The sequence below is a fragment of the Prorops nasuta genome, unplaced genomic scaffold, assembly GCF_024137725.1.
Source record: "Prorops nasuta isolate Cenicafe-Biocafe unplaced genomic scaffold, Cenicafe_Pnas_1.2 PNAS00020, whole genome shotgun sequence".
NCBI lineage: Eukaryota > Metazoa > Arthropoda > Insecta > Hymenoptera > Bethylidae > Prorops > Prorops nasuta.
In genome coordinates, this window is record NW_027116817.1 from 1731 (window position 1) to 73819 (window position 72089).

The window sequence follows — 72089 nt, forward strand, 5'->3', positions numbered from 1 at the left end:
AAACATCCTAAAATTTTTTCAGAATTTTTGGAGACATTTTTGAAAATTCCATTTCACAAGTTTCCCGGAAAATCAAAAATTGTCTCAAAAAATTCTGAAAGAATTGGAGAATGTTCCTCGAGCGATTCTAAGGCATTTTTGTTTGTATGAATTTTTTTCTAAAGACCATAGATTTCGAGAAAAATGTTGATGAAGATTGAAAAAAAAAATTTGTTTTTTCCGCCATTTTGTAAAGAAGCGATGGTTCAAGGTCAACAAAAAAATTCCCTGTTAAACTTCAACTGCCCATGATCACCTTTGATCATGGTCGCAAGGTGATATCTTCACCGTAACACTTCGAAAAAAATCCTAAAAAATGTTTTTTTCGAAAATTTAGGTGTTTTTTTATGTTTCATTCGAGCATATCTCTTTTCCTGTGAGTTTTATCATGATTCTGGCAACGGATTCTGAAAGAGCATGCAATTTTACATCAGAATATGTGGTTCAAGAATTTTTTCAACGCCAATTACATAGGAAAAAATCACTTTGAAAACGTGCAAGAAATTTTGACATTTTGGACGTTAATGGGTTAAATAAGATGCTAGTTTGCCAGAGAAAGAGTTATAATGCAAACCTCGTGTTCAGAGTAACAGCTAAGAGAAAAGTGGAAAAAAGGGATAAATATAGAGGCAAACCTTCATTGTGGGGGGCTTTTCCGTGATTTAAGGCATAAGATCTTGAAAATAAAAGTATAGTAGTTGATGAATATTTTGATACAATCATGTATAAGTAAAGCTTTTAAAAAAGATCATCATTTTAATGTGGTATGTGTCATAGATAATGGGGTAATTAATCTGAGGAAACTGAAAGCTGTATAACTACAAAACTGTGGCTTCTATTGCATTCAGTTGCATTTTTTCTAGTTTGTATTAATGAAAAGTAATAAATAATGATTCTACTTTGCCAGAGAAATAGCCATAATGCAAATCTGACGTTGAGAGTAAGAACTAAGAGAAAGGTGGGAAAAGGGATGTATATAGAAGCAAACCTTTATATTGAAGGCCTAGAAAGTGATTTAGGACATAAGATCTTGGAAGTAGAAGTTCTTATAGTCGATAAATAATGAAATACAAACAAGTAGAAAAGTAAATAATTGAAATGACGAGCTCTTTTGGTTGTCACACTACTACACGATTTTATTCAACTATCCATCGACTACTCAACTTCTACTGCCAAGATTTTGTAACCCAAATCACTTGCATGGTCTCCACTATCAAGGTTTGTTTCTACATTCACCCCACTTTCAACCTTTTTCTAAACTGTTACTCTCAACATCAGCTGTGCAATATGGCCCTTTCCTTGGCAAACTAGCATCATTTTCATTTATATTTCATTAATATAAACTAAAAAATATACAACTGAATGCAATAGAACCCACAATTTTTTAATCATACAGCTTTTAGTTTCCACAAATTATTTACCACATTAAAATGATGATCTTTTTTAAAAGCTACACTTACACATGCTTGTAACAAAATACTCAATAACTATTAGACTTTCATTTCCAAGATCTTATGCCTCTTATCACCTGGAAGGCTTTCACAATCTGATAAGAAGCAAACCCTTGGATTTGAAAGGAAATGGAAAGAATGCATAGATCAGCTGTATCTTTCGCTGTCATCAAATAACATTTATTCTGGCATGAAGCATGCTCTGAAACTTGTTATCGATATTGGTTCTAACTGCATAATACATTCATAAAGTTTGGTAAAGGTTCAAATGACAGTAGTAAAAACTTTAAAGGACCATGAGCTATGATATCATGTGACCCATGGCCCTTTAAAACTTATACTGTTCTGCACTTTTACTACACTTTACAAATGCCTTATGATAATAGAAACATTATCGATATGAAGTTACAGAGTATACTGCATGCCAGGAGAAATGTTATGAGCTGAATGAAATTCATTCAGCTGAACCATGCTTTCGTCCCATCTAACCTGACTACGAAACTATTATTTTTACACAAAAAAGGGCATGCAAACTACAAATTATTATATTTTGGAACTAACCTGAGGTTTCCTGCAGCAAATCCAAAAAATTGCACCCACTAAACACTTCACTGAACACTATTTAAATAAAACTCACTCACGCACGTCCGACTTGAGAGATAGCTGAAAACCGTCTCAACGATGACAGCAGCGGAGCTTTTTATGCGTTCGCAAATCCCACTTGAAGTGTGTGCAAAATATATATTTTTTAAAAATCGTCTTCTCACGTTGTTTCTTCCCTCAAAATAAAATGTTAATTATATTTAAAAAGCTTCTACAAATAAATATTACTGTTATTAAAAATAAATTAAGTTTAGCGCGAATTGTGCGGAAGCTTGCCATTGGTCCATCGATCTGATAAGCTTGATTATTGGTCTATCGATCTGATAAGCTTTATCATTAGCCAAGAAGCTCTGCACATTGTTTGCTAATAAGAAGGTAACGTGCAGTGTTTCATTCCCTACGATTCCCACGAAGCACGTGGACCGCCCGAGTTTCAGCAGAAAAATGGTAAGTAATTTTAACATGATTGCATGCTAATACGTAATAGAAGTGATGTGTAATGTTCTTCCGCGATGATTTGCAATATATGTTTTGATAAGAATTTCCAGTTACGAATGCATGTATTGTTAACTGTAGAATATGTCATATTTATTGTATTTGTAACAATGCAACATGGCCGTATTTTTGTATTCTTGCTAGTAAGAACACAACAATACAGCCATGTTGCATTTGAACAAATACACGCAAATACGTCATATGGTTTCCAGTATATGCAATCGTAAGTGGACTTTCTTACTATCACATATGTGTTAAAACATTGCAGTAGCATATTACCCATCAAATCTTTCAAGCATGTGACATTTTAATAATATTTTTCTTGTTTTATTTTCAGAAAACCAGGAACTCTGAGGAGAAGAAGGAGGGAGGAGGCCAGAAGAGGGCTGCCTCGTCCAACCCCCCTTCGATCCCCGCCACTCCGCAGCCACCCACACCTCAACCACCACCGCCGCAGCCACCAACGCCGCAACCACCCACGCCGCATCCGCCTAGCGGCAAGGAGAAGGAGGGGGGGGGGGGGGGTCGAAGGTGACCCCGCAGACCGGAAAAGCGGGGGTTTTCAAAGGTCTGCGTGCCGCCCCCAAGCCAGGGGGATCCGCGGACCCTAAAAAAACCCTGCAGCGGCGGTCTTTGCCATCCCTGCGGTCTACCCCGAAGCCAGGGGTAGTCACCGTGACCCTGCCGACCACCCCCAAGCCAGGGGGGTCGGCAGGGACATCGCAAACTACCCCGAAGCTAGAGGTAGCCACAGTAAGGCAGGCCGGGCCGAAGTCTTCGGCCAATTCCAGGTCGAAGCCGGCAATTTTGCCGGCCGTTGTTCCGCATAGTGCGGTTCGTGGGCGGTCCCAAGAACCGGGACCGTCCCGAATCCGCACATACACTCTGGGAAAACGAATCGTTCCAAAATGTAAACACAAGTTAAAGGTGCCTTAGTTAGCTAGTGGACAAGACTTTTCCACGTCGCGCGGCTTACCTGCTATTGTACCGAGTCCCAAGCAATAAACAGAGGGCAATAAACCGACCGAAAATGACTAATCCTTCTATACCTGTCCTGCAATGATTAATAAAAAATTCTAATTTTAATATTATTAATTAAATATTTTTAAGATTATTATCAATACATTGCTTATATTTTTAAGATGAAAATGAACCCAAACACGAGGCTAATCACGCGATTATTTCTATATTAGTTGTATCTTATATTTCTCATTTTCATAAATTTTAATAACACTTTTTTTTTGAGTAATTTAGATAGGAATTTAAAGTATTTGCACATTTTTTAATTATATATTTAAATTAAATAAATTTTTATTTATCATTTAATATAATTTTTGCTACACAATCCATTTATTACTGTCTTAAAATATACGGACTCTTAAGATTACACAATTATCAATAAATTCATATACCAAAATAAAAAATATTGCGTTAATACATAAATAATTATAATATATCTCTTAACGCATACATACATTATAAAATTATAAATTTGTTGACTATATAATCATCAGATATAAGAAAGAACATTGTTTATATAGCAGCTGTAAAGGGGCCTTGTCATGTAATAAAAGTATTGAACTTACAATAAATAAATAAATAAATATTTTTAAATAAGCTCAATTTTGTCAAAGATTAAAAAAACGTTGTTCCTTTCGCAGCTGTATAGAGGCTTTGTCATATAATAAAGTTAGTCATGTTTTATATAAATAAATACATAAATATAAATATGTTCACTTTTTTGTCATAATATAAGAAAAATACATTATATATATAGCGGCTGTATAGAGGCCTTGTCATATTTTAAATTTAGTGAACTTCAATATTATAATTTTTATACTGCAATGGATATACAACCGTTTGAACCATCAGATAGAGTTTTAGATTCAGTGGATAATTTAAATACTTGTTTCAAGAACTCGAAGAAATAAATTGCACAACGCTATAATATTCTACCATCGTTTTATGAAAAAAATTAAACTAACAGCCAATCATAGAGAAAAAAGGATTTCATTCGCATCGAAATAATATTAAAAGTGTAGCATACATTTTGAGATAATGTTATATGGGCTGACAGAAAGTTTTTGTTTCAACGATGGATAACAGAGTGCATGTGTGTCGCGACAAATATGTTACCAAAAGATAGAAACAGCAGAATATGACAAAAGATAGAGTAAAGGAAAAGTCCATAAAATTGAAACAAAAATAATTTCAAAAGTTTACTGCAGCATTTTGGAAATACTCATGCTTCCACAGTGATCACAGGATATCCTGAAGATGATGTCCCAAAATTAAAACTCGTGCAAGATGATCGAAATCCAAAAGAATGATTTGCCAAATCCCCGAAGTAGATTCAATAAACTGGCAACGTCAACCCATTTGAATACATTGACAATAGCTGGGCCATGATGACACTACGGCAAGGTACAAGCAAGAAACATAGCTGATCTATAGTCAACAAAAATGAAAAAAAGGTTGACCTACACAATTTTTAAACTGTATAATTTAATTAGAAAAAGAAAAAAATTACCTTAACCCATTAACGTCCAAAATGTCAAAATTTCTTGCACGTTTTCAAAGTGATTTTTTCCTATGTAATTGGCGTTGAAAAAATTCTTGAACCACATATTCTGATGTAAAATTGCATGCTCTTTCAGAATCCGTTGCCAGAATCATGATAAAACTCACAGGAAAAGAGATATGCTCGATTGAAACATAAAAAACACCTAAATTTTCGAAAAAAAAATTTTTTAGGATTTTTTTTCGAAGTGTTACGGTGAAGATATCACCTTGCGACCATGATCAAAGGTGATCATGGGAGTTGAAGTTTAACAGGGAATTTTTTTGTTGACCTTGAACCATCGCTTCTTTACAAAATGGCGGAAAAAACGAATTTTTTTTTTTCAATCTTCATCAACTTTTTTCTCGAAATCTATGGTCTTTAGAAAAAAATTCATAAAAACAAAAATGCCTTAGAATCGCTCGAGGAACATTCTCCAATTTTTTCAGAATTTTTTGAGACAATTTTTGATTTTCCGGGAAACTTGTGAAATGGAATTTTCAAAAATGTCTCCAAAAATTCTGAAAAAATTTTAGGATGTTTCTCGAGTGCTTCTAAGACATTTTTGTTCTTATGAATTTTTTTCTAAAGTCCATAGATTTCGAGAAAAAAATTGATAAAGTTGAAAAAATAAAAATTCGTTTCGGCCGCTATGTTCTAAAAACCTATTGGTAAAAAACGATTTCTGTGCAAAATTTAGGAAGATTTTTTTACTCTTAGCGTTACCTAGAGACTACGGCGTGGACGTAGTAAAATTCTGTCTCCTTTGGGGTGCTTTTTTCCCGTGAGTCCCCTTGCCTCTCACGTCTCGGGGTGCTTGTTTTCCGTGAGTCCCCTTGCCTCTCACTTATTCATACTTTTAGGTGTGCTTTTTTAGCCAACATTTATTGCAAATATTTAAATTACATGTTTTGCAGAAAATTCTTGTTCTTATTGGACAGTTTCCATTCGAACAAATCCTCAATTTGTCACTATTAGATCGTCCATGTGCTTTACTTTTGCGACTACTTTTTTGTAAGTAGTATTTGGCAATCGAAATAGTGAACTCTTTTATTCCAACTTTTTTCTTTCCATCGTTAGCAGCATTGAAAATTACAAGAGAATTAGTAATAGACGCCTGTATAAGTCTCATAAAAACTACTCATGTCCATTTTTTTGATCGTATACTTGGGAGTATGTCATTGCAATGTCCGTCATGCAGGTCAATACCTCCCATGAATTTGTTATATAGGTGAAAAGCTTGCGGAAAAGGTATTTCAATTTTAGATTTAGCCTCTGCGCTGTATCTTTTTGAAATAGATAGAGGATTGACACCTGCTGCAGTTGAAGCTATTGAGACGGGCTTCGAATCCATGATAGTAATGAAATTTATGCCACTGTTTACGTCGTGCTTCACCACATATGTCCCTCTTGGAGCTTTCTTATCAAGCACATTTTTTTCTTTGACTCGATTATCTCTGATAGTACCAGTGCATTTCAAACGCAATTTCTTCAAATGTAATACCAAATCCATGTTCGTGAAGAAGTTGTCAAAGTACAGATGAAATTGAGAAATTTTGTTATAACTTATTATTTGAAAAAATGGTTGTAATAAATATAATACTACTCGTGAACCTAAAGCACATTTAGATAACTTATCTCCAATTTGAGAATTCTTGCCGCAATAAAGATCCAAATTCAGTAGATAGCCGTCCGAAGTACACAAGCCCCAAAATTTCAAACCAAATCTTATCGGTTTTCCTCGAATAAATTGTTTCAAAACAGTTTTTGCATAGGATTTGGCCATCATCTCATCAACGAATAGAGCAGTTCTCCATATTCCGAATTTCATGATGTTATTTTGAAAAAGTTTCAGTAGAGAACGAACGCGCCATCCTCGATCATTTGAATCTTTGTCTTTGTTTTTTGAAAACTTCAATTTAGATTTTGTGATTTCAAATTGTTGGCGAGACATTGCAGAAGAAACTACTTCATTAGATAAATACGGATCAGATGACCAGTAATCTCTCTGTGATTTTCTGGGATTGAATGTAGAAAAAATAACTATTCCAATAAAAGTATCAAGATCTTTCAATTTCAGATCATAACCATTGTCTTTACACGCATCAATAATATATTTTTTCATTTCAATAGAAAAAAAGGTTTCAAACAATTGAAAAGGTTCGCTCCTACGTATTTTCTTTTTTTGCGATTCGGACAATAATACTTTATCTTCACAAGAATCAGGGTGTAACTTTTCACTCTCAATCCAAGTGAATTCATGACCTTTTTCAAGTTTATCTTGTTTTTCAGAATAATTTGCACGAGCTTTATTGTAAGTGATATTGGGTATTTCATGTTCGCAATCTGAATCAAAATCGGAACCAGAATCATCGGAATCTGAATAGTCAGGATCCGGAATCAATACGTTGCGTTCTGAATCACTATCTGAAGAATCTGATTCATATTCAGAAGATCTTACACGTTTCCGCGACATAATGTATGAAATTAATGATTTCGTTTATTTATCACTCATCCGTATGTACAAAAATACGAAAGAAGAGAACAAAAAAAGACGAATATTCATGAATACATGAGACCAAAAATTACGCTTATCTGCCGAAATGAAATGGAAATAAAGGATGAAATTTTTGTCGGAATCTATAAGTCTTTGAAAAAAGAATGAAAATAAGTTAGAATCATTCGAGCAATATTGTAAAATTTTTTCCGAGTTTTCGTAGACAGAACGTTTTTTTACCAATAGGTTTTCAAAACATCGGCCGAAACGAATTTTTATTTTTTCAACTTTATCAATTTTTTTCTCGAAATCTATGGACTTTAGAAAAAAATTCATAAGAACAAAAATGTCTTAGAAGCACTCGAGAAACATCCTAAAATTTTTTCAGAATTTTTGGAGACATTTTTGAAAATTCCATTTCACAAGTTTCCCGGAAAATCAAAAATTGTCTCAAAAAATTCTGAAAGAATTGGAGAATGTTCCTCGAGCGATTCTAAGGCATTTTTGTTTGTATGAATTTTTTTCTAAAGACCATAGATTTCGAGAAAAATGTTGATGAAGATTGAAAAAAAAAATTTGTTTTTTCCGCCATTTTGTAAAGAAGCGATGGTTCAAGGTCAACAAAAAAATTCCCTGTTAAACTTCAACTCCCATGATCACCTTTGATCATGGTCGCAAGGTGATATCTTCACCGTAACACTTCGAAAAAAATCCTAAAAAATGTTTTTTTCGAAAATTTAGGTGTTTTTTATGTTTCATTCGAGCATATCTCTTTTCCTGTGAGTTTTATCATGATTCTGGCAACGGATTCTGAAAGAGCATGCAATTTTACATCAGAATATGTGGTTCAAGAATTTTTTCAACGCCAATTACATAGGAAAAAATCACTTTGAAAACGTGCAAGAAATTTTGACATTTTGGACGTTAATGGGTTAAATAAGATGCTAGTTTGCCAGAGAAAGAGTTATAATGCAAACCTCGTGTTCAGAGTAACAGCTAAGAGAAAAGTGGAAAAAGGGATAAATATAGAGGCAAACCTTCATTGTGGGGGGCTTTTCCGTGATTTAAGGCATAAGATCTTGAAAATAAAAGTATAGTAGTTGATGAATATTTTGATACAATCATGTATAAGTAAAGCTTTTAAAAAAGATCATCATTTTAATGTGGTATGTGTCATAGATAATGGGGTAATTAATCTGAGGAAACTGAAAGCTGTATAACTACAAAACTGTGGCTTCTATTGCATTCAGTTGCATTTTTTCTAGTTTGTATTAATGAAAAGTAATAAATAATGATTCTACTTTGCCAGAGAAATAGCCATAATGCAAATCTGACGTTGAGAGTAAGAACTAAGAGAAAGGTGGGAAAAGGGATGTATATAGAAGCAAACCTTTATATTGAAGGCCTAGAAAGTGATTTAGGACATAAGATCTTGGAAGTAGAAGTTCTTATAGTCGATAAATAATGAAATACAAACAAGTAGAAAAGTAAATAATTGAAATGACGAGCTCTTTTGGTTGTCACACTACTACACGATTTTATTCAACTATCCATCGACTACTCAACTTCTACTGCCAAGATTTTGTAACCCAAATCACTTGCATGGTCTCCACTATCAAGGTTTGTTTCTACATTCACCCCACTTTCAACCTTTTTCTAAACTGTTACTCTCAACATCAGCTGTGCAATATGGCCCTTTCCTTGGCAAACTAGCATCATTTTCATTTATATTTCATTAATATAAACTAAAAAATATACAACTGAATGCAATAGAACCCACAATTTTTTAATCATACAGCTTTTAGTTTCCACAAATTATTTACCACATTAAAATGATGATCTTTTTTAAAAGCTACACTTACACATGCTTGTAACAAAATACTCAATAACTATTAGACTTTCATTTCCAAGATCTTATGCCTCTTATCACCTGGAAGGCTTTCACAATCTGATAAGAAGCAAACCCTTGGATTTGAAAGGAAATGGAAAGAATGCATAGATCAGCTGTATCTTTCGCTGTCATCAAATAACATTTATTCTGGCATGAAGCATGCTCTGAAACTTGTTATCGATATTGGTTCTAACTGCATAATACATTCATAAAGTTTGGTAAAGGTTCAAATGACAGTAGTAAAAACTTTAAAGGACCATGAGCTATGATATCATGTGACCCATGGCCCTTTAAAACTTATACTGTTCTGCACTTTTACTACACTTTACAAATGCCTTATGATAATAGAAACATTATCGATATGAAGTTACAGAGTATACTGCATGCCAGGAGAAATGTTATGAGCTGAATGAAATTCATTCAGCTGAACCATGCTTTCGTCCCATCTAACCTGACTACGAAACTATTATTTTTACACAAAAAAGGGCATGCAAACTACAAATTATTATATTTTGGAACTAACCTGAGGTTTCCTGCAGCAAATCCAAAAAATTGCACCCACTAAACACTTCACTGAACACTATTTAAATAAAACTCACTCACGCACGTCCGACTTGAGAGATAGCTGAAAACCGTCTCAACGATGACAGCAGCGGAGCTTTTTATGCGTTCGCAAATCCCACTTGAAGTGTGTGCAAAATATATATTTTTTAAAAATCGTCTTCTCACGTTGTTTCTTCCCTCAAAATAAAATGTTAATTATATTTAAAAAGCTTCTACAAATAAATATTACTGTTATTAAAAATAAATTAAGTTTAGCGCGAATTGTGCGGAAGCTTGCCATTGGTCCATCGATCTGATAAGCTTGATTATTGGTCTATCGATCTGATAAGCTTTATCATTAGCCAAGAAGCTCTGCACATTGTTTGCTAATAAGAAGGTAACGTGCAGTGTTTCATTCCCTACGATTCCCACGAAGCACGTGGACCGCCCGAGTTTCAGCAGAAAAATGGTAAGTAATTTTAACATGATTGCATGCTAATACGTAATAGAAGTGATGTGTAATGTTCTTCCGCGATGATTTGCAATATATGTTTTGATAAGAATTTCCAGTTACGAATGCATGTATTGTTAACTGTAGAATATGTCATATTTATTGTATTTGTAACAATGCAACATGGCCGTATTTTTGTATTCTTGCTAGTAAGAACACAACAATACAGCCATGTTGCATTTGAACAAATACACGCAAATACGTCATATGGTTTCCAGTATATGCAATCGTAAGTGGACTTTCTTACTATCACATATGTGTTAAAACATTGCAGTAGCATATTACCCATCAAATCTTTCAAGCATGTGACATTTTAATAATATTTTTCTTGTTTTATTTTCAGAAAACCAGGAACTCTGAGGAGAAGAAGGAGGGAGGAGGCCAGAAGAGGGCTGCCTCGTCCAACCCCCCTTCGATCCCCGCCACTCCGCAGCCACCCACACCTCAACCACCACCGCCGCAGCCACCAACGCCGCAACCACCCACGCCGCATCCGCCTAGCGGCAAGGAGAAGGAGGGGGGGGGGGGGGGTCGAAGGTGACCCCGCAGACCGGAAAAGCGGGGGTTTTCAAAGGTCTGCGTGCCGCCCCCAAGCCAGGGGGATCCGCGGACCCTAAAAAAACCCTGCAGCGGCGGTCTTTGCCATCCCTGCGGTCTACCCCGAAGCCAGGGGTAGTCACCGTGACCCTGCCGACCACCCCCAAGCCAGGGGGGTCGGCAGGGACATCGCAAACTACCCCGAAGCTAGAGGTAGCCACAGTAAGGCAGGCCGGGCCGAAGTCTTCGGCCAATTCCAGGTCGAAGCCGGCAATTTTGCCGGCCGTTGTTCCGCATAGTGCGGTTCGTGGGCGGTCCCAAGAACCGGGACCGTCCCGAATCCGCACATACACTCTGGGAAAACGAATCGTTCCAAAATGTAAACACAAGTTAAAGGTGCCTTAGTTAGCTAGTGGACAAGACTTTTCCACGTCGCGCGGCTTACCTGCTATTGTACCGAGTCCCAAGCAATAAACAGAGGGCAATAAACCGACCGAAAATGACTAATCCTTCTATACCTGTCCTGCAATGATTAATAAAAAATTCTAATTTTAATATTATTAATTAAATATTTTTAAGATTATTATCAATACATTGCTTATATTTTTAAGATGAAAATGAACCCAAACACGAGGCTAATCACGCGATTATTTCTATATTAGTTGTATCTTATATTTCTCATTTTCATAAATTTTAATAACACTTTTTTTTTGAGTAATTTAGATAGGAATTTAAAGTATTTGCACATTTTTTAATTATATATTTAAATTAAATAAATTTTTATTTATCATTTAATATAATTTTTGCTACACAATCCATTTATTACTGTCTTAAAATATACGGACTCTTAAGATTACACAATTATCAATAAATTCATATACCAAAATAAAAAATATTGCGTTAATACATAAATAATTATAATATATCTCTTAACGCATACATACATTATAAAATTATAAATTTGTTGACTATATAATCATCAGATATAAGAAAGAACATTGTTTATATAGCAGCTGTAAAGGGGCCTTGTCATGTAATAAAAGTATTGAACTTACAATAAATAAATAAATAAATATTTTTAAATAAGCTCAATTTTGTCAAAGATTAAAAAAACGTTGTTCCTTTCGCAGCTGTATAGAGGCTTTGTCATATAATAAAGTTAGTCATGTTTTATATAAATAAATACATAAATATAAATATGTTCACTTTTTTGTCATAATATAAGAAAAATACATTATATATATAGCGGCTGTATAGAGGCCTTGTCATATTTTAAATTTAGTGAACTTCAATATTATAATTTTTATACTGCAATGGATATACAACCGTTTGAACCATCAGATAGAGTTTTAGATTCAGTGGATAATTTAAATACTTGTTTCAAGAACTCGAAGAAATAAATTGCACAACGCTATAATATTCTACCATCGTTTTATGAAAAAAATTAAACTAACAGCCAATCATAGAGAAAAAAGGATTTCATTCGCATCGAAATAATATTAAAAGTGTAGCATACATTTTGAGATAATGTTATATGGGCTGACAGAAAGTTTTTGTTTCAACGATGGATAACAGAGTGCATGTGTGTCGCGACAAATATGTTACCAAAAGATAGAAACAGCAGAATATGACAAAAGATAGAGTAAAGGAAAAGTCCATAAAATTGAAACAAAAATAATTTCAAAAGTTTACTGCAGCATTTTGGAAATACTCATGCTTCCACAGTGATCACAGGATATCCTGAAGATGATGTCCCAAAATTAAAACTCGTGCAAGATGATCGAAATCCAAAAGAATGATTTGCCAAATCCCCGAAGTAGATTCAATAAACTGGCAACGTCAACCCATTTGAATACATTGACAATAGCTGGGCCATGATGACACTACGGCAAGGTACAAGCAAGAAACATAGCTGATCTATAGTCAACAAAAATGAAAAAAAGGTTGACCTACACAATTTTTAAACTGTATAATTTAATTAGAAAAAGAAAAAAATTACCTTAACCCATTAACGTCCAAAATGTCAAAATTTCTTGCACGTTTTCAAAGTGATTTTTTCCTATGTAATTGGCGTTGAAAAAATTCTTGAACCACATATTCTGATGTAAAATTGCATGCTCTTTCAGAATCCGTTGCCAGAATCATGATAAAACTCACAGGAAAAGAGATATGCTCGATTGAAACATAAAAAACACCTAAATTTTCGAAAAAAAAATTTTTTAGGATTTTTTTTCGAAGTGTTACGGTGAAGATATCACCTTGCGACCATGATCAAAGGTGATCATGGGAGTTGAAGTTTAACAGGGAATTTTTTTGTTGACCTTGAACCATCGCTTCTTTACAAAATGGCGGAAAAAACGAATTTTTTTTTTTCAATCTTCATCAACTTTTTTCTCGAAATCTATGGTCTTTAGAAAAAAATTCATAAAAACAAAAATGCCTTAGAATCGCTCGAGGAACATTCTCCAATTTTTTCAGAATTTTTTGAGACAATTTTTGATTTTCCGGGAAACTTGTGAAATGGAATTTTCAAAAATGTCTCCAAAAATTCTGAAAAAATTTTAGGATGTTTCTCGAGTGCTTCTAAGACATTTTTGTTCTTATGAATTTTTTTCTAAAGTCCATAGATTTCGAGAAAAAAATTGATAAATTTGAAAAAATAAAAATTCGTTTCGGCCGCTATGTTCTAAAAACCTATTGGTAAAAAACGATTTCTGTGCAAATTTTAGGAAGATTTTTTTACTCTTAGCGTTACCTAGAGACTACGGCGTGGACGTAGTAAAATTCTGTCTCCTTTGGGGTGCTTTTTTCCCGTGAGTCCCCTTGCCTCTCACGTCTCGGGGTGCTTGTTTTCCGTGAGTCCCCTTGCCTCTCACTTATTCATACTTTTAGGTGTGCTTTTTTAGCCAACATTTATTGCAAATATTTAAATTACATGTTTTGCAGAAAATTCTTGTTCTTATTGGACAGTTTTCATTCGAACAAATCCTCAATTTGTCACTATTAGATCGTCCATGTGCTTTACTTTTGCGACTACTTTTTTGTAAGTAGTATTTGGCAATCGAAATAGTGAACTCTTTTATTCCAACTTTTTTCTTTCCATCGTTAGCAGCATTGAAAATTACAAGAGAATTAGTAATAGACGCCTGTATAAGTCTCATAAAAACTACTCATGTCCATTTTTTTGATCGTATACTTGGGAGTATGTCATTGCAATGTCCGTCATGCAGGTCAATACCTCCCATGAATTTGTTATATAGGTGAAAAGCTTGCGGAAAAGGTATTTCAATTTTAGATTTAGCCTCTGCGCTGTATCTTTTTGAAATAGATAGAGGATTGACACCTGCTGCAGTTGAAGCTATTGAGACGGGCTTCGAATCCATGATAGTAATGAAATTTATGCCACTGTTTACGTCGTGCTTCACCACATATGTCCCTCTTGGAGCTTTCTTATCAAGCACATTTTTTTCTTTGACTCGATTATCTCTGATAGTACCAGTGCATTTCAAACGCAATTTCTTCAAATGTAATACCAAATCCATGTTCGTGAAGAAGTTATCAAAGTACAGATGAAATTGAGAAATTTTGTTATAACTTATTATTTGAAAAAATGGTTGTAATAAATATAATACTACTCGTGAACCTAAAGCACATTTAGATAACTTATCTCCAATTTGAGAATTCTTGCCGCAATAAAGATCCAAATTCAGTAGATAGCCGTCCGAAGTACACAAGCCCCAAAATTTCAAACCAAATCTTATCGGTTTTCCTCGAATAAATTGTTTCAAAACAGTTTTTGCATAGGATTTGGCCATCATCTCATCAACGAATAGAGCAGTTCTCCATATTCCGAATTTCATGATGTTATTTTGAAAAAGTTTCAGTAGAGAACGAACGCGCCATCCTCGATCATTTGAATCTTTGTCTTTGTTTTTTGAAAACTTCAATTTAGATTTTGTGATTTCAAATTGTTGGCGAGACATTGCAGAAGAAACTACTTCATTAGATAAATACGGATCAGATGACCAGTAATCTCTCTGTGATTTTCTGGGATTGAATGTAGAAAAAATAACTATTCCAATAAAAGTATCAAGATCTTTCAATTTCAGATCATAACCATTGTCTTTACACGCATCAATAATATATTTTTTCATTTCAATAGAAAAAAAGGTTTCAAACAATTGAAAAGGTTCGCTCCTACGTATTTTCTTTTTTTGCGATTCGGACAATAATACTTTATCTTCACAAGAATCAGGGTGTAACTTTTCACTCTCAATCCAAGTGAATTCATGACCTTTTTCAAGTTTATCTTGTTTTTCAGAATAATTTGCACGAGCTTTATTGTAAGTGATATTGGGTATTTCATGTTCGCAATCTGAATCAAAATCGGAACCAGAATCATCGGAATCTGAATAGTCAGGATCCGGAATCAATACGTTGCGTTCTGAATCACTATCTGAAGAATCTGATTCATATTCAGAAGATCTTACACGTTTCCGCGACATAATGTATGAAATTAATGATTTCGTTTATTTATCACTCATCCGTATGTACAAAAATACGAAAGAAGAGAACAAAAAAAGACGAATATTCATGAATACATGAGACCAAAAATTACGCTTATCTGCCGAAATGAAATGGAAATAAAGGATGAAATTTTTGTCGGAATCTATAAGTCTTTGAAAAAAGAATGAAAATAAGTTAGAATCATTCGAGCAATATTGTAAAATTTTTTCCGAGTTTTCGTAGACAGAACGTTTTTTTACCAATAGGTTTTCAAAACATCGGCCGAAACGAATTTTTATTTTTTCAACTTTATCAATTTTTTTCTCGAAATCTATGGACTTTAGAAAAAAATTCATAAGAACAAAAATGTCTTAGAAGCACTCGAGAAACATCCTAAAATTTTTTCAGAATTTTTGGAGACATTTTTGAAAATTCCATTTCACAAGTTTCCCGGAAAATCAAAAATTGTCTCAAAAAATTCTGAAAGAATTGGAGAATGTTCCTCGAGCGATTCTAAGGCATTTTTGTTTGTATGAATTTTTTTCTAAAGACCATAGATTTCGAGAAAAATGTTGATGAAGATTGAAAAAAAAAATTTGTTTTTTCCGCCATTTTGTAAAGAAGCGATGGTTCAAGGTCAACAAAAAAATTCCCTGTTAAACTTCAACTCCCATGATCACCTTTGATCATGGTCGCAAGGTGATATCTTCACCGTAACACTTCGAAAAAAATCCTAAAAAATGTTTTTTTCGAAAATTTAGGTGTTTTTTATGTTTCATTCGAGCATATCTCTTTTCCTGTGAGTTTTATCATGATTCTGGCAACGGATTCTGAAAGAGCATGCAATTTTACATCAGAATATGTGGTTCAAGAATTTTTTCAACGCCAATTACATAGGAAAAAATCACTTTGAAAACGTGCAAGAAATTTTGACATTTTGGACGTTAATGGGTTAAATAAGATGCTAGTTTGCCAGAGAAAGAGTTATAATGCAAACCTCGTGTTCAGAGTAACAGCTAAGAGAAAAGTGGAAAAAGGGATAAATATAGAGGCAAACCTTCATTGTGGGGGGCTTTTCCGTGATTTAAGGCATAAGATCTTGAAAATAAAAGTATAGTAGTTGATGAATATTTTGATACAATCATGTATAAGTAAAGCTTTTAAAAAAGATCATCATTTTAATGTGGTATGTGTCATAGATAATGGGGTAATTAATCTGAGGAAACTGAAAGCTGTATAACTACAAAACTGTGGCTTCTATTGCATTCAGTTGCATTTTTTCTAGTTTGTATTAATGAAAAGTAATAAATAATGATTCTACTTTGCCAGAGAAATAGCCATAATGCAAATCTGACGTTGAGAGTAAGAACTAAGAGAAAGGTGGGAAAAGGGATGTATATAGAAGCAAACCTTTATATTGAAGGCCTAGAAAGTGATTTAGGACATAAGATCTTGGAAGTAGAAGTTCTTATAGTCGATAAATAATGAAATACAAACAAGTAGAAAAGTAAATAATTGAAATGACGAGCTCTTTTGGTTGTCACACTACTACACGATTTTATTCAACTATCCATCGACTACTCAACTTCTACTGCCAAGATTTTGTAACCCAAATCACTTGCATGGTCTCCACTATCAAGGTTTGTTTCTACATTCACCCCACTTTCAACCTTTTTCTAAACTGTTACTCTCAACATCAGCTGTGCAATATGGCCCTTTCCTTGGCAAACTAGCATCATTTTCATTTATATTTCATTAATATAAACTAAAAAATATACAACTGAATGCAATAGAACCCACAATTTTTTAATCATACAGCTTTTAGTTTCCACAAATTATTTACCACATTAAAATGATGATCTTTTTTAAAAGCTACACTTACACATGCTTGTAACAAAATACTCAATAACTATTAGACTTTCATTTCCAAGATCTTATGCCTCTTATCACCTGGAAGGCTTTCACAATCTGATAAGAAGCAAACCCTTGGATTTGAAAGGAAATGGAAAGAATGCATAGATCAGCTGTATCTTTCGCTGTCATCAAATAACATTTATTCTGGCATGAAGCATGCTCTGAAACTTGTTATCGATATTGGTTCTAACTGCATAATACATTCATAAAGTTTGGTAAAGGTTCAAATGACAGTAGTAAAAACTTTAAAGGACCATGAGCTATGATATCATGTGACCCATGGCCCTTTAAAACTTATACTGTTCTGCACTTTTACTACACTTTACAAATGCCTTATGATAATAGAAACATTATCGATATGAAGTTACAGAGTATACTGCATGCCAGGAGAAATGTTATGAGCTGAATGAAATTCATTCAGCTGAACCATGCTTTCGTCCCATCTAACCTGACTACGAAACTATTATTTTTACACAAAAAAGGGCATGCAAACTACAAATTATTATATTTTGGAACTAACCTGAGGTTTCCTGCAGCAAATCCAAAAAATTGCACCCACTAAACACTTCACTGAACACTATTTAAATAAAACTCACTCACGCACGTCCGACTTGAGAGATAGCTGAAAACCGTCTCAACGATGACAGCAGCGGAGCTTTTTATGCGTTCGCAAATCCCACTTGAAGTGTGTGCAAAATATATATTTTTTAAAAATCGTCTTCTCACGTTGTTTCTTCCCTCAAAATAAAATGTTAATTATATTTAAAAAGCTTCTACAAATAAATATTACTGTTATTAAAAATAAATTAAGTTTAGCGCGAATTGTGCGGAAGCTTGCCATTGGTCCATCGATCTGATAAGCTTGATTATTGGTCTATCGATCTGATAAGCTTTATCATTAGCCAAGAAGCTCTGCACATTGTTTGCTAATAAGAAGGTAACGTGCAGTGTTTCATTCCCTACGATTCCCACGAAGCACGTGGACCGCCCGAGTTTCAGCAGAAAAATGGTAAGTAATTTTAACATGATTGCATGCTAATACGTAATAGAAGTGATGTGTAATGTTCTTCCGCGATGATTTGCAATATATGTTTTGATAAGAATTTCCAGTTACGAATGCATGTATTGTTAACTGTAGAATATGTCATATTTATTGTATTTGTAACAATGCAACATGGCCGTATTTTTGTATTCTTGCTAGTAAGAACACAACAATACAGCCATGTTGCATTTGAACAAATACACGCAAATACGTCATATGGTTTCCAGTATATGCAATCGTAAGTGGACTTTCTTACTATCACATATGTGTTAAAACATTGCAGTAGCATATTACCCATCAAATCTTTCAAGCATGTGACATTTTAATAATATTTTTCTTGTTTTATTTTCAGAAAACCAGGAACTCTGAGGAGAAGAAGGAGGGAGGAGGCCAGAAGAGGGCTGCCTCGTCCAACCCCCCTTCGATCCCCGCCACTCCGCAGCCACCAACGCCGCAACCACCCACGCCGCATCCGCCTAGCGGCAAGGAGAAGGAGGGGGGGGGGGGTCGAAGGTGACCCCGCAGACCGGAAAAGCGGGGGTTTTCAAAGGTCTGCGTGCCGCCCCCAAGCCAGGGGGATCCGCGGACCCTAAAAAAACCCTGCAGCGGCGGTCTTTGCCATCCCTGCGGTCTACCCCGAAGCCAGGGGTAGTCACCGTGACCCTGCCGACCACCCCCAAGCCAGGGGGGTCGGCAGGGACATCGCAAACTACCCCGAAGCTAGAGGTAGCCACAGTAAGGCAGGCCGGGCCGAAGTCTTCGGCCAATTCCAGGTCGAAGCCGGCAATTTTGCCGGCCGTTGTTCCGCATAGTGCGGTTCGTGGGCGGTCCCAAGAACCGGGACCGTCCCGAATCCGCACATACACTCTGGGAAAACGAATCGTTCCAAAATGTAAACACAAGTTAAAGGTGCCTTAGTTAGCTAGTGGACAAGACTTTTCCACGTCGCGCGGCTTACCTGCTATTGTACCGAGTCCCAAGCAATAAACAGAGGGCAATAAACCGACCGAAAATGACTAATCCTTCTATACCTGTCCTGCAATGATTAATAAAAAATTCTAATTTTAATATTATTAATTAAATATTTTTAAGATTATTATCAATACATTGCTTATATTTTTAAGATGAAAATGAACCCAAACACGAGGCTAATCACGCGATTATTTCTATATTAGTTGTATCTTATATTTCTCATTTTCATAAATTTTAATAACACTTTTTTTTTGAGTAATTTAGATAGGAATTTAAAGTATTTGCACATTTTTTAATTATATATTTAAATTAAATAAATTTTTATTTATCATTTAATATAATTTTTGCTACACAATCCATTTATTACTGTCTTAAAATATACGGACTCTTAAGATTACACAATTATCAATAAATTCATATACCAAAATAAAAAATATTGCGTTAATACATAAATAATTATAATATATCTCTTAACGCATACATACATTATAAAATTATAAATTTGTTGACTATATAATCATCAGATATAAGAAAGAACATTGTTTATATAGCAGCTGTAAAGGGGCCTTGTCATGTAATAAAAGTATTGAACTTACAATAAATAAATAAATAAATATTTTTAAATAAGCTCAATTTTGTCAAAGATTAAAAAAACGTTGTTCCTTTCGCAGCTGTATAGAGGCTTTGTCATATAATAAAGTTAGTCATGTTTTATATAAATAAATACATAAATATAAATATGTTCACTTTTTTGTCATAATATAAGAAAAATACATTATATATATAGCGGCTGTATAGAGGCCTTGTCATATTTTAAATTTAGTGAACTTCAATATTATAATTTTTATACTGCAATGGATATACAACCGTTTGAACCATCAGATAGAGTTTTAGATTCAGTGGATAATTTAAATACTTGTTTCAAGAACTCGAAGAAATAAATTGCACAACGCTATAATATTCTACCATCGTTTTATGAAAAAAATTAAACTAACAGCCAATCATAGAGAAAAAAGGATTTCATTCGCATCGAAATAATATTAAAAGTGTAGCATACATTTTGAGATAATGTTATATGGGCTGACAGAAAGTTTTTGTTTCAACGATGGATAACAGAGTGCATGTGTGTCGCGACAAATATGTTACCAAAAGATAGAAGCAGCAGAATATGACAAAAGATAGAGTAAAGGAAAAGTCCATAAAATTGAAACAAAAATAATTTCAAAAGTTTACTGCAGCATTTTGGAAATACTCATGCTTCCACAGTGATCACAGGATATCCTGAAGATGATGTCCCAAAATTAAAACTCGTGCAAGATGATCGAAATCCAAAAGAATGATTTGCCAAATCCCCAAAGTAGATTCAATAAACTGGCAACGTCAACCCATTTGAATACATTGACAATAGCTGGGCCATGATGACACTACGGCAAGGTACAAGCAAGAAACATAGCTGATCTATAGTCAACAAAAATGAAAAAAAGGTTGACCTACACAATTTTTAAACTGTATAATTTAATTAGAAAAAGAAAAAAATTACCTTAACCCATTAACGTCCAAAATGTCAAAATTTCTTGCACGTTTTCAAAGTGATTTTTTCCTATGTAATTGGCGTTGAAAAAATTCTTGAACCACATATTCTGATGTAAAATTGCATGCTCTTTCAGAATCCGTTGCCAGAATCATGATAAAACTCACAGGAAAAGAGATATGCTCGATTGAAACATAAAAAACACCTAAATTTTCGAAAAAAAAATTTTTTAGGATTTTTTTTCGAAGTGTTACGGTGAAGATATCACCTTGCGACCATGATCAAAGGTGATCATGGGAGTTGAAGTTTAACAGGGAATTTTTTTGTTGACCTTGAACCATCGCTTCTTTACAAAATGGCGGAAAAAACGAATTTTTTTTTTTCAATCTTCATCAACTTTTTTCTCGAAATCTATGGTCTTTAGAAAAAAATTCATAAAAACAAAAATGCCTTAGAATCGCTCGAGGAACATTCTCCAATTTTTTCAGAATTTTTTGAGACAATTTTTGATTTTCCGGGAAACTTGTGAAATGGAATTTTCAAAAATGTCTCCAAAAATTCTGAAAAAATTTTAGGATGTTTCTCGAGTGCTTCTAAGACATTTTTGTTCTTATGAATTTTTTTCTAAAGTCCATAGATTTCGAGAAAAAAATTGATAAATTTGAAAAAATAAAAATTCGTTTCGGCCGCTATGTTCTAAAAACCTATTGGTAAAAAACGATTTCTGTGCAAATTTTAGGAAGATTTTTTTACTCTTAGCGTTACCTAGAGACTACGGCGTGGACGTAGTAAAATTCTGTCTCCTTTGGGGTGCTTTTTTCCCGTGAGTCCCCTTGCCTCTCACGTCTCGGGGTGCTTGTTTTCCGTGAGTCCCCTTGCCTCTCACTTATTCATACTTTTAGGTGTGCTTTTTTAGCCAACATTTATTGCAAATATTTAAATTACATGTTTTGCAGAAAATTCTTGTTCTTATTGGACAGTTTTCATTCGAACAAATCCTCAATTTGTCACTATTAGATCGTCCATGTGCTTTACTTTTGCGACTACTTTTTTGTAAGTAGTATTTGGCAATCGAAATAGTGAACTCTTTTATTCCAACTTTTTTCTTTCCATCGTTAGCAGCATTGAAAATTACAAGAGAATTAGTAATAGACGCCTGTATAAGTCTCATAAAAACTACTCATGTCCATTTTTTTGATCGTATACTTGGGAGTATGTCATTGCAATGTCCGTCATGCAGGTCAATACCTCCCATGAATTTGTTATATAGGTGAAAAGCTTGCGGAAAAGGTATTTCAATTTTAGATTTAGCCTCTGCGCTGTATCTTTTTGAAATAGATAGAGGATTGACACCTGCTGCAGTTGAAGCTATTGAGACGGGCTTCGAATCCATGATAGTAATGAAATTTATGCCACTGTTTACGTCGTGCTTCACCACATATGTCCCTCTTGGAGCTTTCTTATCAAGCACATTTTTTTCTTTGACTCGATTATCTCTGATAGTACCAGTGCATTTCAAACGCAATTTCTTCAAATGTAATACCAAATCCATGTTCGTGAAGAAGTTATCAAAGTACAGATGAAATTGAGAAATTTTGTTATAACTTATTATTTGAAAAAATGGTTGTAATAAATATAATACTACTCGTGAACCTAAAGCACATTTAGATAACTTATCTCCAATTTGAGAATTCTTGCCGCAATAAAGATCCAAATTCAGTAGATAGCCGTCCGAAGTACACAAGCCCCAAAATTTCAAACCAAATCTTATCGGTTTTCCTCGAATAAATTGTTTCAAAACAGTTTTTGCATAGGATTTGGCCATCATCTCATCAACGAATAGAGCAGTTCTCCATATTCCGAATTTCATGATGTTATTTTGAAAAAGTTTCAGTAGAGAACGAACGCGCCATCCTCGATCATTTGAATCTTTGTCTTTGTTTTTTGAAAACTTCAATTTAGATTTTGTGATTTCAAATTGTTGGCGAGACATTGCAGAAGAAACTACTTCATTAGATAAATACGGATCAGATGACCAGTAATCTCTCTGTGATTTTCTGGGATTGAATGTAGAAAAAATAACTATTCCAATAAAAGTATCAAGATCTTTCAATTTCAGATCATAACCATTGTCTTTACACGCATCAATAATATATTTTTTCATTTCAATAGAAAAAAAGGTTTCAAACAATTGAAAAGGTTCGCTCCTACGTATTTTCTTTTTTTGCGATTCGGACAATAATACTTTATCTTCACAAGAATCAGGGTGTAACTTTTCACTCTCAATCCAAGTGAATTCATGACCTTTTTCAAGTTTATCTTGTTTTTCAGAATAATTTGCACGAGCTTTATTGTAAGTGATATTGGGTATTTCATGTTCGCAATCTGAATCAAAATCGGAACCAGAATCATCGGAATCTGAATAGTCAGGATCCGGAATCAATACGTTGCGTTCTGAATCACTATCTGAAGAATCTGATTCATATTCAGAAGATCTTACACGTTTCCGCGACATAATGTATGAAATTAATGATTTCGTTTATTTATCACTCATCCGTATGTACAAAAATACGAAAGAAGAGAACAAAAAAAGACGAATATTCATGAATACATGAGACCAAAAATTACGCTTATCTGCCGAAATGAAATGGAAATAAAGGATGAAATTTTTGTCGGAATCTATAAGTCTTTGAAAAAAGAATGAAAATAAGTTAGAATCATTCGAGCAATATTGTAAAATTTTTTCCGAGTTTTCGTAGACAGAACGTTTTTTTACCAATAGGTTTTCAAAACATCGGCCGAAACGAATTTTTATTTTTTCAACTTTATCAATTTTTTTCTCGAAATCTATGGACTTTAGAAAAAAATTCATAAGAACAAAAATGTCTTAGAAGCACTCGAGAAACATCCTAAAATTTTTTCAGAATTTTTGGAGACATTTTTGAAAATTCCATTTCACAAGTTTCCCGGAAAATCAAAAATTGTCTCAAAAAATTCTGAAAGAATTGGAGAATGTTCCTCGAGCGATTCTAAGGCATTTTTGTTTGTATGAATTTTTTTCTAAAGACCATAGATTTCGAGAAAAATGTTGATGAAGATTGAAAAAAAAAATTTGTTTTTTCCGCCATTTTGTAAAGAAGCGATGGTTCAAGGTCAACAAAAAAATTCCCTGTTAAACTTCAACTCCCATGATCACCTTTGATCATGGTCGCAAGGTGATATCTTCACCGTAACACTTCGAAAAAAATCCTAAAAAATGTTTTTTTCGAAAATTTAGGTGTTTTTTATGTTTCATTCGAGCATATCTCTTTTCCTGTGAGTTTTATCATGATTCTGGCAACGGATTCTGAAAGAGCATGCAATTTTACATCAGAATATGTGGTTCAAGAATTTTTTCAACGCCAATTACATAGGAAAAAATCACTTTGAAAACGTGCAAGAAATTTTGACATTTTGGACGTTAATGGGTTAAATAAGATGCTAGTTTGCCAGAGAAAGAGTTATAATGCAAACCTCGTGTTCAGAGTAACAGCTAAGAGAAAAGTGGAAAAAGGGATAAATATAGAGGCAAACCTTCATTGTGGGGGGCTTTTCCGTGATTTAAGGCATAAGATCTTGAAAATAAAAGTATAGTAGTTGATGAATATTTTGATACAATCATGTATAAGTAAAGCTTTTAAAAAAGATCATCATTTTAATGTGGTATGTGTCATAGATAATGGGGTAATTAATCTGAGGAAACTGAAAGCTGTATAACTACAAAACTGTGGCTTCTATTGCATTCAGTTGCATTTTTTCTAGTTTGTATTAATGAAAAGTAATAAATAATGATTCTACTTTGCCAGAGAAATAGCCATAATGCAAATCTGACGTTGAGAGTAAGAACTAAGAGAAAGGTGGGAAAAGGGATGTATATAGAAGCAAACCTTTATATTGAAGGCCTAGAAAGTGATTTAGGACATAAGATCTTGGAAGTAGAAGTTCTTATAGTCGATAAATAATGAAATACAAACAAGTAGAAAAGTAAATAATTGAAATGACGAGCTCTTTTGGTTGTCACACTACTACACGATTTTATTCAACTATCCATCGACTACTCAACTTCTACTGCCAAGATTTTGTAACCCAAATCACTTGCATGGTCTCCACTATCAAGGTTTGTTTCTACATTCACCCCACTTTCAACCTTTTTCTAAACTGTTACTCTCAACATCAGCTGTGCAATATGGCCCTTTCCTTGGCAAACTAGCATCATTTTCATTTATATTTCATTAATATAAACTAAAAAATATACAACTGAATGCAATAGAACCCACAATTTTTTAATCATACAGCTTTTAGTTTCCACAAATTATTTACCACATTAAAATGATGATCTTTTTTAAAAGCTACACTTACACATGCTTGTAACAAAATACTCAATAACTATTAGACTTTCATTTCCAAGATCTTATGCCTCTTATCACCTGGAAGGCTTTCACAATCTGATAAGAAGCAAACCCTTGGATTTGAAAGGAAATGGAAAGAATGCATAGATCAGCTGTATCTTTCGCTGTCATCAAATAACATTTATTCTGGCATGAAGCATGCTCTGAAACTTGTTATCGATATTGGTTCTAACTGCATAATACATTCATAAAGTTTGGTAAAGGTTCAAATGACAGTAGTAAAAACTTTAAAGGACCATGAGCTATGATATCATGTGACCCATGGCCCTTTAAAACTTATACTGTTCTGCACTTTTACTACACTTTACAAATGCCTTATGATAATAGAAACATTATCGATATGAAGTTACAGAGTATACTGCATGCCAGGAGAAATGTTATGAGCTGAATGAAATTCATTCAGCTGAACCATGCTTTCGTCCCATCTAACCTGACTACGAAACTATTATTTTTACACAAAAAAGGGCATGCAAACTACAAATTATTATATTTTGGAACTAACCTGAGGTTTCCTGCAGCAAATCCAAAAAATTGCACCCACTAAACACTTCACTGAACACTATTTAAATAAAACTCACTCACGCACGTCCGACTTGAGAGATAGCTGAAAACCGTCTCAACGATGACAGCAGCGGAGCTTTTTATGCGTTCGCAAATCCCACTTGAAGTGTGTGCAAAATATATATTTTTTAAAAATCGTCTTCTCACGTTGTTTCTTCCCTCAAAATAAAATGTTAATTATATTTAAAAAGCTTCTACAAATAAATATTACTGTTATTAAAAATAAATTAAGTTTAGCGCGAATTGTGCGGAAGCTTGCCATTGGTCCATCGATCTGATAAGCTTGATTATTGGTCTATCGATCTGATAAGCTTTATCATTAGCCAAGAAGCTCTGCACATTGTTTGCTAATAAGAAGGTAACGTGCAGTGTTTCATTCCCTACGATTCCCACGAAGCACGTGGACCGCCCGAGTTTCAGCAGAAAAATGGTAAGTAATTTTAACATGATTGCATGCTAATACGTAATAGAAGTGATGTGTAATGTTCTTCCGCGATGATTTGCAATATATGTTTTGATAAGAATTTCCAGTTACGAATGCATGTATTGTTAACTGTAGAATATGTCATATTTATTGTATTTGTAACAATGCAACATGGCCGTATTTTTGTATTCTTGCTAGTAAGAACACAACAATACAGCCATGTTGCATTTGAACAAATACACGCAAATACGTCATATGGTTTCCAGTATATGCAATCGTAAGTGGACTTTCTTACTATCACATATGTGTTAAAACATTGCAGTAGCATATTACCCATCAAATCTTTCAAGCATGTGACATTTTAATAATATTTTTCTTGTTTTATTTTCAGAAAACCAGGAACTCTGAGGAGAAGAAGGAGGGAGGAGGCCAGAAGAGGGCTGCCTCGTCCAACCCCCCTTCGATCCCCGCCACTCCGCAGCCACCAACGCCGCAACCACCCACGCCGCATCCGCCTAGCGGCAAGGAGAAGGAGGGGGGGGGGTCGAAGGTGACCCCGCAGACCGGAAAAGCGGGGGTTTTCAAAGGTCTGCGTGCCGCCCCCAAGCCAGGGGGATCCGCGGACCCTAAAAAAACCCTGCAGCGGCGGTCTTTGCCATCCCTGCGGTCTACCCCGAAGCCAGGGGTAGTCACCGTGACCCTGCCGACCACCCCCAAGCCAGGGGGGTCGGCAGGGACATCGCAAACTACCCCGAAGCTAGAGGTAGCCACAGTAAGGCAGGCCGGGCCGAAGTCTTCGGCCAATTCCAGGTCGAAGCCGGCAATTTTGCCGGCCGTTGTTCCGCATAGTGCGGTTCGTGGGCGGTCCCAAGAACCGGGACCGTCCCGAATCCGCACATACACTCTGGGAAAACGAATCGTTCCAAAATGTAAACACAAGTTAAAGGTGCCTTAGTTAGCTAGTGGACAAGACTTTTCCACGTCGCGCGGCTTACCTGCTATTGTACCGAGTCCCAAGCAATAAACAGAGGGCAATAAACCGACCGAAAATGACTAATCCTTCTATACCTGTCCTGCAATGATTAATAAAAAATTCTAATTTTAATATTATTAATTAAATATTTTTAAGATTATTATCAATACATTGCTTATATTTTTAAGATGAAAATGAACCCAAACACGAGGCTAATCACGCGATTATTTCTATATTAGTTGTATCTTATATTTCTCATTTTCATAAATTTTAATAACACTTTTTTTTTGAGTAATTTAGATAGGAATTTAAAGTATTTGCACATTTTTTAATTATATATTTAAATTAAATAAATTTTTATTTATCATTTAATATAATTTTTGCTACACAATCCATTTATTACTGTCTTAAAATATACGGACTCTTAAGATTACACAATTATCAATAAATTCATATACCAAAATAAAAAATATTGCGTTAATACATAAATAATTATAATATATCTCTTAACGCATACATACATTATAAAATTATAAATTTGTTGACTATATAATCATCAGATATAAGAAAGAACATTGTTTATATAGCAGCTGTAAAGGGGCCTTGTCATGTAATAAAAGTATTGAACTTACAATAAATAAATAAATAAATATTTTTAAATAAGCTCAATTTTGTCAAAGATTAAAAAAACGTTGTTCCTTTCGCAGCTGTATAGAGGCTTTGTCATATAATAAAGTTAGTCATGTTTTATATAAATAAATACATAAATATAAATATGTTCACTTTTTTGTCATAATATAAGAAAAATACATTATATATATAGCGGCTGTATAGAGGCCTTGTCATATTTTAAATTTAGTGAACTTCAATATTATAATTTTTATACTGCAATGGATATACAACCGTTTGAACCATCAGATAGAGTTTTAGATTCAGTGGATAATTTAAATACTTGTTTCAAGAACTCGAAGAAATAAATTGCACAACGCTATAATATTCTACCATCGTTTTATGAAAAAAATTAAACTAACAGCCAATCATAGAGAAAAAAGGATTTCATTCGCATCGAAATAATATTAAAAGTGTAGCATACATTTTGAGATAATGTTATATGGGCTGACAGAAAGTTTTTGTTTCAACGATGGATAACAGAGTGCATGTGTGTCGCGACAAATATGTTACCAAAAGATAGAAGCAGCAGAATATGACAAAAGATAGAGTAAAGGAAAAGTCCATAAAATTGAAACAAAAATAATTTCAAAAGTTTACTGCAGCATTTTGGAAATACTCATGCTTCCACAGTGATCACAGGATATCCTGAAGATGATGTCCCAAAATTAAAACTCGTGCAAGATGATCGAAATCCAAAAGAATGATTTGCCAAATCCCCAAAGTAGATTCAATAAACTGGCAACGTCAACCCATTTGAATACATTGACAATAGCTGGGCCATGATGACACTACGGCAAGGTACAAGCAAGAAACATAGCTGATCTATAGTCAACAAAAATGAAAAAAAGGTTGACCTACACAATTTTTAAACTGTATAATTTAATTAGAAAAAGAAAAAAATTACCTTAACCCATTAACGTCCAAAATGTCAAAATTTCTTGCACGTTTTCAAAGTGATTTTTTCCTATGTAATTGGCGTTGAAAAAATTCTTGAACCACATATTCTGATGTAAAATTGCATGCTCTTTCAGAATCCGTTGCCAGAATCATGATAAAACTCACAGGAAAAGAGATATGCTCGATTGAAACATAAAAAACACCTAAATTTTCGAAAAAAAAATTTTTTAGGATTTTTTTTCGAAGTGTTACGGTGAAGATATCACCTTGCGACCATGATCAAAGGTGATCATGGGAGTTGAAGTTTAACAGGGAATTTTTTTGTTGACCTTGAACCATCGCTTCTTTACAAAATGGCGGAAAAAACGAATTTTTTTTTTTCAATCTTCATCAACTTTTTTCTCGAAATCTATGGTCTTTAGAAAAAAATTCATAAAAACAAAAATGCCTTAGAATCGCTCGAGGAACATTCTCCAATTTTTTCAGAATTTTTTGAGACAATTTTTGATTTTCCGGGAAACTTGTGAAATGGAATTTTCAAAAATGTCTCCAAAAATTCTGAAAAAATTTTAGGATGTTTCCCGAGTGCTTCTAAGACATTTTTGTTCTTATGAATTTTTTTCTAAAGTCCATAGATTTCGAGAAAAAAATTGATAAATTTGAAAAAATAAAAATTCGTTTCGGCCGCTATGTTCTAAAAACCTATTGGTAAAAAACGATTTCTGTGCAAATTTTAGGAAGATTTTTTTACTCTTAGCGTTACCTAGAGACTACGGCGTGGACGTAGTAAAATTCTGTCTCCTTTGGGGTGCTTTTTTCCCGTGAGTCCCCTTGCCTCTCACGTCTCGGGGTGCTTGTTTTCCGTGAGTCCCCTTGCCTCTCACTTATTCATACTTTTAGGTGTGCTTTTTTAGCCAACATTTATTGCAAATATTTAAATTACATGTTTTGCAGAAAATTCTTGTTCTTATTGGACAGTTTCCATTCGAACAAATCCTCAATTTGTCACTATTAGATCGTCCATGTGCTTTACTTTTGCGACTACTTTTTTGTAAGTAGTATTTGGCAATCGAAATAGTGAACTCTTTTATTCCAACTTTTTTCTTTCCATCGTTAGCAGCATTGAAAATTACAAGAGAATTAGTAATAGACGCCTGTATAAGTCTCATAAAAACTACTCATGTCCATTTTTTTGATCGTATACTTGGGAGTATGTCATTGCAATGTCCGTCATGCAGGTCAATACCTCCCATGAATTTGTTATATAGGTGAAAAGCTTGCGGAAAAGGTATTTCAATTTTAGATTTAGCCTCTGCGCTGTATCTTTTTGAAATAGATAGAGGATTGACACCTGCTGCAGTTGAAGCTATTGAGACGGGCTTCGAATCCATGATAGTAATGAAATTTATGCCACTGTTTACGTCGTGCTTCACCACATATGTCCCTCTTGGAGCTTTCTTATCAAGCACATTTTTTTCTTTGACTCGATTATCTCTGATAGTACCAGTGCATTTCAAACGCAATTTCTTCAAATGTAATACCAAATCCATGTTCGTGAAGAAGTTGTCAAAGTACAGATGAAATTGAGAAATTTTGTTATAACTTATTATTTGAAAAAATGGTTGTAATAAATATAATACTACTCGTGAACCTAAAGCACATTTAGATAACTTATCTCCAATTTGAGAATTCTTGCCGCAATAAAGATCCAAATTCAGTAGATAGCCGTCCGAAGTACACAAGCCCCAAAATTTCAAACCAAATCTTATCGGTTTTCCTCGAATAAATTGTTTCAAAACAGTTTTTGCATAGGATTTGGCCATCATCTCATCAACGAATAGAGCAGTTCTCCATATTCCGAATTTCATGATGTTATTTTGAAAAAGTTTCAGTAGAGAACGAACGCGCCATCCTCGATCATTTGAATCTTTGTCTTTGTTTTTTGAAAACTTCAATTTAGATTTTGTGATTTCAAATTGTTGGCGAGACATTGCAGAAGAAACTACTTCATTAGATAAATACGGATCAGATGACCAGTAATCTCTCTGTGATTTTCTGGGATTGAATGTAGAAAAAATAACTATTCCAATAAAAGTATCAAGATCTTTCAATTTCAGATCATAACCATTGTCTTTACACGCATCAATAATATATTTTTTCATTTCAATAGAAAAAAAGGTTTCAAACAATTGAAAAGGTTCGCTCCTACGTATTTTCTTTTTTTGCGATTCGGACAATAATACTTTATCTTCACAAGAATCAGGGTGTAACTTTTCACTCTCAATCCAAGTGAATTCATGACCTTTTTCAAGTTTATCTTGTTTTTCAGAATAATTTGCACGAGCTTTATTGTAAGTGATATTGGGTATTTCATGTTCGCAATCTGAATCAAAATCGGAACCAGAATCATCGGAATCTGAATAGTCAGGATCCGGAATCAATACGTTGCGTTCTGAATCACTATCTGAAGAATCTGATTCATATTCAGAAGATCTTACACGTTTCCGCGACATAATGTATGAAATTAATGATTTCGTTTATTTATCACTCATCCGTATGTACAAAAATACGAAAGAAGAGAACAAAAAAAGACGAATATTCATGAATACATGAGACCAAAAATTACGCTTATCTGCCGAAATGAAATGGAAATAAAGGATGAAATTTTTGTCGGAATCTATAAGTCTTTGAAAAAAGAATGAAAATAAGTTAGAATCATTCGAGCAATATTGTAAAATTTTTTCCGAGTTTTCGTAGACAGAACGTTTTTTTACCAATAGGTTTTCAAAACATCGGCCGAAACGAATTTTTATTTTTTCAACTTTATCAATTTTTTTCTCGAAATCTATGGACTTTAGAAAAAAATTCATAAGAACAAAAATATCTTAGAAGCACTCGAGAAACATCCTAAAATTTTTTCAGAATTTTTGGAGACATTTTTGAAAATTCCATTTCACAAGTTTCCCGGAAAATCAAAAATTGTCTCAAAAAATTCTGAAAAAATTGGAGAATGTTCCTCGAGCGATTCTAAGGCATTTTTGTTTTTATGAATTTTTTTCTAAAGACCATAGATTTCGAGAAAAAAGTTGATGAAGATTGAAAAAAAAAAATCGTTTTTCCGCCATTTTGTAAAGAAGCGATGGTTCAAGGTCAACAAAAAAATTCCCTGTTAAACTTCAACTCCCATGATCACCTTTGATCATGGTCGCAAGGTGATATCTTCACCGTAACACTTCGAAAAAAATCCTAAAAAATGTTTTTTTCGAAAATTTAGGTGTTTTTTATGTTTCATTCGAGCATATCTCTTTTCCTGTGAGTTTTATCATGATTCTGGCAACGGATTCAGAAAGAGCATGCAATTTTACATCAGAATATGTGGTTCAAGAATTTTTTCAACGCCAATTACATAGGAAAAAATCACTTTGAAAACGTGCAAGAAATTTTGACATTTTGGACGTTAATGGGTTAAATAAGATGCTAGTTTGCCAGAGAAAGAGTTATAATGCAAACCTCGTGTTCAGAGTAACAGCTAAGAGAAAAGTGGAAAAAGGGATAAATATAGAGGCAAACCTTCATTGTGGGGGGCTTTTCCGTGATTTAAGGCATAAGATCTTGGAAATAAAAGTATAGTAGTTGATGAATATTTTGATACAATCATGTATAAGTAAAGCTTTTAAAAAAGATCATCATTTTAATGTGGTATGTGTCATAGATAATGGGGTAATTAATCTGAGGAAACTGAAAGCTGTATAACTACAAAACTGTGGCTTCTATTGCATTCAGTTGCATTTTTTCTAGTTTGTATTAATGAAAAGTAATAAATAATGATTCTACTTTGCCAGAGAAATAGCCATAATGCAAATCTGACGTTGAGAGTAAGAACTAAGAGAAAGGTGGGAAAAGGGATGTATATAGAAGCAAACCTTTATATTGAAGGCCTAGAAAGTGATTTAGGACATAAGATCTTGGAAGTAGAAGTTCTTATAGTCGATAAATAATGAAATACAAACAAGTAGAAAAGTAAATAATTGAAATGACGAGCTCTTTTGGTTGTCACACTACTACACGATTTTATTCAACTATCCATCGACTACTCAACTTCTACTGCCAAGATTTTGTAACCCAAATCACTTGCATGGTCTCCACTATCAAGGTTTGTTTCTACATTCACCCCACTTTCAACCTTTTTCTAAACTGTTACTCTCAACATCAGCTGTGCAATATGGCCCTTTCCTTGGCAAACTAGCATCATTTTCATTTATATTTCATTAATATAAACTAAAAAATATACAACTGAATGCAATAGAACCCACAATTTTTTAATCATACAGCTTTTAGTTTCCACAAATTATTTACCACATTAAAATGATGATCTTTTTTAAAAGCTACACTTACACATGCTTGTAACAAAATACTCAATAACTATTAGACTTTCATTTCCAAGATCTTATGCCTCTTATCACCTGGAAGGCTTTCACAATCTAATAAGAAGCAAACCCTTGGATTTGAAAGGAAATGGAAATAATGCATAGATCAGCTGTATCTTTCGCTGTCATCAAATAACATTTATTCTGGCATGAAGCATGCTCTGAAACTTGTTATCGATATTGGTTCTAACTGCATAATACATTCATAAAGTTTGGTAAAGGTTCAAATGACAGTAGTAAAAACTTTAAAGGACCATGAGCTATGATATCATGTGACCCATGGCCCTTTAAAACTTATACTGTTCTGCACTTTTACTACACTTTACAAATGCCTTATGATAATAGAAACATTATCGATATGAAGTTACAGAGTATACTGCATGCCAGGAGAAATGTTATGAGCTGAATGAAATTCATTCAGCTGAACCATGCTTTCGTCCCATCTAACCTGACTACGAAACTATTATTTTTACACAAAAAAGGGCATGCAAACTACAAATTATTATATTTTGGAACTAACCTGAGGTTTCCTGCAGCAAATCCAAAAAATTGCACCCACTAAACACTTCACTGAACACTATTTAAATAAAACTCACTCACGCACGTCCGACTTGAGAGATAGCTGAAAACCGTCTCAACGATGACAGCAGCGGAGCTTTTTATGCGTTCGCAAATCCCACTTGAAGTGTGTGCAAAATATATATTTTTTAAAAATCGTCTTCTCACGTTGTTTCTTCCCTCAAAATAAAATGTTAATTATATTTAAAAAGCTTCTACAAATAAATATTACTGTTATTAAAAATAAATTAAGTTTAGCGCGAATTGTGCGGAAGCTTGCCATTGGTCCATCGATCTGATAAGCTTGATTATTGGTCTATCGATCTGATAAGCTTTATCATTAGCCAAGAAGCTCTGCACATTGTTTGCTAATAAGAAGGTAACGTGCAGTGTTTCATTCCCTACGATTCCCACGAAGCACGTGGACCGCCCGAGTTTCAGCAGAAAAATGGTAAGTAATTTTAACATGATTGCATGCTAATACGTAATAGAAGTGATGTGTAATGTTCTTCCGCGATGATTTGCAATATATGTTTTGATAAGAATTTCCAGTTACGAATGCATGTATTGTTAACTGTAGAATATGTCATATTTATTGTATTTGTAACAATGCAACATGGCCGTATTTTTGTATTCTTGCTAGTAAGAACACAACAATACAGCCATGTTGCATTTGAACAAATACACGCAAATACGTCATATGGTTTCCAGTATATGCAATCGTAAGTGGACTTTCTTACTATCACATATGTGTTAAAACATTGCAGTAGCATATTACCCATCAAATCTTTCAAGCATGTGACATTTTAATAATATTTTTCTTGTTTTATTTTCAGAAAACCAGGAACTCTGAGGAGAAGAAGGAGGGAGGAGGCCAGAAGAGGGCTGCCTCGTCCAACCCCCCTTCGACCCCCGCCACTCCGCAGCCACCCACACCTCAACCACCACCGCCGCAGCCACCAACGCCGCAACCACCCACGCCGCATCCGCCTAGCGGCAAGGAGAAGGAGGGGGGGGGGTCGAAGGTGACCCCGCAGACCGGAAAAGCGGGGGTTTTCAAAGGTCTGCGTGCCGCCCCCAAGCCAGGGGGATCCGCGAGTAGTGGTAGCTAGGGGGTTCCTGTGACACGGAGGTGAGGGGAGTGCGGGTGTGCGGGGGGAAGTGTCTTGGGTTTTCCTGTGACACGGTGGTGAGGGGAGTGCGGGGGAAGTGTCTTGGGTTCCTGTGACATGGTGGTGAGGGGGGTGCGGGTGTGCGGGGGGAAGTGTCTTCTTAAGAGCTAGGGTTTATTGGGTGATGAGGAGGGTGCGGGTGTGCGGAGGAAATGCTTTGGCTATGGGGAGTGAGAGAGAGAGAGAGAGAGATCCCTCTCACCCTCTCTTTCTCTCTTAGAGTCTCTCACCCCTCTCCCATCAGCCTAGGGCCCGGATGGTTAATTATCCTACGGGTCCACTAGTTCTCTAAGGCTTACCCCCTCTCCCATGTCACTAGGGTCCGGATGGTTAGTTATCCTACGGGTCCACTAGTTCCCTAAGGGTTACCCCTCTCCCATCACCCTAGGGCCCGGATGGTTAGTTATCCTGACAGTTACCCAGAGAACTTTTTTTTGTATTTTAGTTGGTGGAGGAAAAAGTTTCTTTTTTCTCCACTAGGTAGCGATCACAAAAATTACTGGGGCAGCTACACCGCTAGGGGTCCTAAGCATCTTACGGACTGCCATTTTTGATTTCTTAGTCCTGCCCTCGGAGGGTCTTTTCTCCCTCCACATACTTATCCTAGACCCTCCCACTATTTTCCTACTATGGTCCCGCCATTTAACTTGATTTCACATTTAACCATTTTTCTTCCCTCTCAACCTACCTCTACACCATTGAAGGGTCTTTTTCCCTCCACATACCCATTCTATTCCCTCCTACTATTTTCCTCCTTGGGTCCTTCTTTTAATTTCACATTGTACCTTTCTTGAACCTTGGATACAGATTCCTTTTTTCTTATACAAGCTGTCGATAAATATAAAGTGAAAAAATATGCAGTATCAAATGGTTATTAATTTAGCGTATAGACAGAATTCTCAAGTAATTCCTATAATTACAAGAATAATAGGTGAAATCATGTCAAATTTATTTCCTTTTTTCTTTTTTCTGTTTTTTTGTTTTTTTTTGTTTTTTACAGATTAAATTAAGGGAAATAGGAGTAGAGGAAAAGAAAGAGTCTTTTAAATAAAATTTATCATATAATTAAAAACGAACATGAAACTTATATAAAAACTAATACAAATGAAACTTATATAAAAGCTAATACAAATTAAACTTATATAAAAAACTAATACAAATTAAACTAATATTTAGCCCATTCAGCTAATAACAGACTCTGAAACATACAAAAAAGTTATTAATATCAAGTAAATTGCGAACTTAATTTTTATTATTTACCTTCTATTTGTTTTCGCACCCACTTTGCGAAAACATCCACCTCCTGGTAGACACAGTGGATTGGTTTTCCTGATCTGCCACTGAATTTTAATTTATGCAGTTCGCATGGGAGGTCGAAAGTTGTAAAATGTTGCCTTAAATTGTCATACTTGGGGCACTTGTAATATTCCAAATTAATGCATTCAATGCCCATTAAATTTAGAATATCACGTTCTATATTGCCCCCTTTGTATGCAACTACTGGATACATATAGTCTCGTTGCACAATTCTTATGAAGTCAAATATTTCACTTTGTATATACTTTTCAAAACCCATATTTCCATATTCTATGCCATGTACATTTCTATACACATAGTTAGCACTTTTTTGATCTTTAAAACTTAAATCATGAAATGTGTTATTCACTTTAAACGAGGCGTAATATGTGTAATCAGTTTTTACATCTTTTATGGCTACTTCTTTATATACTATTTTCTTGTTCACCATAAATCCATCAATATCTATTATATGGGTGATACTGTTTAAACTGAACATTTTCTAACTTGAGCGAAAAAATAAAGTAGTATTCAATATTCTAAAGCTAGAACTGAACTGAAGACTACCCTACACGCTCCTCAAGATCTTTTAAATGCTGTAAGGGATGTGAAAAATTTGGTCTGTGGTGGGAGGTGACTAACCAGACACTTTTAGAAACACCATTGGCCCAAAGAGAGAATAGTTAAGGATAGTGGGAGAATTGAAATACTTGGTTTGAAGAGAAGGGGAAAACTTTAGAGAAACAAAAAAAGAATATATTTAAAATAACGGCAAAGTGTAATAAATTTAGTATTAAAAACGCTAACATGATGATCCCAACGTTCGTCGATTTTCAAGGATTCCATTTAATGGATAAGACATTTATAGTTAAAGAATTTGCAGTTTTACAAGAACTAAAAGTGCATCATATTTTATTTTCACCCCCCTTTCCACATACTTGGTTAAGTGAAGAGGAGAGAAAGAAAACAGAGTAAGTATATTTTATAAAAAACAACGAATTATTATTTTCAATGAATAAGGAATTTCTTTTTCAGTTCAATCTTTTTCAATCATCATGGCTTAAATTGGATGGATGGTTTTTCACCATATTATAAATATAAAGATATTATAAAAAAATATGTATATGAGGAGACGGTTTTTGTAAAAGGGGTGGAAAAGTTAAATTGGTTAAAGAGTATTTGTGATTTAGAAATTAGTAATGTAGATGAATATGTGTGGGGAAATTATAATTTAGAAGATGGTTTATATAATTCACAACTTCCTATTTGCATGAATCATGAAGGTATATGCGCACTGAGAAATGTATATTATATGAAATATATGTATGAATCAAAAATCTAGAATATATGTATATTTTAAACTTGAATGCATTCTTTTTACTTCAACGCGAAACCTGATCCGTAAAGTATTTATGTTACTGAAGTGTCTCGGAGACTGATTATTTGAAGGGTTCTCCATCTAAGATTTTTCATTAGTTTCACGCTGATCATTTAAACGGAAAGAACTACGATGTCGCTTCTAAATAGAGTTTTAAATAGCCAGGATGAATATCGTGAGTGGGTACGTGATTGTCGCGATTACATTAAAAAATTGAGAGTTGCTAGCCGCAATGCACGTATAGGGGCAAGGCAGAAAATATTTACGGAAATTGCTCAGATACAGTGTCGATTAATCAGAGCAGCAACAGAAAAAAGTTATTCTTCAAATCACGCTCTTAAGAATCCCGATTTAAGAACTCAGCATGATTATCGCGAGTGGGTTTGCAAGTGTCGTGATTATATTCGAGATTTGAGAGAATCCAACCGGAATGCAACTCCAGATGCTATACAGAAAAATCTTGCAGAAATAAAATGTATTCGAAAGTTACTTCTCCATGCGGCGTAAAATAAAAATTCAATTGGAGCGGGCATTAATGCGGAAAAGCTTATTTGGAAAGATCTTGATTCATCATTTAAAAGTCGAATGTGTAGTGGTATGATAGTAAACACTAATTATATCGAACCACATGAATTTCTATTGGCAGCATCAGAAATGCTGCAATCCTACATGAACAAAGTATTCAGTAAAGTAAGCGCTGTTAAGATAAATATGGTATTCAACGGACAATTTATTTGCAAGGAAATTAGTGATATCAAACATATTTCCACAAAAAATGTGATTTTATTCAAGACTGATACTTTTAGTGATTGGTATAAAACAAACGTCATAGATAAAATTTTAACAAAATTAGGTGAATTTCAAGAGCGTGATAGTGGGTGGGCTTTGGAAAAAATATTAAATTTAATTGTGAATATTAATCACTATAATCCACTACATGCGGGCTGTGGAATCGACCTTCCAAAATATATTAAGAACAAACATGCAGTGATAAACATACAGAGTGATGATAATACATGTTTTGCATGGGCTGTAACAGCTGCACTCTATCCGACTATTTCAACTAAAAACCCACAACGACAATCTTCATACCCCCATTTTAAATCTGTTTTCAACGTCAGAAGTATAACATTTCCAACCACATTAAGGCAGATACCTAAATTTGAAGAAGATAATGATGTGTCGATTAATGTTTTCACCATGGTGGATGAGCAGGAAGGGCAGGAGAATAAAATTATTGCACCTCTTCAACTCACAAAATGTGAGAAATCGAGACATGCGAATCTTCTTCTTCTCAAACATCAAGGTGCAGCACATTTTTTATGTATCACGAATCTTTCTCGCTTGCTAAAGAAACAACTGACTCGAAAAAAACAATCTCATCTTATTTGTAATCGGTATGTTATACTGTTTATATTTTAATCTAATTTTATTTAATGTTTATATACTAATATGATTTTTCTCTTAGATGTTTACACTATTTCTTCAATGAGGATAAACTTCAATCTCATAAACGTGATTGCAGTCAGCTCAATATAAACGTCCGTATACTGCTACCTGAAGAGGACCGTTGGGTGTCCTTTAAAAATGACAAGAACAATGAGAGGACCCCATTCGTCGTATATGCAGACATTGAATGTTTATTAGAGAAAGTGAATGAAACGAGCGGTAATAGTAGTATTTATCAAAAACATTTACCCTTTAGTGTAGGATATTATTTTAAAAGCGTTCGTGATTCATCGCTCTCAACCTATAAATCATATCGTGGACTCGAGTGTATAGAATGGTTTGTGCGAGAACTCGATAAAATTGCTAGCATAGCGAGCGAAAAACTAAAGACTGTAGTGCCTATGAGAACGCTAAGTATTAGCGAAAATTTTCGTCATAACAATGATCCCGACTGTCATATATGTAAAAAGCCATTTCTTCCAAATCAAATACGTGTTCGCGATCATGATCATTTAACAGGTAAATATAGAGGACCCTCTCACAACAATTGTAATTTAAACTATAAAGATTCGCACGTTATTCCAGTAATTTTTCATAATTTATCTAATTACGATGCACATTTCATCTTCAATGCGATCGCAAACATGTATGAGGGTTCAGTATACCTGCTACCTGTACATAAGGAAAAGTATATTTCATTTACAAAATACATACGGAAATATAATATTCAGCTCAGATTTATTGATTCATTTAAATTTCTTGCATCAAGTTTAGACAAATTGAGCTCATACTTGGAGAGATCTCAATTGCAAAACTTAGAGTCAGAATTTTCGAATTTAAATACGGAACAATTTAATCTACTAACAAGAAAAGGTATTTTTCCTTATGATTACGTAGATAATCTGAATCGTCTGGAAGAAAATGCTTTACCGCCTCGCAAGTTATTCTATAACAAATTAACTGACAGTGATATTAGTGAAGAGGCATATAATCATGCTAAGGAGGTATGGATCAATTTTCAAATACAAACACTTGGGGAGTACAGCGATCTCTATTTAAAAACTGACGTATTATTACTGACAGACGTTTTTGAAAATTTTCGCGATAGCTGCATGGAAAATTATAATTTGGATCCTGCACATTATTTTACACTCCCAGGCTTCACTTGGGATGCAATGCTTAAATATACTAGAATAAAATTGGAACTTTTCACTGATGTTGAAATGTTGCTTTTCGTAGAACGCGGAATACGTGGTGGTTTGAGTCAGTGCTCTCACCGCTATGAAAAAGCAAACAATCGGTATATGAATGATTATGACTCAACAAAACCAAGCAAATATTTAATGTACTATGATGTAAATAATCTATACGGATGGGCAATGTGTCAAGCTCTACCTACTCATGGATTTCGCTGGATTGAAGATACTAACAACTTTGATATCTCTAGCATACCTATAGATTCATCTGAGGGTTTTATTTTAGAGGTAGACTTGGAGTATCCAAGCGTACTTCATGATAATCACTCTGACTTGCCATTTTGTCCGGTACGTGAGGCTCCGCCCGGAGCACGACAGAAGAAGCTACTTGCAACTGTCGAAAATAAGGAGCGTTATGTTATACATTATCGGGCTTTACAACAATGTATTCGTCATGGAATGGTACTGAAACGTATCCATCGCGGATTAAGATTCCAGCAATCTGCCTGGCTAAACAAATATATAGACTTAAACACACGTTTGCGAGCTGCATCTAAAAATGAGTTTGAGAAAAATCTTTTCAAACTAATGAACAATGCAGTGTTCGGTAAGACGATGGAAAATGTAAGAAATAGAGTTGATGTGAGGCTAGTTAGTAAGTGGGAAGGAAGATATGGAGCAGAAGCATTGATATCCCAACCAAATTTTCACAGTAGCGCCATATTCAACGAAAATTTGGTTGCGATAGAATTAAAAAAATTAACGGCGAAATTTGATAAACCTATATATGTAGGTATGAGTATTCTAGATATTTCAAAAACATGTTTATACGAATTCCATTATGAATATATGCTTCCAACGTTTGGTAGTAAATGTAGAGCATTGTATACCGATACAGATAGTTTGATATACAGTATCGAATGCGATGACATTTACACGATCATGAGAGAAAATCTTTCAAGATTCGATACTAGTGATTATTCGCCTAATAACCAGTATAATTTACCTCTAGTAAATAAAAAAGTGCCTGGTTTGATGAAAGATGAGAATAACGGGAGAATTATGACTGAGTTTATTGGGCTGAGATCGAAAATGTATACATTTAAAATACAAGATAAAATTTTTAAAAAAGCTAAGGGCGTTAAGAGTTGCGTTATCGCTAGAAAAATAACGTTTGAAGATTATAGAGACTGCTTACAAAATTTTACTGTTCATATCCATAATCAAAATTTAATTCGTTCAAAATTGCATAATGTTTATTCAATTGTACAGCAAAAAATTTCTCTCAGTCCACATGATGATAAGCGCTATATTGTACAAGGTACTGTATCAACTCTACCATGGGGTCATTATAGGATAAATGAAATAGAATTAAGTGAAGTAGATTTAAATGAAGATTAAATAATTGCTTCTTTATTAATAAATTGTATGTTACAAAATATTGTTTTTATTTATCCATGAATTATGTGTATTATTGAATCCTAACCACTTTACAAAGACTTTGTCCCCCTTCTTACGTAATACCTTCTCAACTAGATATACATTAGGATTAGCAGTTTTTAAAAGTTCATGTTCGTAGAATCCACCATATATATCTGTACCACTAGAATCCCTTAGTAAATATGTAACAGGATTTGTTTTCTGCACTTTTATAATTTCAAATATTTCAGTTGTCCAATTTGGTGTGTAGCCTTTTGCAAATACATTCTTATATTTACTGATTCGTACAAAATCACCGACTTTGAACTTGGCACGACCAACGATCTTTATATTACTGAATACTGTTGCTAAGAGCTTATTAGCATGTTCAGGTTTCACATCGGCTGGACGCATTCCTATAGTACGATGTTTTCTTGAATTGTATTTGTCAACCAGTTGTTGTAGCATAGCTCTCCACTTGTAATTTCCATTCAACGTAAATCCTTTCCACATTTCTGTCTTCAACGTTCGATTCCAACGCTCGACTATGGTTGCTTTCAATACACTGTATGTTGAGTAATGATTTATTCCATGCTTTTTCATAAGCGATTGGAAATCACTATTATAAAATTCCTTGCCATCGTCGGTCTGTAGATTTTTCGGACATCTCCCACTCTTCAGGATTTTCAGCAATGCAGCTGTCACTTCCTTGCCTGACTTGGTTTTCAGGGCTATTGCCCAGCCATATTTCGACAATGCATCAATAACTGTGAGAATGTAGTGGTAGCCTGCGTCTGCATAGTTTCTCATGTCTACCAGGTCTGCTTGCCAGAGGTCATCGAAGCCTCGTATTATTACCCGTCTACGTAAAAAGTTCCGTCTGGCAGGCACATGCAACTCTTCTACCAATTGCTTCTTCTCCTCACTACTCATAATTATTCCACTACGTGTTATGTTTACAGCAGGTCATCAAGCACTGGCGGTAGTATAAGTTTCTTCAAGGCATAATTTATATCGTCTTCTCTATTCTTCTCATTTGCAAAATCTTTTTTTGCCAGCTGATTAGAGAAATATTCTACAACAATTTTCAATCCAACAATCATATCATTTCGTAATTCCTTGTCTTTTCGATCCAATTTATAATCATTATGATCGACTTTATCAACCAATTTATCGATTCTTATACCAATTTCATCAATTTCATCGATTTTTTTCATTAGAGTTGTAAATTTTTCCTCAAGAATGTTACATTTTAGGTAATAGTGAGTTAGCTTCTCACTGTATTCAAACAATTCTCTCATTAAGCTATCACGTACAGTCATCGAATTACGTAACAGAGCAGCCATATTCACCGCACTTGTCTCATCCGTAACATCACATTCTAAGTTTGAAATTATTTTCTTCTTGGCATTAAATGCATTCTTTTGTTTATCAAACTTTAACGTATCATTATCAATTTTGTGGAAATAATTTCTCACTTTACCGGTATTGAAACCAGCTCCAAATTTATTTATTGTCATAGTGAAGTAGTACGTGGAACTGAGAAAATCTTGAAACTGCAATCTCTTTTATATAGAATAACGCTTTTATCTCTTATTTAGATCCTGCCAATTTGTAACTATTATGATCGATTTTATCATTCAATTTTTCGATTCTTTCATCAATTTCGTCGATACGTTTTTTCAACAGATTTGTCATTTTTTCCTCAAGAATTTCACATTTTAATGCATATTCATTCAGCTTCACACTATATTCATTCATTTCTTTTGTAAAGCTATCACGCAGTGGTGTCAAATTACTCATCAGAACACTGATATTCACCGCACTTGTCTCATCAGTAACATCAGATCCCAAGTTTGAAATTATTTTCTTCTTGGCATTAAATGCATTCTTATATTTATCAAACTTTAACGTATCATCATCAATTTTGTGAAAATAATTTCTCACTTTACCAGTATTGAAACCAGCTCCAAATTTATTTATTGTCATAGTGAAGTAGTACGTTGAACTGAGAAAATCTTGAAACTGCAATCTCTTTTATAAGATGATACCTTCTTCATGGAGCTCCTCAATTATTTACTGTATCTCATTATGGTGATTCGTATGACCAGCAGCAGATGATGCAATTAATAGTTTTAATCGCTCGACCAGTTCGTTTGGATCGTTCCAATGTACATAGCTCACGGGATTATTATTAACACGCATATATCCCTTGCCTTGTACAAGTTTTCTCTTCGGTGGAAATAATTCACTAATTATTTTCTTCCATTTATGTCCCTTATTCCCACGAAGCTTTCCTGTACTAATGTTATCTGCTCTGTGCACATTAGTTTGAGAAAGAATACTTTTATATGTGTCTAAATCATCTTTAGTATAATCTTCAGGTTCTTTCATGAAGATCAATTCAAATAGACCTTTCGTGCCAGGATAATACTCCTTATCGATAATAATAAAATTACTGTAATCATCAACATTAAAAGCACATTTCGCAAGCCACATTTTATTCGTCACTTTATCTAACTTAACTCCAAAATTACTGTCAATTTTATCCTTAGCATTATTCGTCAACAATTCTATATATTTGGATGCAATTGAACCAGACTTTATCGTACTTCGATTAGCATCTTTTACATCCTCGATGGATGTATGCACAGGTAATTCTATTTGTCTCGCTAAATCTTGCGTGCCATATTCATTATTCTTCTTCACCTTCTCCTCCTCCTCCTCCCCCTCCCCCTCCTCCTCCTCCTCCTCTTCATCATCTTCCAGAGAAAGGTACTGTGTTTCGTGCGACTGTGGATATTCCTGCTCATCATCCGATGAATGACCTTGAACGTTAATTCTGGAGCTGCGTATGAAATCTTTCCGCTGTGGAGTCGATGTGAGATAAGACTTTCTTCGTTTCATCGGAATTATGAAAGATTCCTCGTGTGAGAGAGATCTCTTTATAGGTTCCATTTTCATCTCATGTTTCGGTGCAACGAAAATTGCTTGATTATTTTCGGTGAGCTTCTTTAATGGTTCAACTATTGGTTTAAAAGTTTCATTTAAACTGTCTTCCATCATTACTCTGTCTGATTTGAGTGCGCGATATTTTTGACGAATTACTTCACTTGCCTCAGCAATCTTCTTTAGAAGCTTTTTCTCCTTCATTTTGTAAAGCTATTCTCTATTCAATATATAGACTTGTTCAACGTTCAAGGTTAAACTAACATTTTTGACCATTAACATCACTCTTTAATCACAGCATATTTATTGAAACCCTTTCGATATCGTCCATTTTGCATTGCACTGTCTTTATCAATTACTAAAAATCCATAATCACGCTTCCAACAATTTGAACACAATTCATAAAATTTTTCAAACGCCATATCTGTATTTACATGTTCGTTATATATATGTTTTAGGTTAGTTCCATCTTGTTTAAAAATAATTAAAAAATTTGCATTATCACGTATTAGATGTTTTGGTATCCTTGCATAAGTCTGACAAAGATAAAAGCAATCAATCTTAGAATGTCTACCCATGGAGAAGTAGTCTCTTATATTGTCTTGCTTATCGGTTGCAACATCATCAAATATGAAAATTGAATTTGGTAGTGCTTCAGCTACTTTTATAACCTCACTATTATTAGAAAATTGGAAATAACTAATTTCTTCATTGTCCGATAATAGTCGCTCCAAGTATCGATATTTTGGTTGCTGCAACGATTTTGAATAAACGTATAGGTTTTCAAATCTCACACCCTGAGGGCTTTCTATAAGGCTCAGCAATACATTTGTTTTTCCACAATTTGAAGGGCCACAAACTATACAGCGTATGGTTGATGGGAGTAGAGGTCCGTGACGTCTCATGCATTTATCGGTTGTTCGGTAATCTATATTAGAAACACGAATACCGAGCGGCTGCTTTACGAAGTCCATGACTGAAAACTCTGTGGTCATACAACCTATTTATAGGAATGAAATGAATTGTTTGATCAGTTCTCATCATGCCGTTATTAGTGTTAGATGTGTCAAGTTTGGAGGTATTAACCGCTGAGCAGTTTGAATACATACCGAAAATTTTACTTTTAAAGTACTTTCCGCGTAGTATTCAAGAGGTTTGGAATAAATTGCCTGAACATATTCGTGCAGATCCTGAAGTACAACAATATCGCTGGTGTTTTAAACATCATAATCTACCTAATACAGATCACATTGATGGACCGCTCCCTTCAATAAAAGATTGCTGGGCTTGTCAGCAAACTCTGTGTGAGAAACAGAAAGAAAGTTCCACATGGTAAGCTACGGTTGTGGAACTTTTTTCAATAAAATACTGAATAAATTACCGTTCGAAGTACACATACCTGGCTACAATTATTGCGGACCAGGTACTCGACTTCGAGAACGGTTAGCACGTGGTGATCCTGGTATAAATCCTCTAGACGAAGCCTGTCGTGAACACGATATCGCATATTCAATATATAAGGATCTGCCACCACGTCACCAGGCTGATAAAGTTCTTGCACAGCGTGCACGAAAACGTATCACTGCTAGTGACTCATCTTTACGTGAACGAGCAGCTGCAGCAGCAGTCTGGGCATCCATGAATGTAAAACGAAAACTTGGCTTAGGCCTACAAGTGCATGGAAGAAGCATGAAGAAAAGAAAAATTCGTGTACCGAAGAAACGAGGAGGTTTATTGAGGAAAAAGCAATTTACTCAAAAAAAAAACGGGGGGGTTTATTACCTCTGCTCCCACTGTTGAGTGCAGTGGGCGCATTAGCTGGGGGCGCAGCAGGTATAACAAAAGCTGTAAACGATGCGAAAGCATCCAAGAGACAATTGGAAGAGATACAGCGTCACAATCGTGTAATAGAAGGCAGGCGTGGACATGGTTTATACCTAACCCCTTACGGACGAAGGGGAGAGGGTTTGAAAAGGAGGAAAAAAACCTCGCAAAAAAAAAAAAATAAGCAACCTCCCGAAATCTGGAGCTACTAGTAATATTCAATTATTACATGCATGTCAGGATATACCACATTTTCGAGGAGTTTTTATGCGCACATCTCTACCGCAAACCGTACTATGCAATAAGTGTGCAATCGTGAATCTTGATGAAGATAAAGGTTCTGGTACACATTGGGTTGCCTACGTTAAACGTAATAATTACGTAAAGTATTTCGACTCCTTTGGAAATTTGAAACCTCCAATTGAACTTTTAGATTATTTTGGTCCTTCTGCTATAATCTACTACAACCACGATCAATATCAATCGTATGATACAAGCATATGCGGTCAGTTGTGTGTCAAGTTTCTACGTGAACAATGTCTTTAACGGTTACGCTGTCTGACCGCGAGTCCATATTAGAGGCAGATTTTTTCCCACCGATCAATCTTCGGGAGGAGCAATATGAACTTGGTCTCGTAGACTTTCAGAGCTTCAATTCAATCGCTAATGTTGATGAGTCGAACAATAAGTTTTACTACGATACTGAAGATCTGACTATACCTACAGGTTGTTATGAATTGAGTGCTATAAATGATCTTTTGCGTACATTGATGCATGAGGCGGATAATGAAGATGTCATTATTCTACGTGCTAATAATAATACGTTGAAAAGTGAAATAAAGTGTAAATATCTGATCGATTTTACAAAACCTAATAATATAGGCTCTTTATTGGGTTTTTCGTCAGATCGAATTATTCAGCCGAACACTCTAGCCGAATCAGACCAGCCCGTAAACATTATAAGGGTGAATATTTTACGAATTGAATGTAATATTACTGCTGGTGCATATACAAACGGCAAACCTCAACATGTTATACATGAATTTTTTCCAAGCGTGCCACCAGGCTATAAAATCTCGGAAACATCGAAAAACGTCATTTACTTGCCAGTCATTGTGAAAGTAATTGACCGTCTTACTTTGCGCATTCTCGATCAGGAAAACAGTCTAGTAAATTTCGGTGGGGAAGAAATTACAATTCGATTACACATTAGAAAATGCTAATTTACAAGAATACTTATAAATCACCGATACCAGATGAGCCTATCATCAGTCCAACAGTTGCTGCAGGAGCAGATACATTGGGTGGGGATTACGTTAGAAGACCGCTAACAAGAAAAAATATAACCTTTCTTCAATCACTGGGTTTCAAGGTCAGAAATAAAAATGGACCTGTTGGACGTAACCGCACAACCTGTGTACGACAATCGCATTACTAAAATGGAAATACATGCTTACAATCCGTATGCAAATGCATCATTGGGAAATAGTGACGAAATTCGAATTCCAATACAACAGCAAGATTTAATTCTTCTACCATGTGAGAGTTACCTATACATAGAGGGAAAATTAATCGAGGGCACTCGTGCTCAGGGTGCAACAGTTCAAGATACAGTGGGACTTGACTGCAATTCCATGGCATTCTTGTTCGATGAAATTCGCTATGAATTGAATGGTATTGAGATTGACCGCAGTAAGAATGTGGGTATTACTAGTTCCATGAAGAATCTCATTTCTCTGACTGGGGAGGAGAGTACGAGTCTACACCATTCAGGATGGTTTCTATCAGATTATAAGCCTACGAAATATTTTAATTTTTGCGTACCACTGAAAATGCTGTTGGGTTTTTGTGAAGACTATAGAAGAGTCATAATAAATGCACGTCATGAGCTCGTTCTCATTCGAGCGCGTAATGATACGAATTCGATATATTCTTCAACGAAAATCACCGACTCCAAAATTGATGTTCAAAAAGTGCAATGGAGAATTCCTCATATATCATTGAATGAATACACAAAACTTCAATTTCTACGTATTATCGACCAAAACAAAAGCCTCACCATGGCTTTTCGATCCTGGGAACTCTACGAATACCCGCTTCTACCAGAAACACAGAGGCATACGTGGGCTGTAAAAGCTGCAACACAATTGGAGAAGCCTCGATACGTTATTTTAGCATTTAGAACAAATAAGAAGAATACGTAGCATATGAAGGTGCTTGACTTCGATGATAGTTTTGTTCGTGATATTAAAGTCTATCTTAATTCTGAATTTTATCCGTATGATCGACTTGATACTGATACTGAAAAATCACGATTTTCTGTACTATATGATATGTATGTTAAATTTATCCAATCCTATTATGCTGGAGAAAAACCGTCGAAACCAATGCTTGATTACAACAATTTCTTAGAATATGGCCCTCTCTTTGTCATTGATTGTTCGCATCAAAACGAATCTATTAAATCTGGCACAGTTGACGTTAAAATAGAGATCGATTGTTCTAAAAATATTGCAAGTAATACTACTGCGTATTGTTTAATTATACATGATAAAATTGTTGAATATAACCCGCTTACAAGTATTGTTAGAAATGTAAGTTAATCGTTAATAGTTAGTAATGTAAGTTAATCGCTAATAGTTAGAAATGTATGTTAATCGCTAATAGACTATAGTTAAGCTTATCATTATAATGAAGGAAAAAAATAATAAATAAGATATAATAATCATTTATTTGTGTTTAAATTATTCCTTACAAATGTTTTCTAAATTAATCTTTTGAAATTTGACTAACAATTGCAAATGTCATATTATTGTAATTTCCACCATGATACGTGAATGTTAATATTTGATTTGAAGCTGCATCTTGAAAATTCTTGAATTGTTCTGGTTTTTCCAGTAATGCCATCATCCTCGCAGGCAAGAAGAACCATTCCTTCGTAAGCAGCTTTGCTATTATTCTCTCCCCATATTTGGTTTTAATTTTCGATAATTCAGTTATTCGGTATGACCCCCCAATCTCCAAAGTATTCAGTTTTATAAAAGTTTTTGGTTCTACAGTTGCGAGTTCATTAATCTTAGTTAAATCCATTTCTATAATAATAAAATAATATTAAGAATAGAGAATAACGTAAAAAAGAAAAAATAATTCTTACCTTCTAAAGATTATCTACGACAATTACGTGACAATAAAAAAATATTCTATCTGCAACGTGAAACTGGTACTTTGCACTGCTTGAAGCTTCAATACTGCTATTACACCACAATAAAATATTATGACTGCAGCGTTACAGACTTGAACTTTCGACTGCTTCACGCTTCTAATCGAGACTGAATGAAATTTCCTAATTGCTAGCGTGGGTGACTTTGAATAATATCCTAGGAGGGAATAAGATATACACACTTGGAAATTGAGAGTAGGGGAAGTGTTGCAGGCAAACGAAACTTGGGTGGCTTTGAATAATATCGTAGGAAGGGATAAGATATACACGCTTATTGGAAATTGAGAGTGGAGGGACTGTTGCAGGCGAACGACATTTTTGATGGGTTACTCACTCATGATTGTAGATTTCAAAGAGAATTCATTATTTTAAACCTGTTGATACATGTATTCTTTAGATCAAGTAGTTGTTAATTAAAATAAATAAATCCATTTAATTATATACACGTTCCTTATATAAAGTGACATCAGTCTAGAATATAAACTTTTCATTGTTTAAAAGCAAGTCGTGAGATACACGTTCTTCAGATCAAATAACCGTCATCTAAAACAAATATATTTAATTCAAACGTGTCATAACACGTACTAGATGGTGCAGATAGTCACGTTCCTCAGATAAAGTAATGACAGTTTAAAATATAAACTTTTCATTATTTAGAAACGAGTCGTGAAATATACGTCCATTATTACTTGGGTTGGGAATACTAGCATCTTAAGGACATATCCTGAGTGCAGCTTAAAATTTACGAGCGCATCAATTGCTTTTCGACAATCTTACGTCACACTGTGACTCTGTTTAGCACGTGGGATCATTTGTCTGCTCTGCTTGTGAGAAAAGTCTTGAGAAAAAAATAGCTAGAGGCTGAATGATTTGTCTGGTCTGCTTGAGGGAGGAAAAGTCACGAAAAAATAGCTAGAGGCTGGTTTAGAGGGTAAAATATGGTCAGAAAGTATCGAGCGCATCAATGGCTTCTTGACAATCTTACTTCACAACTGTGACTCTGTTTAGCACGTGGGCTCATTTATCTGACCTGTTTGTGAGAAAAGTCTCGAAAAAAAATAGCTAGAGACTGGTTCAGAGGGTAAAATATGGGCAGAAGGTATCGGGTCAGTTTTAGAGAGCCCTGGGAAAGCTCATAGGAGGAACATTGGGTGGTCCCTAGAATTTCACTCCCCATTGTTTCGCAAAAGGAAAAATAATGTCTGTTAACTATGTGACATGTAGAGCATGCTTACAGGAAGATGTAATGAATAATCTATTCATTTATAATATGCTTACAGTAATTTTTATTCAATATTCAAAAGATTTAACATATAATACTTTTATTCAATATATATATATATATATATATATATATATAACTAAAAAGAGTTTTAACATATAATATTTTAAAATATCAAGCTATTCTTCTGCCCTTGCTACCTCCATCGTTGTCTCCTCCTCATCCTCCTCCTCCTCCTCCTGCTCCTCCTCCTCTTCCTGCGGAATTATCCCTGCCTCTATCTCAATCATTCTGATACCTCTCATCAACAGTTGTATACAGCGTGTTACTGTAAAAAATCATCAGATTTTAGAAAAATGTATGATGCAATCTCATTCATAATAACTTACTATTTTCATACTCCATTCCATGCGTCTCGATTGTTTCTTCATTTACCGCTTGTGATAAATTTTGCATAATTTCATCTATTATTCTTGTAATTATATGAATTACTGGAGAATTCTGTCTATACGCTAAATTAATAATCACTTGATACTGCATATTTTTTCACTTTATATTTATCGACAGCTTGTATAAGAAAAAAGGAATCTGTACCCAAGGTTCAAGAAAGGTATAATGTGAAATTAAAAGAAGGACCCAAGGAGGAAAATAGTAGGAGGGAATAGAATGGGTATGTGGAGGGAAAAAGACCCTTCAACGGTGTAGAGGTAGGTTGAGAGGGAAGAAAAATGGTTAAATGTGAAATCAAGTTAAATGGCGGGTCCATAGTAGGAAAATAGTGGGAAGGTCTAGGATAAGTATGTGGAGGGAGAAAAGACCCTCCGAGGGCAGGACTAAGAAATCAAAAATGGCAGTCCGTAAGATGCTTAGGACCCCTAGCGGTGTAGCTGCCCCAGTAATTTTCGTGATCGCTACCTAGTGGAGAAAAAAGAAACTTTTTCCTCCACCAACTAAAATACAAAAAAAAGTTCTCTGGGTAACTGTCAGGATAACTAACCATCCGGGCCCTAGGGTGATGGGAGAGGGGTAACCCTTAGGGAACTAGTGGACCCGTAGGATAACTAACCATCCGGACCCTAGTGACATGGGAGAGGGGGTAAGCCTTAGAGAACTAGTGGACCCGTAGGATAATTAACCATCCGGGCCCTAGGCTGATGGGAGAGGGGTGAGAGACTCTAAGAGAGAAAGAGAGGGTGAGAGGGATCTCTCTCTCTCTCTCTCACTCCCCATAGCCAAAGCATTTCCTCCGCACACCCGCACCCTCCTCATCACCCAATAAACCCTAGCTCTTAAGAAGACACTTCCCCCCGCACACCCGCACCCCCCTCACCACCATGTCACAGGAACCCAAGACACTTCCCCCGCACACCCGCACTCCCCTCACCACCGTGTCACAGGAAAACCCAAGACACTTCCCCCCGCACACCCGCACTCCCCTCACCACCGTGTCACAGGAACCCCCTAGCTACCACTACTTCCGCGGACCCTAAAAAAACCCTGCAGCGGCGGTCTTTGCCATCCCTGCGGTCTACCCCGAAGCCAGGGGTAGTCACCGTGACCCTGCCGACCACCCCCAAGCCAGGGGGGTCGGCAGGGACATCGCAAACTACCCCGAAGCTAGAGGTAGCCGCAGAAAGGCAGGCCGGGCCGAAGTCTTCGGCCAATTCCAGGTCGAAGCCGGCAATTTTGCCGGCCGTTGTTCCGCATAGTGCGGTTCGTGGGCGGTCCCAAGAACCGGGACCGTCCCGAATCCGCACATACACTCTGGGAAAACGAATCGTTCCAAAATGTAAACACAAGTTAAAGGTGCCTTAGTTAGCTAGTGGACAAGACTTTTCCACGTCGCGCGGCTTACCTGCTATTGTACCGAGTCCCAAGCAATAAACAGAGGGCAATAAACCGACCGAAAATGACTAATCCTTCTATACCTGTCCTGCAATGATTAATAAAAAATTCTAATTTTAATATTATTAATTAAATATTTTTAAGATTATTATCAATACATTGCTTATATTTTTAAGATGAAAATGAACCCAAACACGAGGCTAATCACGCGATTATTTCTATATTAGTTGTATCTTATATTTCTCATTTTCATAAATTTTAATAACACTTTTTTTTTGAGTAATTTAGATAGGAATTTAAAGTATTTGCACATTTTTTAATTATATATTTAAATTAAATAAATTTTTATTTATCATTTAATATAATTTTTGCTACACAATCCATTTATTACTGTCTTAAAATATACGGACTCTTAAGATTACACAATTATCAATAAATTCATATACCAAAATAAAAAATATTGCGTTAATACATAAATAATTATAATATATCTCTTAACGCATACATACATTATAAAATTATAAATTTGTTGACTATATAATCAACAGATATAAGAAAGAACATTGTTTATATAGCAGCTGTAAAGGGGCCTTGTCATGTAATAAAAGTATTGAACTTACAATAAATAAATAAATAAATATTTTTAAATAAGCTCAATTTTGTCAAAGATTAAAAAAACGTTGTTCCTTTCGCAGCTGTATAGAGGCTTTGTCATATAATAAAGTTAGTCATGTTTTATATAAATAAATACATAAATATAAATATGTTCACTTTTTTGTCATAATATAAGAAAAATACATTATATATATAGCGGCTGTATAGAGGCCTTGTCATATTTTAAATTTAGTGAACTTCAATATTATAATTTTTATACTGCAATGGATATACAACCGTTTGAACCATCAGATAGAGTTTTAGATTCAGTGGATAATTTAAATACTTGTTTCAAGAACTCGAAGAAATAAATTGCACAACGCTATAATATTCTACCATCGTTTTATGAAAAAAATTAAACTAACAGCCAATCATAGAGAAAAAAGGATTTCATTCGCATCGAAATAATATTAAAAGTGTAGCATACATTTTGAGATAATGTTATATGGGCTGACAGAAAGTTTTTGTTTCAACGATGGATAACAGAGTGCATGTGTGTCGCGACAAATATGTTACCAAAAGATAGAAACAGCAGAATATGACAAAAGATAGAGTAAAGGAAAAGTCCATAAAATTGAAACAAAAATAATTTCAAAAGTTTACTGCAGCATTTTGGAAATACTCATGCTTCCACAGTGATCACAGGATATCCTGAAGATGATGTCCCAAAATTAAAACTCGTGCAAGATGATCGAAATCCAAAAGAATGATTTGCCAAATCCCCGAAGTAGATTCAATAAACTGGCAACGTCAACCCATTTGAATACATTGACAATAGCTGGGCCATGATGACACTACGGCAAGGTACAAGCAAGAAACATAGCTGATCTATAGTCAACAAAAATGAAAAAAAGGTTGACCTACACAATTTTTAAACTGTATAATTTAATTAGAAAAAGAAAAAAATTACCTTAACCCATTAACGTCCAAAATGTCAAAATTTCTTGCACGTTTTCAAAGTGATTTTTTCCTATGTAATTGGCGTTGAAAAAATTCTTGAACCACATATTCTGATGTAAAATTGCATGCTCTTTCAGAATCCGTTGCCAGAATCATGATAAAACTCACAGGAAAAGAGATATGCTCGATTGAAACATAAAAAACACCTAAATTTTCGAAAAAAAAATTTTTTATGATTTTTTTTCGAAGTGTTACGGTGAAGATATCACCTTGCGACCATGATAAAAGGTGATCATGGGAGTTGAAGTTTAACAGGGAATTTTTTTGTTGACCTTGAACCATCGCTTCTTTACAAAATGGCGGAAAAAACGAATTTTTTTTTTTCAATCTTCATCAACTTTTTTCTCGAAATCTATGGTCTTTAGAAAAAAATTCATAAAAACAAAAATGCCTTAGAATCGCTCGAGGAACATTCTCCAATTTTTTCAGAATTTTTTGAGACAATTTTTGATTTTCCGGGAAACTTGTGAAATGGAATTTTCAAAAATGTTTCCAAAAATTCTGAAAAAATTATAGGATGTTTCTCGAGTGCTTCTAAGACATTTTTGTTCTTATGAATTTTTTTCTAAAGTCCATAGATTTCGAGAAAAAAATTGATAAAGTTGAAAAAATAAAAATTCGTTTCGGCCGCTATGTTCTAAAAACCTATTGGTAAAAAACGATTTCTGTGCAAATTTTAGGAAGATTTTTTTACTCTTAGCGTTACCTAGAGACTACGGCGTGGACGTAGTAAAATTCTGTCTCCTTTGGGGTGCTTTTTTCCCGTGAGTCCCCTTGCCTCTCACGTCTCGGGGTGCTTGTTTTCCGTGAGTCCCCTTGCCTCTCACTTATTCATACTTTTAGGTGTGCTTTTTTAGCCAACATTTATTGCAAATATTTAAATTACATGTTTTGCAGAAAATTCTTGTTCTTATTGGACAGTTTCCATTCGAACAAATCCTCAATTTGTCACTATTAGATCGTCCATGTGCTTTACTTTTGCGACTACTTTTTTGTAAGTAGTATTTGGCAATCGAAATAGTGAACTCTTTTATTCCAACTTTTTTCTTTCCATCGTTAGCAGCATTGAAAATTACAAGAGAATTAGTAATAGACGCCTGTATAAGTCTCATAAAAACTACTCATGTCCATTTTTTTGATCGTATACTTGGGAGTATGTCATTGCAATGTCCGTCATGCAGGTCAATACCTCCCATGAATTTGTTATATAGGTGAAAAGCTTGCGGAAAAGGTATTTCAATTTTAGATTTAGCCTCTGCGCTGTATCTTTTTGAAATAGATAGAGGATTGACACCTGCTGCAGTTGAAGCTATTGAGACGGGCTTCGAATCCATGATAGTAATGAAATTTATGCCACTGTTTACGTCGTGCTTCACCACATATGTCCCTCTTGGAGCTTTCTTATCAAGCACATTTTTTTCTTTGACTCGATTGTCTCTGATAGTACCAGTGCATTTCAAACGCAATTTCTTCAAATGTAATACCAAATCCATGTTCGTGAAGAAGTTGTCAAAGTACAGATGAAATTGAGAAATTTTGTTATAACTTATTATTTGAAAAAATGGTTGTAATAAATATAATACTACTCGTGAACCTAAAGCACATTTAGATAACTTATCTCCAATTTGAGAATTCTTGCCGCAATAAAGATCCAAATTCAGTAGATAGCCGTCCGAAGTACACAAGCCCCAAAATTTCAAACCAAATCTTATCGGTTTTCCTCGAATAAATTGTTTCAAAACAGTTTTTGCATAGGATTTGGCCATCATCTCATCAACGAATAGAGCAGTTCTCCATATTCCGAATTTCATGATGTTATTTTGAAAAAGTTTCAGTAGAGAACGAACGCGCCATCCTCGATCATTTGAATCTTTGTCTTTGTTTTTTGAAAACTTCAATTTAGATTTTGTGATTTCAAATTGTTGGCGAGACATTGCAGAAGAAACTACTTCATTAGATAAATACGGATCAGATGACCAGTAATCTCTCTGTGATTTTCTGGGATTGAATGTAGAAAAAATAACTATTCCAATAAAAGTATCAAGATCTTTCAATTTCAGATCATAACCATTGTCTTTACACGCATCAATAATATATTTTTTCATTTCAATAGAAAAAAAGGTTTCAAACAATTGAAAAGGTTCGCTCCTACGTATTTTCTTTTTTTGCGATTCGGACAATAATACTTTATCTTCATAAGAATCAGGGTGTAACTTTTCACTCTCAATCCAAGTGAATTCATGACCTTTTTCAAGTTTATCTTGTTTTTCAGAATAATTTGCACGAGCTTTATTGTAAGTGATATTGGGTATTTCATGTTCGCAATCTGAATCAAAATCGGAACCAGAATCATCGGAATCTGAATAGTCAGGATCCGGAATCAATACGTTGCGTTCTGAATCACTATCTGAAGAATCTGATTCATATTCAGAAGATCTTACACGTTTCCGCGACATAATGTATGAAATTAATGATTTCGTTTATTTATCACTCATCCGTATGTACAAAAATACGAAAGAAGAGAACAAAAAAAGACGAATATTCATGAATACATGAGACCAAAAATTACGCTTATCTGCCGAAATGAAATGGAAATAAAGGATGAAATTTTTGTCGGAATCTATAAGTCTTTGAAAAAAGAATGAAAATAAGTTAGAATCATTCGAGCAATATTGTAAAATTTTTTCCGAGTTTTCGTAGACAGAACGTTTTTTTACCAATAGGTTTTCAAAACATCGGCCGAAACGAATTTTTATTTTTTCAACTTTATCAATTTTTTTCTCGAAATCTATGGACTTTAGAAAAAAATTCATAAGAACAAAAATGTCTTAGAAGCACTCGAGAAACATCCTAAAATTTTTTCAGAATTTTTGGAGACATTTTTGAAAATTCCATTTCACAAGTTTCCCGGAAAATCAAAAATTGTCTCAAAAAATTCTGAAAAAATTGGAGAATGTTCCTCGAGCGATTCTAAGGCATTTTTGTTTTTATGAATTTTTTTCTAAAGACCATAGATTTCGAGAAAAAAGTTGATGAAGATTGAAAAAAAAAATTCGTTTTTTCCGCCATTTTGTAAAGAAGCGATGGTTCAAGGTCAACAAAAAAATTCCCTGTTAAACTTCAACTCCCATGATCACCTTTGATCACGGTCGCAAGGTGATATCTTCACCGTAACACTTCGAAAAAAATCCTAAAAAATGTTTTTTTCGAAAATTTAGGTGTTTTTTATGTTTTATTCGAGCATATCTCTTTTCCTGTGAGTTTTATCATGATTCTGGCAACGGATTCTGAAAGAGCATGCAATTTTACATCAGAATATGTGGTTCAAGAATTTTTTCAACGCCAATTACATAGGAAAAAATCACTTTGAAAACGTGCAAGAAATTTTGACATTTTGGACGTTAATGGGTTAATAGCCAATGGAATGACCATTGCTATTTACGACAGCATTAAGACGTCGAGGGAGAGAATCGACTAAGTTTTTACAAATACATGGGTCGTTTCGCAAATCGTCCCATGTTTGTAAAACATGTTTTCTTAATGCTGCCGTCGATCGCTCTTGCTCAGGCCTCCACCGCTTTGTCATTATGCCCTAAATATTTTCAATGACATTCAAATCGGGCGACTTAGCTGGCCAGTCGATTAATTCCACTTCCGGATGTTCGGTGAACCATTCCTTTGTCATGTTCGAAGTGTGAACACTGGAATTGTCTTGCACGAATTTAATTTTGGGAACATCTTCCTCGGGATATACTGCTCTCACTGTAGGAAGCATAACAGTTTCCAAAACGTTGCAATAAACTTCTGAATTCATTTTTGTCTCAATTTCATGTAACTCACCTACTCCATCTTTGGTCATCCATCCCCAGAATGCTATAGAGATTCTGCTGCTTCTGTCTCTCGGTAACTTGTATTTGCCTTCGAATCTTTTGTCGTCTGGACGCCACACATGCATTCTGCCATCCATCGTTGAAACAAAAACTTTTTCGTCAGTCCACACAACATTGTCCCAAAATGTTGGTGCCACTCTTAAATATTCTGTTGCAAATGAAATTCTTTTTTCTCTGTGATTGGCTGTTAGTTTAATTTTTTTTGCTGGACGATGGCAATGTATTCCAGCCTTATGCAATTTATTTCCCACCGTTCTTGGACAAATATTTAAATTATCCACTGAATCTAAAACTGTAGCTGATGGTTCAAACGGTTGTATATCCACTGCTGCTACAATTTCTGCGTCCTGTTGCGCTGTTGTTTTACTTAATCCAAAATTGTCTTTACATTTGTCTCGCAAGCCGTCGAGTCCACTTTCTTCATATCTTTTTATCCATTTTGTCACTATTTTCTCACTAATTTCTGTCTTTTCGGATATTTCCCACTTGCTTGCACCACACAATAACATGCCAACTATCATTCCTTTTTTTACTAATAACATTTCTTGGTCGTTCATTTTATTTTCAACCGTTTCTATATATGGTGACACTTAATAAGTTAACGCACGACTGACAGCTGTTAATATTATTGTCCTGCTTCATCGTGAAACGTAAACAGTCAAATTTTATCAAACCGAATCACTTCATATTATTTCAAATATACTGTATAATCCGTGTTATGATTATATTACGTAAGAGTTAAATGGTATTTTAAATAAGGTGAGCTGTGCTATTTCTGTTTATGTCTTAAGAATATCAACAACAATAATATTAGCAGCTGATCACATTTTTTTACGTTCAAAGCGTTGGAAAGTTGCCGAAAGCAGTTGTCAACAAACCAAGTAATACCTTTCGCTTATCACTTTAAAAGATATTAAGCTGGGAAATTTGATAAAGAGTGAAAGATTCCTACTTTGTTAGAAATCGTATTAATCCTGATATTTATTAATGAATTCTTCTTGCTGTGTGTGTGTTTTGGATTTATTTTAATTTACTATGTAATAGAGATAAAATATAAAATAGAGTTTCATAAGAATTTATGAAAATGAGAAATATAAGATACAACTAATATAGAAATAATCGCGTGATTAGCCTCGTGTTTGGGTTCATTTTCATCTTAAAAATATAAGCAATGTATTGATAATAATCTTAAAAATGTTTAATTAATAATATTAAAATTAGAATTTTTTATTAATCATTGCAGGACAGGTATAGAAGGATTAGTCATTTTCGGTCGGTTTATTGCCCTCTGTTTATTGCTTGGGACTCGGTACAATAGCAGGTAAGCCGCGCGACGTGGAAAAGTCTTGTCCACTAGCTAACTAAGGCACCTTTAACTTGTGTTTACATTTTGGAACTATTCGATTTCCCAGAGTGTACTCTCCTCCCCAGTCAGAGAAATGAGATTCTTCATGGAACTAGTAATACCCACATTCTTACTGCGGTCAATCTCAATACCATTCAATTCATAGCGAATTTCATCGAACAAGAATGCCATGGAATTGCAGTCAAGTCCCACTGTATCTTGAACTGTTGCACCCTGAGCACGAGTGCCCTCGATTAATTTTCCCTCTATGTATAGGTAACTCTCACATGGTAGAAGAATTAAATCTTGCTGTTGTATTGGAATTCGAATTTCGTCACTATTTCCCAATGATGCATTTGCATACGGATTGTAAGCATGTATTTCCATTTTAGTAATGCGATTGTCGTACACAGGTTGTGCGGTTACGTCCAACAGGTCCATTTTTATTTCTGACCTTGAAACCCAGTGATTGAAGAAAGGTTATATTTTTTCTTGTTAGCGGTCTTCTAACGTAATCCCCACCCAATGTATCTGCTCCTGCAGCAACTGTTGGACTGATGATAGGCTCATCTGGTATCGGTGATTTATAAGTATTCTTGTAAATTAGCATTTTCTAATGTGTAATCGAATTGTAATTTCTTCCCCACCGAAATTTACTAGACGGTTTTCCTGATCGAGAATGCGCAAAGTAAGACGGTCAATTACTTTCACAATGACTGGCAAGTAAATGACGTTTTTCGGTGTTTCCGAGATTTTATAGCCTGGTGGCACGCTTGGAAAAAATTCATGTATAACATGTTGAGGTTTGCCGTTTGTATATGCACCAGCAGTAATATTACATTCAATTCGTAAAATATTCACCCTTATAATGTTTACGGGCTGGTCTGATTCGGCTAGAGTGTTCGGCTGAATAATTCGATCTGACGAAAAACCCAATAAAGAGCCTATATTATTAGGTTTTGTAAAATCGATCAGATATTTACACTTTATTTCACTTTTCAACGTATTATTATTAGCACGTAGAATAATGACATCTTCATTATCCGCCTCATGCATCAATGTACGCAAAAGATCATTTATAGCACTCAATTCATAACAACCTGTAGGTATAGTCAGATCTTCAGTATCGTAGTAAAACTTATTGTTCGACTCATCAACATTAGCGATTGAATTGAAGCTCTGAAAGTCTACGAGACCAAGTTCATATTGCTCCTCCCGAAGATTGATCGGTGGGAAAAAATCTGCCTCTAATATGGACTCGCGGTCAGACAGCGTAACCGTTAAAGACATTGTTCACGTAGAAACTTGACACACAACTGACCGCATATGCTTGTATCATACGATTGATATTGATCGTGGTTGTAGTAGATTATAGCAGAAGGACCAAAATAATCTAAAAGTTCAATTGGAGGTTTCAAATTTCCAAAGGAGTCGAAATACTTTACGTAATTATTACGTTTAACGTAGGCAACCCAATGTGTACCAGAACCTTTATCTTCATCAAGATTCACGATTGCACACTCATTGCATAGTACGGTTTGCGGTAGAGATGTGCGCATAAAAACTCCTCGAAAATGTGGTATATCCTGACATGCATGTAATAATTGAATATTACTAGTAGCTCCAGATTTCGGGAGGTTGCTTATTTTTTTTTTTTGCGAGGTTTTTTTCCTCCTTTTCAAACCCTCTCCCCTTCGTCCGTAAGGGGTTAGGTATAAACCATGTCCACGCCTGCCTTCTATTACACGATTGTGACGCTGTATCTCTTCCAATTGTCTCTTGGATGCTTTCGCATCGTTTACAGCTTTTGTTATACCTGCTGCGCCCCCAGCTAATGCGCCCACTGCACTCAACAGTGGGAGCAGAGGTAATAAACCCCCCCGTTTTTTTTTTTGAGTAAATTGCTTTTTCCTCAATAAACCTCCTCGTTTCTTCGGTACACGAATTTTTCTTTTCTTCATGCTTCTTCCATGCACTTGTAGGCCTAAGCCAAGTTTTCGTTTTACATTCATGGATGCCCAGACTGCTGCTGCAGCTGCTCGTTCACGTAAAGATGAGTCACTAGCAGTGATACGTTTTCGTGCACGCTGTGCAAGAACTTTATCAGCCTGGTGACGTGGTGGCAGATCCTTATATATTGAATATGCGATATCGTGTTCACGACAGGCTTCGTCTAGAGGATTTATACCAGGATCACCACGTGCTAACCGTTCTCGAAGTCGAGTACCTGGTCCGCAATAATTGTAGCCAGGTATGTGTACTTCGAACGGTAATTTATTCAGTATTTTATTGAAAAAAGTTCCACAACCGTAGCTTACCATGTGGAACTTTCTTTCTGTTTCTCACACAGAGTTTGCTGACAAGCCCAGCAATCTTTTATTGAAGGGAGCGGTCCATCAATGTGATCTGTATTAGGTAGATTATGATGTTTAAAACACCAGCGATATTGTTGTACTTCAGGATCTGCACGAATATGTTCAGGCAATTTATTCCAAACCTCTTGAATACTACGCGGAAAGTACTTTAAAAGTAAAATTTTCGGTATGTATTCAAACTGCTCAGCGGTTAATACCTCCAAACTTGACACATCTAACACTAATAACGGCATGATGAGAACTGATCAAACAATTCATTTCATTCCTATAAATAGGTTGTATGACCACAGAGTTTTCAGTCATGGACTTCGTAAAGCAGCCGCTCGGTATTCGTGTTTCTAATATAGATTACCGAACAACCGATAAATGCATGAGACGTCACGGACCTCTACTCCCATCAACCATACGCTGTATAGTTTGTGGCCCTTCAAATTGTGGAAAAACAAATGTATTGCTGAGCCTTATAGAAAGCCCTCAGGGTGTGAGATTTGAAAACCTATACGTTTATTCAAAATCGTTGCAGCAACCAAAATATCGATACTTGGAGCGACTATTATCGGACAATGAAGAAATTAGTTATTTCCAATTTTCTAATAATAGTGAGGTTATAAAAGTAGCTGAAGCACTACCAAATTCAATTTTCATATTTGATGATGTTGCAACCGATAAGCAAGACAATATAAGAGACTACTTCTCCATGGGTAGACATTCTAAGATTGATTGCTTTTATCTTTGTCAGACTTATGCAAGGATACCAAAACATCTAATACGTGATAATGCAAATTTTTTAATTATTTTTAAACAAGATGGAACTAACCTAAAACATATATATAACGAACATGTAAATACAGATATGGCGTTTGAAAAATTTTATGAATTGTGTTCAAATTGTTGGAAGCGTGATTATGGATTTTTAGTAATTGATAAAGACAGTGCAATGCAAAATGGACGATATCGAAAGGGTTTCAATAAATATGCTGTGATTAAAGAGTGATGTTAATGGTCAAAAATGTTAGTTTAACCTTGAACGTTGAACAAGTCTATATATTGAATAGAGAATAGCTTTACAAAATGAAGGAGAAAAAGCTTCTAAAGAAGATTGCTGAGGCAAGTGAAGTAATTCGTCAAAAATATCGCGCACTCAAATCAGACAGAGTAATGATGGAAGACAGTTTAAATGAAACTTTTAAACCAATAGTTGAACCATTAAAGAAGCTCACCGAAAATAATCAAGCAATTTTCGTTGCACCGAAACATGAGATGAAAATGGAACCTATAAAGAGATCTCTCTCACACGAGGAATCTTTCATAATTCCGATGAAACGAAGAAAGTCTTATCTCACATCGACTCCACAGCGGAAAGATTTCATACGCAGCTCCAGAATTAACGTTCAAGGTCATTCATCGGATGATGAGCAGGAATATCCACAGTCGCACGAAACACAGTACCTTTCTCTGGAAGATGATGAAGAGGAGGAGGAGGAGGAGGGGGAGGGGGAGGAGGAGGAGGAGAAGGTGAAGAAGAATAATGAATATGGCACGCAAGATTTAGCGAGACAAATAGAATTACCTGTGCATACATCCATCGAGGATGTAAAAGATGCTAATCGAAGTACGATAAAGTCTGGTTCAATTGCATCCAAATATATAGAATTGTTGACGAATAATGCTAAGGATAAAATTGACAGTAATTTTGGAGTTAAGTTAGATAAAGTGACGAATAAAATGTGGCTTGCGAAATGTGCTTTTAATGTTGATGATTACAGTAATTTTATTATTATCGATAAGGAGTATTATCCTGGCACGAAAGGTCTATTTGAATTGATCTTCATGAAAGAACCTGAAGATTATACTAAAGATGATTTAGACACATATAAAAGTATTCTTTCTCAAACTAATGTGCACAGAGCAGATAACATTAGTACAGGAAAGCTTCGTGGGAATAAGGGACATAAATGGAAGAAAATAATTAGTGAATTATTTCCACCGAAGACAAAACTTGTACAAGGCAAGGGATATATGCGTGTTAATAATAATCCCGTGAGCTATGTACATTGGAACGATCCAAACGAACTGGTCGAGCGATTAAAACTATTAATTGCATCATCTGCTGCTGGTCATACGAATCACCATAATGAGATACAGTCAATAATTGAGGAGCTCCATGAAGAAGGTATCATCTTATAAAAGAGATTGCAGTTTCAAGATTTTCTCAGTTCAACGTACTACTTCACTATGACAATAAATAAATTTGGAGCTGGTTTCAATACTGGTAAAGTGAGAAATTATTTTCACAAAATTGATGATGATACGTTAAAGTTTGATAAATATAAGAATGCATTTAATGCCAAGAAGAAAATAATTTCAAACTTGGGATCTGATGTTACTGATGAGACAAGTGCGGTGAATATCAGTGTTCTGATGAGTAATTTGACACCACTGCGTGATAGCTTTACAAAAGAAATGAATGAATATAGTGTGAAGCTGAATGAATATGCATTAAAATGTGAAATTCTTGAGGAAAAAATGACAAATCTGTTGAAAAAACGTATCGACGAAATTGATGAAAGAATCGAAAAATTGAATGATAAAATCGATCATAATAGTTACAAATTGGCAGGATCTAAATAAGAGAAAAAAGCGTTATTCTATATAAAAGAGATTGCAGTTTCAAGATTTTCTCAGTTCCACGTACTACTTCACTATGACAATAAATAAATTTGGAGCTGGTTTCAATACCGGTAAAGTGAGAAATTATTTCCACAAAATTGATAATGATACGTTAAAGTTTGATAAACAAAAGAATGCATTTAATGCCAAGAAGAAAATAATTTCAAACTTAGAATGTGATGTTACGGATGAGACAAGTGCGGTGAATATGGCTGCTCTGTTACGTAATTCGATGACTGTACGTGATAGCTTAATGAGAGAATTGTTTGAATACAGTGAGAAGCTAACTCACTATTACCTAAAATGTAACATTCTTGAGGAAAAATTTACAACTCTAATGAAAAAAATCGATGAAATTGATGAAATTGGTATAAGAATCGATAAATTGGTTGATAAAGTCGATCATAATGATTATAAATTGGATCGAAAAGACAAGGAATTACGAAATGATATGATTGTTGGATTGAAAATTGTTGTAGAATATTTCTCTAATCAGCTGGCAAAAAAAGATTTTGCAAATGAGAAGAATAGAGAAGACGATATAAATTATGCCTTGAAGAAACTTATACTACCGCTAGTGCTTGATGACCTGCTGTAAACATAACACGTAGTGGAATAATTATGAGTAGTGAGGAGAAGAAGCAATTGGTAGAAGAGTTGCATGTGCCTGCCAGACGGAACTTTTTGCGTAGACGGGTAATAATACGAGGCTTCGATGACCTCTGGCAAGCAGACCTGGTAGACATGAGAAACTATGCAGACGCAGGCTACCACTACATTCTCACAGTTATTGATGCATTGTCGAAATATGGCTGGGCAATAGCCCTGAAAACCAAGTCAGGCAAGGAAGTGACAGCTGCATTGCTGAAAATCCTGAAGAGTGGGAGATGTCCGAAAAATCTACAGACCGACGATGGCAAGGAATTTTATAATAGTGATTTCCAATCGCTTATGAAAAAGCATGGAATAAATCATTACTCAACATACAGTGTATTGAAAGCAACCATAGTCGAGCGTTGGAATCGAACGTTGAAGACAGAAATGTGGAAAGGATTTACGTTGAATGGAAATTACAAGTGGAGAGCTATGCTACAACAACTGGTTGACAAATACAATTCAAGAAAACATCGTACTATAGGAATGCGTCCAGCCGATGTGAAACCTGAACATGCTAATAAGCTCTTAGCAACAGTATTCAGTAATATAAAGATCGTTGGTCGTGCCAAGTTCAAAGTCGGTGATTTTGTACGAATCAGTAAATATAAGAATGTATTTGCAAAAGGCTACACACCAAATTGGACAACTGAAATATTTGAAATTATAAAAGTGCAGAAAACAAATCCTGTTACATATTTACTAAGGGATTCTAGTGGTACAGATATATATGGTGGATTCTACGAACATGAACTTTTAAAAACTGCTAATCCTAATGTATATCTAGTTGAGAAGGTATTACGTAAGAAGGGGGACAAAGTCTTTGTAAAGTGGTTAGGATTCAATAATACACATAATTCATGGATAAATAAAAACAATATTTTGTAACATACAATTTATTAATAAAGAAGCAATTATTTAATCTTCATTTAAATCTACTTCACTTAATTCTATTTCATTTATCCTATAATGACCCCATGGTAGAGTTGATACAGTACCTTGTACAATATAGCGCTTATCATCATGTGGACTGAGAGAAATTTTTTGCTGTACAATTGAATAAACATTATGCAATTTTGAACGAATTAAATTTTGATTATGGATATGAACAGTAAAATTTTGTAAGCAGTCTCTATAATCTTCAAACGTTATTTTTCTAGCGATAACGCAACTCTTAACGCCCTTAGCTTTTTTAAAAATTTTATCTTGTATTTTAAATGTATACATTTTCGATCTCAGCCCAATAAACTCAGTCATAATTCTCCCGTTATTCTCATCTTTCATCAAACCAGGCACTTTTTTATTTACTAGAGGTAAATTATACTGGTTATTAAGCGAATAATCACTAGTATCGAATCTTGAAAGATTTTCTCTCATGATCGTGTAAATGTCATCGCATTCGATACTGTATATCAAACTATCTGTATCGGTATACAATGCTCTACATTTACTACCAAACGTTGGAAGCATATATTCATAATGGAATTCGTATAAACATGTTTTTGAAATATCTAGAATACTCATACCTACATATATAGGTTTATCAAATTTCGCCGTTAATTTTTTTAATTCTACCGCAACCAAATTTTCGTTGAATATGGCGCTACTGTGAAAATTTGGTTGGGATATCAATGCTTCTGCTCCATATCTTCCTTCCCACTTACTAACTAGCCTCACATCAACTCTATTTCTTACATTTTCCATCGTCTTACCGAACACTGCATTGTTCATTAGTTTGAAAAGATTTTTCTCAAACTCATTTTTAGATGCAGCTCGCAAACGTGTGTTTAAGTCTATATATTTGTTTAGCCAGGCAGATTGCTGGAATCTTAATCCGCGATGGATACGTTTCAGTACCATTCCATGACGAATACATTGTTGTAAAGCCCGATAATGTATAACATAACGCTCCTTATTTTCGACAGTTGCAAGTAGCTTCTTCTGTCGTGCTCCGGGCGGAGCCTCACGTACCGGACAAAATGGCAAGTCAGAGTGATTATCATGAAGTACGCTTGGATACTCCAAGTCTACCTCTAAAATAAAACCCTCAGATGAATCTATAGGTATGCTAGAGATATCAAAGTTGTTAGTATCTTCAATCCAGCGAAATCCATGAGTAGGTAGAGCTTGACACATTGCCCATCCGTATAGATTATTTACATCATAGTACATTAAATATTTGCTTGGTTTTGTTGAGTCATAATCATTCATATACCGATTGTTTGGTTTTTCATAGCGGTGAGAGCACTGACTCAAACCACCACGTATTCCGCGTTCTACGAAAAGCAACATTTCAACATCAGTGAAAAGTTCCAATTTTATTCTAGTATATTTAAGCATTGCATCCCAAGTGAAGCCTGGGAGTGTAAAATAATGTGCAGGATCCAAATTATAATTTTCCATGCAGCTATCGCGAAAATTTTCAAAAACGTCTGTCAGTAATAATACGTCAGTTTTTAAATAGAGATCGCTGTACTCCCCAAGTGTTTGTATTTGAAAATTGATCCATACCTCCTTAGCATGATTATATGCCTCTTCACTAATATCACTGTCAGTTAATTTGTTATAGAATAACTTGCGAGGCGGTAAAGCATTTTCTTCCAGACGATTCAGATTATCTACGTAATCATAAGGAAAAATACCTTTTCTTGTTAATAGATTAAATTGTTCCGTATTTAAATTCGAAAATTCTGACTCTAAGTTTTGCAATTGAGATCTCTCCAAGTATGAGCTCAATTTGTCTAAACTTGATGCAAGAAATTTAAATGAATCAATAAATCTGAGCTGAATATTATATTTCCGTATGTATTTTGTAAATGAAATATACTTTTCCTTATGTACAGGTAGCAGGTATACTGAACCCTCATACATGTTTGCGATCGCATTGAAGATGAAATGTGCATCGTAATTAGATAAATTATGAAAAATTACTGGAATAACGTGCGAATCTTTATAGTTTAAATTACAATTGTTGTGAGAGGGTCCTCTATATTTACCTGTTAAATGATCATGATCGCGAACACGTATTTGATTTGGAAGAAATGGCTTTTTACATATATGACAGTCAGGATCATTGTTATGACGAAAATTTTCGCTAATACTTAGCGTTCTCATAGGCACTACAGTCTTTAGTTTTTCGCTCGCTATGCTAGCAATTTTATCGAGTTCTCGCACAAACCATTCTATACACTCGAGTCCACGATATGATTTATAGGTTGAGAGCGATGAATCACGAACGCTTTTAAAATAATATCCTACACTAAAGGGTAAATGTTTTTGATAAATACTACTATTACCGCTCGTTTCATTCACTTTCTCTAATAAACATTCAATGTCTGCATATACGACGAATGGGGTCCTCTCATTGTTCTAGTCATTTTTAAAGGACACCCAACGGTCCTCTTCAGGTAGCAGTATACGGACGTTTATATTGAGCTGACTGCAATCACGTTTATGAGATTGAAGTTTATCCTCATTGAAGAAATAGTGTAAACATCTAAGAGAAAAATCATATTAGTATATAAACATTAAATAAAATTATATTAAAATATAAACAGTATAACATACCGATTACAAATAAGATGAGATTGTTTTTTTCGAGTCAGTTGTTTCTTTAGCAAGCGAGAAAGATTCGTGATACATAAAAAATGTGCTGCACCTTGATGTTCGAGAAGAAGAAGATTCGCATGTCTCGATTTCTCACATTTTGTGAGTTGAAGAGGTGCAATAATTTTATTCTCCTGCCCTTCTTGCTCATCCACCATGGTGAAAACATTAATCGACACATCATTATCTTCTTCAAATTTAGGTATCTGCCTTAATGTGGTTGGAAATGTTATACTTCTGACGTTGAAAACAGATTTAAAATGGGGGTATGAAGATTGTCGTTGTGGGTTTTTAGTTGAAATAGTCGGATAGAGTGCAGCCGTTACAGCCCATGCAAAACATGTATTATCATCACTCTGTATGTTTATCACTGCATGTTTGTTCTTAATATATTTTGGAAGGTCGATTCCACAGCCTGCATGTAGTGGATTATAGTGATTAATATTCACAATTAAATTTAATATTTTTTCCAAAGCCCACCCACTATCACGCTCTTGAAATTCACCTAATTTTGTTAAAATTTTATCTATGACGTTTGTTTTATACCAATCACTAAAAGTATCAGTCTTGAATAAAATCACATTTTTTGTGGAAATATGTTTGATATCACTAATTTCCTTGCAAATAAATTGTCCGTTGAATACCATATTTATCTTAACAGCGCTTACTTTACTGAATACTTTGTTCATGTAGGATTGCAGCATTTCTGATGCTGCCAATAGAAATTCATGTGGTTCGATATAATTAGTGTTTACTATCATACCACTACACATTCGACTTTTAAATGATGAATCAAGATCTTTCCAAATAAGCTTTTCCGCATTAATGCCCGCTCCAATTGAATTTTTATTTTTCGCCGCATGGAGAAGTAACTTTCGAATACATTTTATTTCTGCAAGATTTTTCTGTATAGCATCTGGAGTTGCATTCCGGTTGGATTCTCTCAAATCTCGAATATAATCACGACACTTGCAAACCCACTCGCGATAATCATGCTGAGTTCTTAAATCGGGATTCTTAAGAGCGTGATTTGAAGAATAACTTTTTTCTCTTGCTGCTCTGATTAATCGACACTGTATCTGAGCAATTTCCGTAAATATTTTCTGCCTTGCTCCTATACGTGCATTGCGGCTAGCAACTCTCAATTTTTTAATGTAATCGCGACAATCACGTACCCACTCACGATATTCATCCTGGCTACTTAAAACTCTATTTAGAAGCGACATCGTACTTCTTTCCGTTTAAATGATCAGCGTGAAACTAATGAAAAATCTTAGATGGAGAACCCTTCAAATAATCAGTCTCCGAGACACTTCAGTAACATAAATACTTTACGGATCAGGTTTCGCGTTGAAGTAAAAAGAATGCATTCAAGTTTAAAATATACATATATTCTAGATTTTTGATTCATACATATATTTCATATAATATACATTTCTCAGTGCGCATATACCTTCATGATTCATGCAAATAGGAAGTTGTGAATTATATAAACCATCTTCTAAATTATAATTTCCCCACACATATTCATCTACATTACTAATTTCTAAATCACAAATACTCTTTAACCAATTTAACTTTTCCACCCCTTTTACAAAAACCGTATCCTCATATACATATTTTTTTATAATATCTTTATATTTATAATATGGTGAAAAACCATCCATCCAATTTAAGCCATGATGATTGAAAAAGATTGAACTGAAAAAGAAATTCCTTATTCATTGAAAATAATAATTCGTTGTTTTTTATAAAATATACTTACTCTGTTTTCTTTCTCTCCTCTTCACTTAACCAAGTATGTGGAAAGGGGGGTGAAAATAAAATATGATGCACTTTTAGTTCTTGTAAAACTGCAAATTCTTTAACTATAAATGTCTTATCCATTAAATGGAATCCTTGAAAATCGACGAACGTTGGGATCATCATGTTAGCGTTTTTAATACTAAATTTATTACACTTTGCCGTTATTTTAAATATATTCTTTTTTTGTTTCTCTAAAGTTTTCCCCTTCTCTTCAAACCAAGTATTTCAATTCTCCCACTATCCTTAACTATTCACTCTTTGGACCAATGGTGTATCTAAGAGTGTCTGGTTAGTCACCTCCCACCACAGATCAAATTTTTCACATCCCTTACAGCATTTAAAAAATCTTGAGAAGCGTGTAGGGTAGTCTTCAGTTCAGTTTAAGCCACAGAATCTTCAGCTCAGTTTTAGTCACAGAATCTTCAGGTACTCTGACATTATGCATCATTTAAGAGATATCACGCACATAATAGATGTGGATGGATTTATCGTTAATAAGAAGATAGTGTACAAAGAAGTGGCTATTAAAAATATATACTCTAACTTAACACATTATGGTGCGTTTAAAGTTTGTGGATCAATGAACACTTTAAGTATTGCTGACCGGAAAACTGCATCTTTTGTGTTTAATAATGTGCACGGAATTGCATATGGAAATACGGGAAATGAAAGATATTCACAAAATGAAATATATGATTTTCTAAAAATCATTGAATGTGACAGTGTGCAACCAGTGGTTGCATATAAAGGTGGACACTTCGAACGTGACTTATTAAATATAATGAATATTAATAATGTCAATTTAGAAAATTTTAATTGTCCAAAATTCGATTGCTTAATTGAATATATAAAAACAGACATTATTCCTTGTGAGCTGCATAAAATTAAAATTACGCGAAAAACACAAAAGCCTATCCACTGTGTGAAACAGGAGGTAGATGTTTTCGCAAAGTGGGTGCGGAAACAAATAAAAGGTAAATATTAAAAATTAAGTTCGCAATTTACTTGATATTAATAAATTTTTTTATGTTTCAGAAGCTGTTATTAGCTGAATGGGCTAAATATTATTGTATATTCGTTTTTATATAAGTTTCAATTGTATTAGTT

General features: G+C 34.7%; 1 protein-coding gene across 1 annotated transcript; it reads left to right on the top strand.

The window, feature by feature from the left end:
* Positions 1-2925: 2925 nt before the first annotated feature.
* LOC136780726 (uncharacterized) lies at positions 2926-35164 on the top strand (the record flags this gene model as incomplete). Its single annotated transcript, XM_066739281.1, has 6 exons — positions 2926-3085; positions 10809-10819; positions 10934-11093; positions 26792-26802; positions 26917-27297; positions 34889-35164. Coding segments are annotated over 6 exons (999 nt in total), but the record flags the coding sequence as incomplete, so codon positions are not given.
* Positions 35165-72089: the final 36925 nt, after the last annotated feature.